The 72,089-nt window shown below is 38.2% G+C and overlaps 1 protein-coding gene across 1 annotated transcript; it reads left to right on the top strand.

Moving 5' to 3' along the window:
* The first annotated feature begins 5,883 nt into the window (after window positions 1-5,883).
* SLC38A4 (solute carrier family 38 member 4) lies at window positions 5,884-34,217 on the top strand. The gene is made up of 15 exons (XM_060112457.1): window positions 5,884-6,002; window positions 10,121-10,211; window positions 10,719-10,834; window positions 13,862-13,935; window positions 14,401-14,493; window positions 19,095-19,176; window positions 19,263-19,345; window positions 19,446-19,504; window positions 20,606-20,881; window positions 21,013-21,092; window positions 22,423-22,523; window positions 24,277-24,401; window positions 31,495-31,639; window positions 32,515-32,612; window positions 34,116-34,217. The coding sequence occupies exons 1-15, from the start codon at window positions 5,884-5,886 to the stop codon at window positions 34,215-34,217; spliced, it is 1,644 nt and encodes a 547-aa protein (XP_059968440.1).
* The last annotated feature ends 37,872 nt before the right edge of the window (window positions 34,218-72,089 follow it).

A 72,089-nucleotide genomic window follows, 5' to 3' on the forward strand; every position in this document is an offset into this window, starting at 1 on the left:
ATTAATGAGGCTCCTATGAATAAGTACAGTGTGAAATAGACTTTAGCTGAAGTCCCCAGGACTGCTGACATGTATACTCCTGTAATCCCCCAGAGGGATTGACTAAGCAAATCGTGGCATGCAGGAGGGGGAGATCATTCCAGGCACAGTGACCTGAATGTGCAAATGGCCTGAGGTGATAGAGAACTTGGGAAGTCCCTGAAATGGAAAGGAGGCCAGAGTAGCTAGTACAGTGAGGTGGGGAGAGTGTGGAAGGAATGAAGCCAGAAGTGGAGGCACCATGTGGAACCTTGTGGGCATGCTGAGAATCTTAGACTTTATCCTAAGAGTAAAGTGAAGACAATAGAAGGTTTTATGCAAATAAATGACATGATCTAAGTTTTGTTTTTAAAAGATCACTCTGGATGTTGTGTGGAAAATGAATGAGGAGGGAGAAAGTAGGCAAGAAAGGACTCAAGGCATCAATTACAATTGTTGCAATTGACACTGTAAGAAATGATGGTCGCTTGGACAAGACTGATGGTGTAAGAAAGGGAAAGAAGTAGCCTAATTTGAAAAATAATTTGTTTGTAAAATCAACTAGACTTTGGAAAAGGCTGGATGTAAGGGATAAAAAAATTATAATAGAAGACTGATATTTCTTATTTGAGGAGGTGGATAAATGGTGACAACATTCTTTGGAGAGGAAATATTGGAAGAAGGGGAACTGTCACAAGTTAGATTTTTAGACACATTGAATTTAAACTACCTTTGAGTTATGCAAGTGTATATCTGGACACTTGGAACTGGAGATCACAGTACAGGCCTGGGTCAAAGCTGTGACTTGAGGATTCCTTGGTTTATGAAGCTTTGAGGGTAGATTAAAATAGGGGGGCTTATGACCTACCTTTGAGGGATTCAAAGAATGAAACTTCAAACAAAATGGTACTTCTTAAAAGAACAAAACCACAAAAGTTCTGTAAAATAATAGCAGTGTCAATAACAAATGGAAGTTTTAAGAATTCCTAGAAGCCAGGAAGCAGATAGGGCTAGAAAACCTGTGAAAGAGAAAAGGAACCGGGGTAAACCAGGTAAATGAGCTTTTTTCCAGAAGGACCCAGTAGCGGTTCCAAGTTAAGTCAATATATACAAAGAGGAGGCATGAATCACCAACAACCAATGACCAGGTCTTCACCAAGGAGCCTTGGTTTGGACTCTTGGTCTGTTTGGGCTTCCTCTTTAGCCCAAAGGATAAGGCTGTAATCTAGTCTGAAAGAGAGCCTGAGAATGGACTCTATAATAAATATCAGGGCCTCCACAGCAGGCAAAAAGGGATAACAAGCAGGAATGGAAGCTCCATCAAAAGGGGAAAATACATCACTGTGTTTTTCTTCCAGAGGCACCTTGCCTACAGTGCCAGCTGTGTCTGTGAGTGGGGTCCTGCAGGTGTTCTGCACACAGACCGGGTGCATAGATGCCACTTACCCAGGACCCACGAAGGAGCAACCCATCAGTGTAATGAGCCTGCAAGATTTCAGAGAAACCCCAAGGACTAGCTTTCTAAACTAACCAATATATTCTTCATTCACAAATATGAACAGACAACCTAGGATTGCTAAGAGTTTAAGGAAAACCAGGCTTATGGAAGAGAAGGGCCAAGATTAACAAACTGAATAACTCCAGAAAAAAAAGACATAATTTAGGGGACAAAGAGAGCTTTTGGAAACTTCTAATCAATAGCCTTAGAAAGGGTTGAGTAAATACTGCATCTGTAAAACAAACAAAAAAAGATGTCATGAAAAGAGAGGAAGAGACTGAACAGATTCTCAGAAATTAAAAACATGAGTGTGAAAAATAATTAGTGGGCAGGTTGAAAAATAAAATGGGTACAGCTTAAAAGTAAACAATGTTTTTCTACTCTACTCTTAATACTTTCTTCTGATACCAGAAGTATGGGTTTTTCTCACACTGACAAATTCTCCCACACCAGCTGGGAGTCCTACAATTCAGTCAGTTCTGACACTGTTTCCTGGAATCAACATCAGTTCCCACAGGTTAAGGGCTCAGTCCCACAAGACTGCCTCCACTTCAGATGCAATGGCAAGTCCAGACCTCCTGTACTTCTGGCCAGCCGGCTATAAATCAGATTTAATAATTTTCTAGAATTGCTCACAGAACTCAGGAAAACAGTTACTTACTAGATTACTGGTTTATTATAGAAGGATATAATTCAGGAACTGCCAGATGGCAGAGATGCATAGGACAAAGTATGAGGGGGAGGATCTCAGAGCTTTCATGCCCTTGCCTGGTGTGCCACCCTCCTAGCACCTCCATATGGTAACCAATCCAGAAGCTCTCTAAACCCCTTTAGTTAGGATTTTTTATGGAGGCTTCATTAACTAGGCATGACTGATTAACTCACTGGCCATTAGTGAGTCCCCACCCACTCTCCTCTCCCAGGAGGTTGGAAGTGGGGCTGAAAGCTCCAACTCTCTAATCACTTGGTTGGTTCCCCTGGCAACCATCCCCCCCATCCTTAGGGGCTTTACAAAAGTCACTTCATTAACGTAAACTCAGGTGTGTTTGAAAGGGTCTTGCTATGAATAACAACAATGACAAAAACCCCTTTATCACTCCAGAGCTATTTCAGGAACTGGGGACAAAACCCAAATATTAATTTATTGTATTACATTTGGAGCTCTGTGCCAGGAATGAGGATGAAGATCAAATATATATTTATTATTATATCACAATGTCACACAACTGAAGATCAAATTTGTTATTTTGGTCATTGAGGAACTATCCCTGAACACTGAGTAATAAAGAGATGGGAAATAAAGAGAAAATCTTGGCAATAGAGATCAAGTGGTCCAATATATGACTAATACAAGTTTTAGAGGGAAGAAACAGATTTAAAATAGTAGAACATTTTCATGGTCAGAAGAAAGACACAAGTCTTTTCAATGAATGGGCTCTCCACGTGTGGTGTAAGATGAATTTTTAAAACTACTCACATCTAGTTACATCCTGGAGAAATTTCAGATTGTGATAAGGATCCTAAAACCCTCCAAAAGAAAAAAAAATCAAAGAAATGAGAATCTGACTCATCAGTGGAAGCTAGAAATCAAGAGGCAAATATGTTCAACATTATGAAGGAAAATGATTTTGAATCTAGAATTCAAACAATCAAAAAAGTTTGAGGGCAAAGTAAAGACATTTTCCAATATGACACAACTCAGAAATTCTGTTTACAAACATGGACCTATTGTGTGAAAAAAAGTTATTCAAGGCAGTATTTCAGCACAATGCAAAATGAATTGAAGAAAGGAGATGGCATGGCATTCAAGGAACATTGGCAGCTGAACAAGACCCAGAGGATGGAGGAGGAAGCCATTCAGAAAGTAAAAGGGCATGGATAATTTGCATTCAAAGTTTTAGTAATATAGGATTATATTTCCTTTATTATGTAGTCAAATATACCATAGGTTCTTTGGGCATACTATTTACACAATCATAATGTTGTAAATACTGATTATTCATTTTTAGTGTTCAGAAACATCCTTTAGATAAATTGTGATTTGTTTTACAGAATAGGATGAAATTATTATGCATCTCAACATTGTAGAAGTATTTCATGAACTGAAACAATTAGAAGGGTGGGGGAAGGAATTAGGAGTATAGGAAGAAGTATGCTAATTTCCTTATCCTTCCTAAGTGTCAGTCTAGAGTTGATAAACCAAGTCAGAGAGGTTTTAGTGAATAGTTTAAATTTAGAATGACTAACTTTAAATGAAGAACTAAAAACAGTAACTGTCGTTAGTGATTGCTACTGGGAAGTGAAACTGATTTTGTGATACGCGGGCCTCTCACTGTTGTGGCCTCTCCCGTTGCGGAGCACAGGCTCCGGACACACAGGCTCAGCGGCCATGGCTCACGGGCCCAGCTGCTCCGTGGCATGTGCGATCTTCCCGGAGCAGGGCACGAACCCATGTCCCCTGTATCAGCAAGCAGACTCAACCACTGAGCCACCAGGGAAGCCCTATCTTTTTTAACTGTATGTGTGTTTTACTTCTATTCTCTCTAGTACTTTTAACATTTCTCTCTTCATCTTTGATGTTATATACTTACACTACCTCATATTAATGTATTCATTTTTCTTCCTCTTGCTTGAAGTACTGTGTGTTTTTTTAAATCAGGAGAGCTACTATCTTTCTTTAGTTCCCAACAATTCTTTGCCATTATGTCCTTTTTGTCTCTCCCTAGTCTCATAATTTTCTCATATTAGAATAACTATTAGGGTATGTTTAACCTTCTTTTTCTCATTTTTCTTCCCCATGTCTCTTAACTTCTTTATATTTTTCTTTCTTTCTTTGTGATGTAATTTGAGTGATTTCCACTGATCTATTTTCCAGTTTCATTACTCTCCCTTCAGCTGAGTTTTTTATATGACTATATATTTTATTTTTAGAATTCTTTTATTGGCTGTTTCTCAAACTAGCCTGATTTTTTTTTTTTTACCGTGCTCTTAATCTGTGGATGTTATTTCTTATTTTGAATCTTTTATTACTTTTTATTATATTAATTTTAAAGTCCATTTTAAGTTACTTTGCAGTTTGTAGTCACTCGGGTATGAATCTTATTATTTCTTGTGCCTGCTGACACTCCTAATGAGTTTCCATGTGTGATTTGTAACTTTTGTGATTTGGGGTATGAACTCATTTTGAGTGTGAGTTGTCTTTCACAGATGTGCTGCTGCAGCACTGGATGGTGGAGACCTTCTCATGTGGCTGTTTCATATTTGTCAGGGGATTTGTGGATTCCATGAATTCTGGAGCAATTTTTATGTTAGTTTCTCTACTCAGGATTTCCTTACCAAACGGGTAGTGCATGTTCCAGAACCACACATTCCAAGAGTAATAGTGTTTCTCCCAATATAATGATTCAACAAGAATTTCAATAGTAAAAATTTCAGAACATTAACATTAATGGATTCATAACATCTTTTAACACAGTGCCAGTCCACCCCTTTTCACTTTACAGTTGAGGAAAATGAGGTCAAAAAGTTAAATAACTTGTGCTGAAATCCAATGAATTAAAGGCAGAGCAGAACCTAAAAGCTGGACCCTTTTCTTGTTAAAGTGCATTTCAACTTTATATAGATGATGACTGAGGCTGATTCAAAGAAAAACCTGTACTTGCTTTTGTTACTATTCTTAACTTTGGCTTCATGATCCAAGTGCCTGGAAAGTGGCTCCCTGAGGCTGATCCTACCCTGTGTTGCATGTTATCAAGCATTTTGGTGGTGTTAATTCTTTCATGCCCAATTAACAAATTAAAGCAGTAATTTTCTGTGTTACTGCTGGTAGAGACACTGGTAGATTCTGCCTTGGCAGATCTTCCTTTATCAACAGTTTACTATTGTCACCCTTTTAAGTCATGCAATCTGCTTACAGATAGCTAAAGCTTCTTAAAGACTGCTGCCATGTCTTAAGATTTTTTTTTCTTCCTACAGTGACTAGCAAAGCACCTGCCACACATAGGCATTCTATAAATACCTGATGATTTGGCAATTTATTAAGAATTTTCCTTTTTCTCTTCCATTTTCTTTATCTTTCTTTCTTTCTTTTTTTTTTGTATTGGGTAATGGAACCTTTGGGGACATGTTTATGTGAAGTTTTCAGGAGTTTACTTCCTTTCCATGTTTTTACAGAGAACATACACAAATAAGTGACTAGTGTTTATTTATCTAATTTAAAGTAAATTATAATGATTTATTTTGTGTTCTGTGTGCAGAACAGAGTGTTCTGAACATAACTCCAAGTAGAAGAGCCTCAAGCTGAAGGTACAGTATCTTGTTTACACTGAAGGAGCTTGTGTGTGGACAAGAAAGCGCTGACAGCTCAAATGGATCCCATGGAACTGAGCAATGTCAACATCGAACCTGATGATGAGAGCATCAGTGGAGAAAGTATTCAAGATAGCTACACCGAGATGGGAAATTTAGAAAAGGCAGCAATGAGCAGGTATGGGGTTAAAATAACCAGGTTCCATGGAAAAGTAAGAGACATTTATGGACATGGAAAACAAGGTTTTTGTTGGGAAAAATTGGATTTATTACCTATTTGAGACATAACAATGACTTTGATGTTAACACATCAACTCTCTGATCCTGAAGTACACTTTATTATATTATTATTGTATATCAATCCTTTGTGTGATTTAGAATTGCAGTTATAGTGTTCTTGTCCCTATTAATAATATAGAATAATTTAAATGATATTAGCCTATCACTTCTGTTACCTTTTGGACTATTCTCTCAGACTCCTCTTCCTCTGACTGCCCTGTAAGTGTTGCTACATCTCCAGAGTTCTGCAGGGATTCTTCTCTGGCTAAAAGTGTCCTATGAGCAAGCTTATTCACAGCCATCAGGCTTCACCCACTGAACATATGCCATATCTTCTGCCTGTTCCACTTCTATTTCAACTCACAGATGTGTTTACTACACATCTCTACTGGATGACTCATGTGTCTGAATTGCCTCATTGATAAAGTCAAACTTGTAATGTCTAATATTGAACTACTGCCATTCCCTTCAAACTCTGCCCCTCCTCGAGCAAACCCATCTTGGTGAAAGTCATCACTATCATTCAGGAACTCAATCAAAGGATGTTTGGTGTCAACTTTGGCTCATCCTTTCCCCAAAACCGCACATCCAAAGTTCAACTATATCTGGTTGGTTCTACCTCATTAATATTTCAAATCTCCCCACTTGTCTGTACCTATTCTATTGCCATCTTACTATAGGCCCTCATCATCTGTCACCTGTCTACTAGAACAGCCCTGATTTGTCTTCCTGTCTTATATTTTGCTCTCTTCCAACTAGCCCTTCACATCCCTTGCAAAAGTAATCTTTTACAATTGCAAATTGACTTATGTTCCATCCCTGGGTAAACACTTTCAGTGGTTCCCCATTAGCTATAGGAGAAAGATTAGACTATACATACATTGCTTGGCATATAAGGCCTTTCATGATCTGGCCCTCATCTAGCTTTCCTGTCCATCTCTTGCCCTGCTCCCTGTTTGTACCCTCTTTCCTAGCCTTGTCGAGCCACTCAGAGCTCCTGTTCCTTCATTAACTCTGTGTGCCTGGAATGCACTTTTTTTAGTATTACTCACTCACCTTACCCTTTTTCTCTATTGACTGCACTCACCCTTCAAGACTCAGCTCAATGTTAGTTCTCCTGTGAAGCCTTCCCCCAGTTAGAAGTGACCACCCCCTGCTTTGTGTAACCTCTCCCTGTCCAGATGGTCACGATGCCACTACAACATGTTAATGGTACTGCCTGGTACATAGTAGCTGCACAACTGTTATTTGAAAAGTTTATTAATTTCTCACAAAATATTATATAACACAAATTATGCATGACTTAAGACATTCAGAAGTGAATATTTGACCAAATCTCAGTCTGAAGTAGAGAATATTATCCTCAAACCAAGACGTCTTATTGCATTCACAACATCCAGGAAGGGTGTCGGGAGGAAGCACTGCTCTTTCTCCAAGAAGCCAGCACAGTAAACGTTAGTGCTGTCAGACGAGAGAGACTGTGGAGATGTAAATGTGATGCTTTCTAGTTAGGTGACTCTTGAGGAAGCACAATGTGGTAGAACCAGGGCTTTGGAATCTGCAGAGGAGTTACCTGATCTTGGAGAAGATATTCATCTTCTTTGAGCTTCAGTGGAAAATGCAGAATGGCAAACCAACACCTACTTTGCTGAGGATTAAGTGAGTGCCTTTGAGATAGATGATACTCAGTAAACTTTTGTTTTTCCTCCTCCACTTCATCACCCTCAGGAAATTGATCAAATCTGAGGGCTCTTTTGTCTCTGAGAAGGATGCACACAGATATGAGCTCTATGGAGGTGGCAGAGCTGAAGGGGACATGGTCCTAAGAACAGTCCTACAGAGTCATTCCATTTGGTCCTCTGAAAGCCATCATGGAAAGAGCAAGAATGCTTTTGTTAGCTTCAGTTAATGTGTTCTGGAACACTTACAGTGACCTAGCTTGTAACTCCTGACTCAAGTGGGTCATCATTTTGCAATTGTATGATCACTTTAAAAAGATGGGTTTTGTTTATGTTTGGATAGATCTCTTAAATGTAAATTTAGAGGGAAGTTCAACATAATACATTTATTTGGAATCATTATACTTATGTTTTCAATATATGCTGGGTTTGGTATTAAATCATTGAAGACACTGGGGATATTTCTCATATATTTTATTCAATCTTGGCATGTTTTTTGACTACAACTCATCTCATGCCAAAATATGAACATGCAAATGCCTCAAAGGAGAAAGTCTATTTACTTTCACATTTAAAAATTTTAAAATTACTCATGGACTAAAGGATTCTAACTTATTGATTAAGGTTAAAATAGAACGTTAGATGTTCCAGAGTTTAAATCTAGATGACACTTTTGTTTTTATAATCGTTAGGTTCATTTTGGGCTCCAGTTCATCTTATGGTCTCTGTTTCCAGCTATGAACATTATGTACCAGTCTCCACATAGCAAGTATATTAACTACGGACATTAAAATAAAGCACAAAAGGGAGGGGGAGTGCAGAAGTGCAGAGATGGAAGAAGGCAGCATCTGAGGGCATTATACTTCCTTCCAGAAATAGGAGAAAAATGACAGGATATGTTCCTAACTTGTACACCATGAGGTTCAAGAAAATCCACTTCTTGAGTTTTAGAAAAGCACACAAAACTTTATGATTTTGTCTGCTCGTTCTATCTACACTTTATATTGTTCTCTATTCTCAGAAAGTAACCTTGTTATCCCTCTTTCTCATAAAGATATATTCAGAATTAGCTTCTATTGTAAGAGATCATTTGTACAGATCTATAATAATTATTTTCCCCTTTTATATTTCTAAGGGTTATTTTAATAAAATACTCTCCAATCATTTTATTTTACTTTCTCATGCAAGAAATGCCCTAAAATTGTGATCTATCTAATTATAAAGCACTTTAAAGAAGCATACATATTTGAGCATTTCCTGTAACAAAAAGAAAGCCTGTGTGATATTTTGCAGTATCAAAATGCAATGGTGGCAGCTGAACTCATTAGTCAAGCCTTTCGGAAATGTGACTGGTACTAGATCCATATCCTCAAAACCTCTGGCATAGAGCTCCAGGAGCCGACCAGTACTGTCAGGGGATGTGCAGCTTCCAGCCTGTACCAAGTAGACCGCAGTCATAATGTTCCATGGATAATGACATCTTAAAGTCCTCCCAACTCTTCTACTAATTCATTGGATTTCTTTAATATTTTTCTTAATTTCGTTCATTGTCTAACAATTCAAGTACATTTTCAGAGTAATTAAACTACACACCCTCACACACAACCAAACACAACACAGAGCTACCATCCAACTCCTTTCCAGCAAGGGATATGTCTATAAAAAGATGGAGCCAAAAATGAGGAAAATACCAGCTACAGTGCCCTGCCCAGGGCTGCATGGCACTGTGGGAGACCATAGACCTGGGATCTGGTGCGGCTGGACACACTAACTCACTCTTCTGAGCCATAGTCGCCGCATATTTAGAGCAGAGACATGGAAGTTTCTCTCACAGAGATATTTGAGCATCAAGTGAGATGGGATCACAGTGCCAAGGCACTTAATAAATATTTACTGAATTAATAAGATCCTCTGATCATGGTGTATTAGCAGTTGAGAAAACTCAGTCACTACTCTGTTCCCTTTCTTTGGGAGGGCTCGAAATGGCAACAAAATTAGCTCTAATTATACTCTCTCTCTCTCTCTCTCTCTCTCTCTTTTTTTTTTTTTACATAGTCAATGTGTGAAGAAGAAATGTGGCTTAAAAAAGATCCCAACTAAAAAAATATTTTCTTTCTTCATAACTTTCTCCCTCCCTCCCAAAGTATATTCATAAATGGGGCTCAGTCATTAGTCTGGAAGGAAAAGTAGTTTGTGGAGGAGAAGAGGAAAAAAAAGTCTTAAGTGTCTTGTTTTTCCTCTCCTAATTCAGTGACAGATCACCTGAAACATAAGTATAACTCAGAGCATTTACTAGATGTTTTTACTGTCTTCTTTTCCTTTGTGTGTGTGTGTTCAGTCAATTTACTAATGAAGATGCTGAAAGTCAGAAATTTCTGACAAATGGATTTTTGGGGAAAAAGAAGCTGGCAGATTATGACGATGAACATGTAAGTGACTTTCTGCTTTCTGGCAGTAAACAGGACTTGAGGATGTCTGATCTACCTGGGTCTCTGTGCAAAAACAAAGTGACTGAAATTTTCCAAGCCTTGATCAGCACATTCTCTGTTTATTCAGGCCCTTACTGGAATAAGGGCTTGTTTTTCCTGTTCGCCATATGGCTGCATAAATCATTTATGAAATTTATTTGTTTTTTGGAGAAATCATTCTAACCCAAATGTAATCTGCAATCCTACATGCTTTCCCTTCTTTATATTACTCAACCTGTATTTTTTATTTTTACTGAGACCCCTGCTTAAATCAAGTAATACATTCCACTGAAAATTACACACTTTTATTGAAGTTGAGTCATGACTTTTATTCACTGTGATTTTCTCTTAATCTTCACTATTGGATGGTAGTCTCCTCCAGTAAAGATAATATAGGATAAGAATAATCCAAAAAAAGGTTCGTCCTTTGGCAAATGTTTGCTTATCACGCATCCCTTTTTCTTCAAGCATCCTGGAACCACCTCCTTTGGAATGTCTTCATTCAATCTGAGTAATGCCATCATGGGCAGTGGAATCCTGGGCTTGTCCTATGCCATGGCCAACACAGGGATCATCCTTTTTATGTAAGTGAATGGACATATCTACACTTGGTTCAAAGCCCATGCATACCTGGTGCTCTTTCAATTAATCTGAAGTTTGATCTTAGTGAATAGGAATAATCTGAGAAAATATTAACATATTCTCTTCCTTTTAAATAAAACAACAATGAAAAGTAATCAGAGCAGTCTAATCATCATACCAAATGGCAGAAAGTTTATGTGCCCAATCCCCCAAACTGCTGGAACAGCCCTACCAGCCCATAGAAACCATTTTACAAAGTAATTCGTTATAAAATAATTTGGTGTTTAACAGTTAAAAAGATCTTTCCTGGCAGGATATCTGACTTTATACACACTCTTAGGAAAAACATCCCTTCCCAAACCAGACCTACAGATCCCTGCATGCCCTGGTCCCATCCCCTGTGCCCCTATATACAAGATATACTGGGCACAGTGAACTTCTCTCCACCCCATGAAGGTGCCATTCCCTCTCACCACAGGTCCTTTGCACGTGATCTTGGAACCTTCTTTCCTTTCCTCTTCAGCTAGTTAACTCCTCACAACTCAGCTCAGCCTCACCTCAGTTATGCCTTCCCCCAATCTCCGTGACGGGGACAAACCACCTTATTAGACACTCATCACAGTGTTAATATTTTAGTGCAGTCATCTGATTCATTTGGTTAATGTCTCTCTCCCTTGCTAGACTATCATCTCCAAAGGGTTGAGCCTATGTCTGTTTTTACTCACTGCATGTCTGTATCCCCAAGACCTAGAAACAGTGCTTGGCACGGGGATTTTGCAGAGTGGCCAAAGTTTATACCTAAACCAATGCACTTTATCCAAACTTGGTCAAATGCTGCCTAGTGGTAGCAGCATCACATAGCCAACCTGGAGGATGGACACCACATTTTCTGTGACAGACAGCCACAGACATCTGTGCATTACGTACAGCCTGGTATTTTCAAAGACACAGTTGGTGGCAGTGAAATGCTTCACAAGAATAAAGTCTAATGTTAGTCAGGCATCAGTATGAATGCAGATCACAACCCCTAATGCAGTGCTGGAGTCTTAAATAACTGTCTAAGAATGCAACATTTATATTATAAATATATGCTATTTGTGTTCTGAATATCACTTATGATTAGGTAATCACACAGCTATTTGAGGGCTACGGATTGGGCTGAACTATAAATATTTATATTGTGTCAGTGCTTTGATTGAACTGTTAGATGTCGTATTTTTTAGCTGAATGGGTTTTGATATCAGCTTTACTTTTCTAAGCCACATTTGAAATAAAGTAGTGTTTAAAAATTTTCTGTCTCCTAATGGCTAGAGGTATATTCATATGCATAGTTGTACACTTTTATAATGTACACTATCTCTAAGACAAAAGACTGCCTTCTTCTTACTAATTACACATACCATTAAAATTAATTAGGGGGCTTCCCTGGTGGCGCAGTGGTTGAGAGTCCGCCTGCTGATAGAGGGGACATGGGTTCGTGCCCCGGTCCGGGAAGATCCCACATGCCGCAGAGCGGCTGGGCCCGTGAACCATGGCCACGGAGCCTGCGCGTCCAGAGCCTGTGCTCCACAAGGGGAGAGGCCACAACAGTGAGAGGCCCGTGTACCACAAATAAATAAATAAATAAATAAAATAAAATAATTAATTAGGAAATTTTCATAGATCACTGATGAATAGAAGTAAGAAACACTCCCCCCAGTCCTAGAGTTCATTTTCATGGCAGGAGAGTATTCCACTTTTAAAACTGAAAGCCTCATTTCAGGCCTGTAAACATTTAGCAGATTAATTTGGCCAGAACAATTACATAGCTAGATATCATGAGGTGTGTTTTGTGTATCCAAGTAGCCCAAACTGTATTCAGCAATCTCCCTTAATTCCCAACAAGTGACATAGGATTTCATCGGTGTTACTTTTAGTATTTTCTGCCAAAGCAGAAAATGTATTTAGAATACAGGGTATGCTCATTATTTTTCCAGGGAACAAAATTATATAATCTGACTTACATAATTCTTTTAAAACAGGTCAATTCATAACGTATATGGAAAAATGTATGAATAAGACATTGATTAGGCAGTTCTGGTGAACATGTTTTGTGAAAGAAAAAAAAAAGTACAATAGAGCTAGAATAGTTATAACATTTGTAACTCGTGGTCTAAATCTACGTTTGTAACATTGACTTCCCAAGAAATTACCAAAGAATTAGATCAGTTGAGGGGAGACTGTTTGGTACGCTCTCATCATATTAAACAAAGGATAAGATTTTTTTTTTTTAATTTCAGGTAAAGTTTAGTATTGTGCCTTAATTTATTATATAGTTGCTTCTACCTACACTCTTTATTTTTGCTGTCCAATTCTTGTTTTTTGGAGAAGCATTGATCACTGTATACATAAAGAAATCATATATGCCTGTAGACATGTGGAGGGTCCTGAGCCAGAAATGATTTTTCTGAATACAGCAAAGGTTTTCCTGCACCCTAGACTTACCTTTCTCTGTTGTCTCTATTATACAGGCAATTGCCAGACCCTCTGGTTCATCACTGTCATCTAATATGTAGACTCAGTAGTAACGGAGCTCAGAATTTGCTTTGACTTCTGTATTTCTAGATTTTAGATTAATGTTTAGTCAGGTCATTGAATATCCCTTCAATTATAAATGTTCATGGGAATATCACACAAATATGGTGTACATATACCCATATGCTGAGTAAGTATTTGCTAATTTTGCTATACATTTAACATCTAAGTTATAAACCAGATTCTACTACTGGGTAGAATCTAAGACTAAAAAAGGTGTGTTAGGAACTTCCAATAGTACGTTTTGGCCCATAAAATAAAGCCAATTCCAGTTCTGGGACATTTAAGGGCATTGGTGGAGTTCTGAAAAGAATTTTTCAGCTTCTGCCAAATCCACATACTCTCGGAAAGTTAATGATTGAAAAGACCAGTGTAATAATGTATTGTAACATCTAATACTATTACATCTTAATTTTTGTAGAAACATTATTGTCTCCTCTCTATTCCCTTCACAGAATCATGCTGCTTGCCGTGGCAATCCTATCTCTCTATTCAGTTCATCTTTTATTAAAGACTGCCAAGGAAGGAGGTATGCTACTCCCTAGACCTAAGACATGCTATTTTGATTCTCATCAAAGGGTATTTAAGTCTTTAGCTCTATACCTATAGGATAGTGTTAGTCAATTTTACATTTCATTTTCTTCTAACCCCAATCACATGGTCTCTCCATGTTTTTAGTTATCTGGGCAAGTGGGACAAGTGAAAGTCAACCTGCTCAGGTTCAAGCCAAATAGAGAAAAAGACTTTTGGTGGATGATAGAAATAACAGTTCTGACTTGCTGCATGGAGCCAAGATGTATGAAGGCATCGCTTCTTGTTTGGGGAACATTTACCATATTTTGTAATGGCTTTTGAGATTGCGTATTTGGGGTTTGTAATTTGTATATGGTGTTTATTTACATGTTTGAGGCTCCAGTGTAGAATTACATAGAAATATTTTAGTCACTAAAACAGTTTTTTTAAAAAACAAGTTTCTTTTCATTTTTGATTACAGGATCTTTAATTTATGAAAAACTAGGTGAAAAGGCATTTGGATGGCCTGGGAAAATCGGAGCCTTTATTTCCATTACAATGCAGAACATTGGAGGTAAGAGGATCTAGCTTTCAACAAACCATTTAAACTTTCTAAAAGATGTTCAAGAAATAAGAAAACTCGGGCTTCCCTGGTGGCGCAGTGGTTGAGAGTCCGCCTGCCGATGCAGGGGATACGGGTTCGTGCCCCGGTCCGGGAAGGTCCCACATGCCGCGGAGCGGCTGGGCCCGTGAGCCATGGCCGCTAAGCCTGCGCCTCCGGAGCCTGTGCTCCGCAACGGGAGAGGCCACAACAGTGAGAGGCCCGCGTACCAAAAAAAAAAAAAAAAAGAAGAAAGAAAGAAATAATAAAACTCAATGGCAATGAATAGGCCCTTTAAATACAGAAAAATAGCCATTTTATCATTTTTAAATTTCAAAAGTAGAGTTTCCTAAATAGATTTGCTCTTTAATTGCTCTTTAATCCCTCTTTAATTGAAAATGGCAATATCTAAGAAATGAAATATTATATAAAACCCTACCAAATAAATTCTAGAATTAAAATATAAAATAAAACCTTTCTTGATTTCAAATGGCTTTAAATATTACTTTTAAAAGTTAAAGCATTGGTGCTTATATCTGTCATTGCCCAAACAGTTGATGTGTCACATGTATGATTGAGTTTATTTCATAAAAGGGAAAATTTAGTATCTGAGACACATAGCCAAATTTTGGGGTCCTTGAGACACAGCCTGCACAGAGCCAGCCCATTGTAGAGTATCCCTAGAAATTGTGCTAATGCAAAAATCTGGCTAAGCTTCGGAAGCATTAGAAAGCACAGATTTCTTGGTTCTACAGATTCTTTTAATTCCTACTGAATGTTCACTTCCAGAGGAGAGCTGAGAAGTACATATTTTTAATAGTGTTCCAGGTGATATGTATGCCCACCAGCTTCACTGGTCCTATCGTGTCTTTGACCCTCAAAAGGCATCTTGACCCATATTTCAGATGTCCTACTGGCTAAGTCTCCTTGCACGACCTGGACTATATCACCACATAGTGGAACTTATTTCCTCACCTCCTACCCCGTCCCCAAACCTGTTATTCTATACTTCTGTTCTTTCATCTCAGTGAACAATACCAGCAGCATCCAGTTTCTTAAGCCACCAAGCTGGGTGTCAGCCTAAACTTTTCCCTCTCTCCCTAACCCTGACAATCCAATCAAATACCAGCTTTTATCCATTCTTTCTCCTATTTAGCCTTTGAATCTCTCCTCTCCTTCTGGTCTCACTACCACACTTCAGGTGATTACTATTTCTGCTCAGACTTTTGCAGTAGACATCTACCTGTTATTCCTGTATTCAGTTTCCCCTCTTCCATCTGTAATTCATCTTCCAAATTAACTTTCTCAAATTCAGATCTACTCTTGCTTCTCACATGCATAAACTTCTTCAGCATGCCCTCGTGATTTTCAAGATAAAATTTTAACTCTTTAGTCTGACATATAAGGGTTTTCATCATCTTTCCTTTGCCTACCTTTCTGATACCTTTCGTACAAACCCTAATATCTCTCTCTCTGTGTCTCTTTACCTATCTGTCTATCTATCCTCTGTTCCCTATGTGTCCTGTGTCATACTATAACAAACTATATTTAGTTCCCCTACTTTTACAATCTTCCAGCCCTAACACATACACATTCTCTGGCTCTCCCTCTGTTTGCTCCATGATCCATCGGTCTCTAGGCTATTAGGTACTAGCTCTTCTGGGCTCCCTTAACCTTGTGTGTATATATCTGGTATGTCACTGTTTTTTAAAAGACATTTTAAAACCCATGAGTAGAGAATAGACTTTTGACACCTGATAACACCTGAATTTGAGTTTGTTTCTGTCACTATCTATGACCTTGGGAAAATCACTTACACCTCTGAGTCCAATTTTTCCACCTATGCAATTGAGAGTAATAGTTCATCCTCACAGTGTCATAATAATACAAGTTCAGTACATGCACCCTTCCTCTCCAGTTCTTGGATTCAATATCCATGTCACTGGAGCCCTCCTGGTTGTTTTTAAATGGCATTTTTATAATTATAAGACAAATATATGCTAATTGTGAAAAAAGGAAAACATTACATAAATATATAAATTACAAAGAAGTGTTTATGTAAATCATCCTTAGAAAAACCCATGCCAGGTTTTCCTCTAACACATAATTTAACAAATATATTGTTACTGTTAAAACAGGATCATCTTCTAATACTGATTTACAGCTTACTTTTTTTATTTAACAATATGCCTTGAATGTTTTTGCATATTACTCTTTTTAATGGCTTTTGAGCTTTCCATTGTATAAATACACCGTAATTGGTTTACTGAATCCCTTGATGAACAGTTTTGGATCGTTTCCAGTTTTTTACTATTGCAAACAATGCTGCAATAAATAAACTTGCACAGAGATCTTGCAAGGAGGTCATTCTTCTTGATTAATAAAATCACTGGAATTATCTAGTATTTCTAGAATGCAGCAATTTCTTTAGTAACCTTTATCCAACTATACCTGCTCCTGATAACAGATAGCTGGTAGGCAGATAAATAAAATCAGTCATATCTTAATGATTTGTATTTATGTCTTTCATATTTTTTGTATCGTAAGACTACAGTCCTGGGTAGAATTTGGTAGTAACACTGGGATTGTTTCATTCATTTTACTGGCATTGGGTCCCAAGCATATAAGTCCCCCATTCCCCACCAAATAAACTGCTTTACATTTGGTTCAAATTCTCAGCCTTATCAAGATTTAAAATATCAAGCTTTTCATAGGATCTCTTCATAGGTGATCTAATATACTTGTTTGGACCACTGAACTAACTGGACATACACATGCTTAGCCCTGAGCCCAACAGGCTGAGTGGCAACAACATTGTCTATTGTTCCAAGTATAGCTACTGTTATGCTTCTAAACAATGGAATAAAGTATAACATGGTCTCTCAGTCAAGCCCCTCACCCCACAGTGTGGCTTTAAGGGAGTGAGATGAAATTTCATACACCTTTCCTGAAAATCTCTCACTTTGGTTACTCTATGTGATTAGTGGTTATTGTGGCCTAAAAGAAATCACTGTATTTCTGTATTTAGCAACTCCACATTTAGAACGTTTAATTTTCTCAATCCCCTGAAAAATTAACACTGACCATTAGCAGAATAATGTTGACATTACCCAGACAAGTCTGGATCATTCTGAATTTTCAAAGACCAAACACATTAACAGTGGTGACATCACTGAGAGTCAGCAACTAATAGCTCTAAAATTGAATGGTACCTCACTGAACCAGTTAATCAGAAATATCTCCTCTGTTTACCCTCTGTAAGATTTAGCTTTAGCCAAGGTCTTTGTAAAGATTAACCAAATCATGTTTACAGAAGACACATCAGATATTGTAAAAATCATTTCATTTTCACAATAGAGAAGAAACACTGGCCTGAAATCAGGGATCTTATATTTTGGATGTGGTCTGTCATTTTCAAGCTGTGCGATCTTGGACATGTCAGTTAAGCTCTCAAAATTTTTATATCCTCAGCTGTGGAATGAAGATGATAAGTTGCACCTTGCTCTTTCACGTGGATTTTCAGCTGATCACATGCAGAACTAAACAATGTAGGGAATTGTTATCACCGTTATTACTTTTGTTTGAGATTAAGGAAATATTTTAAGCTATTAATAGTTCAATCTGCAACTTAGATATCTGCTTTAAATGTCTGTTAGCAAAAATTCACCAGAAGGATGTAGCACACACTTAAACCTTGCAATGCGAAACTTGTCAGTTTTATTTTCAATTGAGTCTTTTGATCACGTGTGAAATAGCAAATTAGTCTTATTCTTCATTGAGTGGATGGACTTGGGAAAGGGATGTTGCATAAATCCCTACAATTGTAGGCAAAATTTTATGTTATGCATATGTATGCATAAATATTTTTCCAGGGAGAGGGTTTATAGATTTTATAGATCAGGTATTCAGAAGAGTACATGGTCACACATACATCACTTATCTAGACGTTCAAGAAATTTTGCCACTTTGTATGATTTCTTATTTGGACAAAGGATATAGAAAAAACTTCATTGACAAAGGTTAGAGAAGCTATCCTCTCTTGTACTTTTTTTTTTAAATCAATCCAGTATGACTCCAGTTTGGAGAATCAGTGGTCTGAGATTTTGTATGCCCCCTAGGGAGATTACAGAGGACTAAACTGGTGCCCACCTAGGGAGGGCAGAGTGACATGTATTCTACCCAACTCCACCCTGCAATTCCCCCCGTTCTTTTTTGGCCGCCAGACCCCCGCCCGAGTTCTAGATACTAAAACAGGCACACTCAGTAAGGTCATGATGACTTATAACAATTGAGGAAAAACCTTTGAAACTGCAGCTTCACTAAAAACCTCAGAGCTGGATTTAACACAGAATCAGCATTGATACTGTTAGCAAAGGTCCATAGGCAAGAGCCAAAGGGCCAAATGTCTATTTATGAGAAGAACTTGGAAACAGTACAGAATACATAGTGGGTGGCTTTTCTTTCGGTTTGGGAGTTACTGAGAAGGAAGGGTATACCAATGCCTGGACTTCTCACAACTTGCCTGTGACTTTGGTGTTGTGCACACCACTAAGCTCTCGTGTTTTCCCTTTTAGCCATGTCAAGCTACCTCTTCATTATTAAATATGAACTACCTGAAGTAATCAGAGCGTTCATGGGACTTGAAGAAAATACTGGGTATGTCTTCTGCTCTCTCTGTAACATCAAGAGACTCATTCTACTTGGTCTTTTCTGATCCTAATATTCTGGTCTCTCTTTTCTAGAGAATGGTATGTCAATGGCAACTACCTCGTCATATTTGTGTCAGTTGGAATCATTCTTCCACTTTCTCTTCTTAAAAATTTAGGTAAAGTCATTTTCCATTTTTATTTTCATTTTGTATTCCAAGAAGTAAGCTGATTGTGGACGCCATGTTCACCTTCCGGAATTTCTCTGCTAACCCCTAGGTTACCTGGGTTATACCAGTGGATTTTCTCTTACCTGCATGGTGTTTTTTGTCAGTGTGGTAAGTGAGTTTTGACATGATCCTTGTAACTTGGTAGGCGTGTGATGCTTTCAGTGCCTGAATTGGTGTCCTCATTTTGGTTCAAGGACATCATTAGCATGAAATAGTTCTTGTATCACAAGCAATTTTCTTGTACTCTAATTTGGAATGAGAAAAGAACAGTCATGAGTTTAAAAATAGTTGAGTTAGAATGTCAAGACCATTGCTAATAGTATGTTCTAGGCATACTGAATGTATATTTGGACGAAAGGAACACTTCAAGCAGAAATGTGACAACAACCCAGTATTTAGACAGGCGGAGGAAAAAGAAGGGAAGAGTCCCAGAAGCTAAGTGAGTAGGCTGTAGAATTAGCCATATTTACATGAATCAGCCATTTTCTCTTACTCATTCTACCCATGAAGAGAAGGTGACCACAGTGGAATTAAAAAAAGAAATCCTCTCCCCACCCCACTCCCTCTCCCCTCCAAAAGGGGGAATTTCTGCTAATAACATGAATGCCAACATTTATATAGCATTTCCCCAGAGGCAAAGGAGGAGGGGGGAATTTCCTGATGACCCATATTTTCATTAGTTTGAAGAAATGAAAGAGATGCAACATAGCAAGAAAATGATCATCTTTCTCATGGAAGAGTATGCATGAAGTTTGGGATAGATTCACGCAAAATACTGTCTTGTTGACTCTTGCCAACCATGGTTCCAACTCTTTACATCAAACTGAGGCTAGAGGGAGTCTCCATTGTCCATTAGTCTAAAAGGAATCCTCGGCAGACTTCCCTCACTTCTACCCCATAAACCACCCACAGGGATTTTTTTTTTTTTTTTTTTTTTTTTTTTTGCGGTACGCGGGCCTCTCACTGTTGTGGGCTCTCCCGTTGCGGAGCACAGGCTCCGGACGTGCAGGCTCAGCAGCCATGGCTCACGGGCCCAGCCGCTCCGCGGCATATGGGATCCTCCCAGACCGGGGCACGAACCCGTATCCCCTGCATCGGCAGGCGGACTCTCAACCACTGCGCCACCAGGGAGGCCCCACAGGGATTTTTGTTTCACTGTTTTCCTCAAAAGGCTGACTTGTTGTTGTTGTGTTAATGACCCGGGTCTAGGTGATTTACAAGAAATTCCAAATACCCTGCCCTCTGCCTGTTCTGGATCACAATGTTGGGAATCTGACATTCAACAATACAGTTCCAATGTACGTGATGATGTTACCCAACAACTCTGAGAGTAGTGGTGTAAACTTCATGATGGATTACACCCACCAGAATCCTGCAGAGCTAGATGAGAACCAGGCCAAGGGCTCTATTCATGGCAGTGGAGTAGAATACGAAGCACACAGTGATGACAAGTGTCAGCCCAAATACTTTGTATTCAACTCCCGGGTAAGTGAGAGGCCTAGGCCTCTAAGAGCCTAGCAACGTGGCCTCTGAGTTTTTATCTCACAAGATGAGATGGTCTGGGGTAGCTCTCTGTGTTGGAATGCTAAACATGTGTTGTTGTCTTTGTTTTTCAGACGGCCTATGCAATTCCCATCCTAGCATTTGCTTTTGTATGCCACCCTGAGGTCCTTCCCATCTACAGTGAACTTAAAGAGTAAGGCAGCCATTATTTTAGCATTCTAATTTGCTTTGAAAATGTGCTCATATTTTCAAAGGTGCTTTATACAGAAGCATAGTTTACAGCTTTGTCTTCACAGGAGGTTTATGCTATAACCACTCATCAGTAATGTGCTTTGACCACAAAGGTGTGAATCAGCCCCCTCACTGCTTCCTTTTCTCTTGTTCCTTCATCCTAATGATCCAGGGGAGGGGTTCAGGACAGGGGGAGGATGAGCCAATGTCTGTAAGGATTTTGGCAAGCATGGGGAATTTGTATTTGAATATTGGTGGGAAGTAGTGAGGTCACCTGAACTGGAAATGACCCACACCCATGAAGACCAAAAATTATGATTAGGGTGGCCTGGGTAAGCCACTGATGTCACCTGTGGTCAGTTTTTAACCCTTGCCTAGAAGACATTCCACCACTGGGATGTGCCCGTATCTGGCCTTCATTGTCTAATCTGTATAATGGAGACACTGGCTAGACAATCTTCTTTCTTCCAGCTGATATTCTATGATTCCTTAATACTCTTTTCCCTTTGAGGTTGTTAACATGCCCCTGGGGATGAATGGGTCTGAGTCCACTACAGCAGCTTCTTCCTTTACCCTGAGGGGAGGTGGTCCTATAATTCTCATCTTCTTTACCCAGACATCAATAACCTCAGTCCTTGTTCTCACTAAATAGCAATAACTTGCCCCATATATTCAGATTTACCTCTTAAAAAATTTATAGAGCACTTTCAATTATTTTGATGTCTTTGATCTACTTGGAAAATCCCATGTAGTAGTTACTCTACACTTGATCTGAGCCGAAGGACAGAGAAGTGATAGCAGTTACCCCAGTGTCAGCAGCCAGGTGCCTCTAGAATGGTTTCCAGAAGCTGTCCAGGTAATGATATCAGGCTTCAGGTTGTCTGGACTCCTGGAAGTAGTGCTTTGCTGTTTCTAATGGATTCTGGTCCTCAAATCTATCTCACTATGAAATATGAAGTCTTTCTACATTAGGAGCCTGTTTGACCTTTGTGCTAATTACATTCTTAAATACTCAATAGACAAGCATATTTATCAACATAAAATAAACTGATCCTCATCTAGGAAAATAGTCCTTTCTAAGACTAAAGAAGTAGCCTTTCAGAAAAATGGAAACAAATCCTCCATAATTCCCTAAGGCAAATTTAAATAAGCTGTGTTTCTGCACTAGAAATGCCGTTTTATAATGAGTAACACAGGCACACATTCTTTTATTATTTTTAAAATTTTAATTGTAAGTAGTGATATTTTCATCTGTTCAGAAAACCAAAGCTCAGTGTTCTTTTTCTTTTCAGTCGGTCCCAGAGGAAGATGCAAACAGTGTCAAATGTTTCCATCACGGGGATGCTCGTCATGTACCTGCTTGCTGCCCTCTTTGGTTACCTAACCTTTTATGGTAGGTCACTCTATCAAAGTCATTTTCTTTGTGCAAATCCTAGTTGGACTGATCATTAATCTGGGTAGGTATAATTCTTTTAATTACTCTCAATAAACAGCATGATCTGTAGATGCACATGCTCAATTAATATGCTATTTTAGTCTCATCATTTGACCTAAGAAAATGGAAACTGAACCAGGCTGCCTAACAGGTTATAATAATTTGTGAATTCACACATATTTTGTAAAAACCTTCCCTCTACTTCAGTTATTTTCCTTAGGGGATAGAGGATATTTCTTTGGCTTGACTCTCTAAGCCATCTAAAGCTACATACATACTGTGAGAGTGAATCAGACTGCATGTTGTAAAGCTCTTTTAGTGGAATAACTAACTACCAAGCAAATGGCAGAAAAAGTACCAAGTCCTTGAGTTGGAACCTGCTTCTTGTTTACCAGTCAAGTCAAATCTGGGGGCTTGGAGCATTAGACAAATTTTCTGGGTTATCTCATTCTATTCTGTTATAGTGAATGGTTTCCTAAGAAAAAAGGACATGACAGAATTCCTTTCAATCTGGGGACGTACTATCAAAAAACAAAGTGACTACGGCCACGTTTGATTATGCCAAAAACATATCCACGTTTGATTATGCCAAAAACATAACAGGACACAAAAGGATCAAGATTGGTCTTCTCCTCGATGAAGCATGGCCCTACAGACTAATTTCAGGGAATCAAACATTAACACAAAACAATGTTATCAACACAAATATGTTTTTAAAATAAGCCTCTCTAACATTTTGCATTATTTTTTCCCTGCTGACTTGGTATATTAAATTGATTACAAGACAAATTGGGTAGGAAGAGACTGGAGGGGGCACCATTTGCTTGTTTTTTTTTGTTTTTTTGTTTTTTTGTTTTTGACTAATATTTGGCTTTTAACCAAGCACTGATTTAGATTGGGCATTAACTCTTCACTGGTTGGGAATTAATGAAAATTGGGTCAATGTCTTTGAAGGTATTTTTAACCCCCTTTTCTGATTTAGAGGGGAGTAGTGGGAAAATCAGAGTACATCTGATTCTGTAAGCATTTCCTTGTCATTTATGCCTGGAATTCTGAAAGAAGTGTGTTTTCCAGGAGGGCAGCATCTTAATCTTATAGCAGAATTCATTGGGAGACCCTATAACAATCATACTAATTCATCTTTGTTACTTAATCTAATGAGTCTCAACTCAGTGAGACAAACAGAAAACTTGAAAAAGCCCAGAAGTATGTCTGTCAGTGTCATGATGGAGTCATAATTGTTGAGCTTGAAAAAGTGTTAAAGATCATTTGTCCTAGGGTTTCCATACTGGGTTTGGAGAAGCTGCTTCGGGGCTCACTGGGCAGGTGAGGGTGGAGGGAGGTGGCAAGATGTGAGGGACAGGCTGATGAGGCTTGGCTCTTTCATCCCTTTCAACCAGAGGACCTCAGCCTGTCCTCTGTTTTGTGATGCTTCTGTATAGCAGAGAAAGATTTATCACGATGCAAATGACTTAGAGAAGAGCCTTAGCAATTTTATATTACCTCCTGCAACTTTACAAGCTTCAGGGCCCTTTTGTTCATTGGAACAAAGGTCACATAGCTAATAAGCTAAGAGGATAAAAGCAGAGGTGTCAGTATTCCCAGACCTGGGTTCTTTCTACTATACTGTGTTCCTTCTGCAAAACGTTGTCTTAGGTAAGCAGTGCCGATTTGACTACACCTAGTGGACTCATTCTCTTCCTCTTTGCAGGAGAAGTTGAAGATGAATTGCTTCATGCTTACAGCAAAGTGTACACATTTGACACCCCTCTCCTCATGGTACGCCTGGCCGTCCTTGTGGCAGTAACACTAACTGTGCCCATAGTGCTGTTCCCTGTAAGTACATGGCTTTGGTGAAAGAATCCTGCTTGACACCACAGATTAGTACATACATTCTGACTTGATGTTGATTTAACTATAATGCAATGCCCAGGAACATTATTTTTTATATAGCATTTTGAACCCACTTAAAAATTGACTATGTAATATGTAGACAGAGCAAGTATTTTTTAAAATTTTTTATTTAAAAAAATTTTTTAAATTATTTTTGGTTGCACTGCGTGGCTTGCGGGCTTAGAGTTCCCCAACCAGGGATCCAATCCATGCCCTTGGCAGTGAAAGCACAGAGTCCTAACCACTGGACTTCCAGGGAATACTTGCTAGAGCAAGTATTTTTAAATGTTAAGTACTTTTTAAATGTAGGGGGAAAATCACAAAATTTATTTCTATGTATTTGTTTTACAGCTTTATTGAGGTTGAAATTAAATTTTTTAACATCTTTATTAGAGTATAATTGCTTTACAATGGTGTGTCAGTTTCTGCTTTATGACAAAGTGAATCAGTTATACATATACATATGTCCCCATATCTCTTCCCTCTTGCATCTCCCTCCCTCCCACCCTCCCTCTCCCACCCCTCTAGGTGGTCACAAAGCACTGAGCTGATCTCCCTGTGCTGTGTAGCTGCTTCCCACTAGTTATCTATTTTACATTTGGTAGTGTATATATGTCCATGCCACTCTCTCACTTTGTCCCAGCTTACCCTTCCCCCTCCCTGTATCCTCAAGTCCATTCTCTAGTAGGTCTGCATCTCTATTCCCATCTTGCCCCTAGGTTCTTCATGACCATTTTTCTTTTTTTTTTTAGATTCCATATATATGTGTTAGCATACAGTATTTGTTTTTCCCTTTCTGACTTACTTCACTCTGTATAACAGTCTCTAAGTCCATCCACCTCACTACAAATAACTCTGTTTCATTCCTTTTTATGTCTGAGTAATATTCCATTGTATATATGTGCCACATCTTGTTTATCCATTCATCTGTTGATGGACACTTAGGTTGCTTCCATGTCCTGCCTATTGTAAATAGAGCTGCAATGAACATTGTGATACATGACTCTTTTTGAATTATGGTTTTCTCAGGGTATATGCCCAGTAGTGGGATTGCTGGATTATATGGTAATTCTATTTTTAGTTTTTTAAGGAACCTCCATACTGTTATCCATAGTGGCTGTATCCATTTACATTCCCACCAACAGTGCAAGAGGGTTCCCTTTTCTCCACACCCTCTCCAGCATTTATTGTTTGTAGATTTTTTGATGATGGCCATTCTGACTGGTGTGAGATGATATCTCATTGTAGTTTTGATTTGCATTTCTCTAATGATTAATGATGTTGAGCATTCTTTCATGTGTTTGTTGGCAATGTGTATGTCTTCTTTGGAGAAATGTCTATTTAGGTTTTCTGCCCATTTTTGGATTGGGTTGTATGTTTTTTTGATATTGAGCTGCATGAGTTGCTTGTATGTTTTGGAGATTAATCCTTTGTCAGTTGCTTCATTTGCAAAGATTTTCTCCCATTCTGAGGGTTGTCTTTTCATCTTGTTTATGGTTTCCTTTGCTGTGCAAAATCACAGCAAGATCCTTTTTGACCCACCTCCTAGAGAAATGGAAATAAAAACAAAAATAAACAATGAAACTGACCTAATGAAACTGAAATTAATTTCTAAACTCAAATTCAAAAAAGCAGATCTTGAGCTTCTCTCTTGTGGATTAGTAGAAATGAGTAGGAATTCATATAACTTCTGAAATTTGAAAGCCGAAACCACTTTCAAATCATATTACATTTTCACCACAGTTCTGAAGGTATTTCATTCTCTCCCCCGATTTTATTGTGCTACCTAAACATCCAAAAGTCACCTTATTTAATCTGATTTCTTGAAGGCTAATGAGAAGGAGATTCATGTTAAGTAAATTACACACTAGAACCAAATTTCTTGAAAAATAGTTGTGTTATCCATCACATGTCTCTTCTTCTGCTTCTCCCAAGACTGACACACACCCTCTTGCCAGACTCGTACTAGGACGGTCCCTACATGGCATTTGCCATTGGCGCCAGTAGTCCTGGGATCACAGAGCAGGGCTGGTCATGGAGACTTGGGCTGCATGAGTTAAAATCACCACCTATGGATAAACACAAGTCTGCACTTTCCTGCCAACTCTTCTACTTTCATAAGCACTGAATTTAGCATTCATTTTAGGGGGAAAAATCAGTAGCCAGCACTGTCCTGCACAGAATGTTCCATACAGGGCCAAGCAGATGAGGACTGCTCATATAATGACACTGTGGTCACTTTAAATGCAGCTTGTGTGCTGAATTATTTTTTGGCACATTCCTTTTTCATGAGTGCATGAAATCAGATCCTTATTACTGTGGCGGCCAAGAGTTTACTTTTAAATAATGTCTTGCCTCTCATATATCTGAAAGTATTTCAAATGTTATGCACTCATCTTTAGCCTAAAATCAGCTCCATTGTGGGAACAAGGCAGAAGACAGCTGTAGACAGAAAGGGTACCATAGGGTAAAATTTCCAAGCAAACAGCATCGCCAAGAAAAGAATATCTGGAACCCTTCTTTTTGTGTGTAAAGATATTACTGATTAAATTCTGGCATACAGTGGGCACTCATATCATTGTTGAATCAAAGCATTTTGTAAAAGAAACCTGTTATGTGCTTCTGTATTGCTTTATTCATAAACCCTAAATACAGTGCTTTCAAGCCGTGGTCTCAAGAGATTAATGGACTTGGCTGTCGTTACTCAGCTAGTTGGTAATAGTTGAACTAATGCATTGCTCACAGCATGACACTGATGGCTGCGGTCATGATAACAGGAAGTGAAAGTCAGCCTTTGATTTAGTGATGACCATTTCACTTTGACATTAACAACCCAGATCGTCCACAGAAATTCTTCCCCTGTATAACAGATCAGGCAGTGGCATAAATCTGACCATCAGGAATGGCAACACATTTCCCATTAGTTGCATCTCCCGTAGTAGTCTGGAAACATTTCCCATCCGATGCCCATTAAAACCAAAATTGACCATTAGAACCAAATTTCAGAAAACTAACTAACTGCTATCCTTCATTATGTGTTTAAACTCAACATTAGCATTTATGAAACATTTTGCATGAAATTCTGCCTCACCCTTACAACGTTACATTGAGATGGTCTGTTTGATTGTCCACATTTTCCCCTGGAGGTAAGCGGTGTGCACAGTGACTGGCACAAGATGAGCTCAGCAAGGTTTGCTAAGGAAAATCGTCTCCAAATGAATCTTGCCCTTTCTTGAGGTGTATAAGCTGCCTTTTCTAGCAAAAGTATAGATTTGTCTCCTTGCCGACATTTGCCATGAACTTCAGTTTGGGTGAGGATCTTAGCTATTTGAACCAAGCCTCCATGGTTTTGATGGATGACATAAAAGTGGGTCCAGCCTCCCTGTCCCAGTCAAGTGCCACAAGGCTACATTCAGACACTTCTCTCCCAAAGTGATAGAAGTTGGTTGTGATGTATTTGTTTGTTTCTTACAGTTTAGAACCAAGATTTTCCACGTGTCAAATGCTGAGTCAAACAGCATGGTTCTCCTGACAAGTTTCTTTGAATTAAGAAAACTCTTGACTAATAAGTTTATTTACTTTGCTTTGATATGCCCCCATACAAATAATAAAACAAACAAATAAAACCTAATATGTATTAGGTTTAATCTGGATTAAAATCTATCAGTTTTAGGTATTATTTTGTATTCTCCTATTTTCAACAAATACGTTGGTTCTTTTTCTTAAGAGCCCAAGAAGAGATGACAAGAGTTTTGTTGTTGTTGATGGTGGTGGATGCTTTTTCCTTTTATCTCTCCATTTATTATCTTTCTTTTCTCCAGACAGGTTAGCTTTTTCCTTCTTAGAAAGTGTACAAAGTAAGTGCTTGAAGTGTTTATTGAACAATAAATAAATAAAGAGAATTAAGACACTAGCTTTTTCACAAGCCACTCAACACTGTTTTTTCTTTCTTAGTAGTGGGAGGGGGTGATATGGAGTGGGATGTCTATTATGGGACTGCACCTCCTTCCCAAGGACGAATAATGCCATTTTCAGCTTGTGCTTCCCTTTATGCAGAAAATGCACATTACCATGAAAAACAGAAACCCCAATAACCCTAATGGGTTTATCAAGAACACACAGACTAAAATTCTACCTACCACACCTTAAAAAAAAAAAAAAGGAGATCGTGTCTCAGAATCTTTGGCTACTTCCTCTTCATTTTATTTTAGTAAAACCAATCTTTTCACTTATGTTGCCTTCAGACTTCCTGTTTTGAAGTGAATATAGATATAGGCCTAGAAATATGGCAGATGTTGCTATGAACTGGAATAGAACAGTGATGCATAGGTATTTCCTACACTCTTGTCCTACGCAATCCTTCTGAAGTATGGTTCACTTCTCAGCAACAGAATGGATTTTTTTTTAGAGTTCATAACTAAGGCTCCCAATTTCTACTCAACCTCCATGTTTCTGACCTCACATTGAGTCCCCACTTTAGAACACAGCACCTCCTAACAGGCTCCTGTTCAGAATGCTGTCTCTGGAAATAACAGATGTTTTCTCTAGAACTGCATGGAACTTTTCTAGAATTATTCACGGGGCTGTGGCTGGGGACTTCCCCATGCACAGCATCTGACCCACATTTCCAGGTTCTTATCAGTTTGTGTCAGAGAGAAAAGGCCACTGAGATAAGTGGGGCGGAAGGCAAGGCTTTCTGGGTAATAAGTCAGAGTCACCTCTATCTTGACACGGGTAAATAGAGCTGCAGGGGACCTCGCGATCCCAGGCTCACTCCTCAAGGCAGCATTTACACATGGAATGACTAGCAAGTTTCATTCTATTCTTTTCCACCAACTACCACCATCAGCAGCCTTCCATCTCCCTATTTGCACTGTTGCCCATTTTAGGAACGCATTGGCAACTCTATATGCCTTCAGTTCTGTTTGGGATTTTGTTACTCCTTATTCATTCTGAAGAGCAAGATTTCACCATTTACTTCAACCATTATTCCTGTCAACTTTCTATACTATTACATCATTAGGCCAAATCTTAGTCTTTCTGGGAGCCATGAGACCTTAGGAAACTGTATTTATTTACATTCAGAGGCCCTGTACAGATAGGTTTGCCTCTAACTCAGCTTATAGAATTAAAGGCATTATTTCAACAAAGGGCTAAAAAAGCACATACATGTGACCCCTGCCTGAAAATAACCTGTATTCTACTTGTTTATGCTATAAGTTTATCACTTTCAGACAAATAAATCCTTAAGCACTATGTATGAACCATAGAAAGCTTATTTTAAGCTTATGAAGTTTGGACAATATTGAGTAAGCACTAATTGTAGGACATAATGTAGAATTTCCAAGCTGCTGGGGAAAACAAAATCAAACCATTTGTTTTCCTCAGTCTACTTTTCAGAGTGAGTTTCATAATTTTCACTCATCCAAATTTTAAAATCCGTTACAAACAAACCGTTTCCAGAGACTATCTGGCCTTGCCATTCTGGAAGTGAAATTGCCTTTTAAACCTAAGCAGATGGCTTTAATTTTTGGTGTACTGGTATGAAGAGAATGTCACATTAGACACTGCAAGCAATTCAGCTCAAAGTTTTTGTCATTCATATGTGTGTTTCAAAATATATTTTACATTTTCTCTCTTTTAAGTGAATTCCCATCCCCACACCATTAAGAGACTTCAGAAGCAAAATTTTAAAGTGAAAATCAATCCTAGCATTTCTAAAAATGGGAAGTTCTAGCTTAAGTGCTCACTTATTGAAAAGCCAATAAATGAATTCCACTAAGTCCAAAAGTGTCCTCTAAAAGATTCCAAAGATAAGAATATTTCCAACTTTGTTAAGCTGTTCAAACATAAATGGCACTCCCTCCCTCTACCCACAAGGATCTTTTTATCCTTTTACATCAGGGTAACTTGAGCAGGTGCTACAACTGGAGCCTCTCTTGACCCTTCCCCTACTTATTTCAGCTGCTGAAATAGGGCTGAAATCTGTCAAGGATCTCAAAGGGAGGAAAAAGTTTTGCTCTGTTCAATTTAAGTCAACATTTATTGAGTGCCTCCTGCATGCCAGACACTAAAGTAGAAATGAGAAATGTTAAGATTATTAGGTCTTGTTCTTTGCCTTTTGTGCATTTATAATCTATACTTGTGGGGAGGTAAAAGGAGAAAAAGAGAAAGGAGTGAACACAAAAGAGAAAGGAGTGAACACAAAATATATCATATTTTTTAAAATATCAGGCGGCAAAAATGGTAAATCAAATGTAAAATTAAGAAACACCAGGTTTGTAAAAATTCTGTTCACAATCACATGCAAATAAATTCAGTGCTTGCCCTTCATACTTAATCCAGGCTGATGAGACACGATTAGAAATCAACAAGGGTTTTATTGTGTCTCTGAATTATATATCTTATCTGTTCTTTTATCTCTTTCTGACTGAGATTATTTTCAAGAAAAAAATTCTGAAAACCGAGAAGGTGAGCACAAGATAGATCACCAAGGAAAATGACACTTTCCGAAACATCAAAAATCAACATCAAACTTGCACAACAATATGAATGTACTTAATACCACTGGACTGTACATTTAAAAATGACTAAGATGGTACATTTTATGTTATTTTTACTTTACTGAAATTTTTTAAATTTGAAAAAAAATCAGCATCAAGATCTTTTCTGGGAGAAAAAGGAAAAACAAAGAAAATGCTTTAGAGGGGTGAGAATATTTGAAATAGTAGATAAAGTTAAAAACAAAGCAGTGACAGAAAGGGGATAGAAATAAATTAGGAGTTTGGGATTAAAATATACACATTACTGTATATAAAATAAGTAACCAACAAGGACCTATTATATAGCACATGGAGCCATACTCAGTATCTTGTAATAACCTATAATGGAAAAGAACCTGAAAGAGAGAAAAAATATATATATATGTATAACTGAATCACTTTGCTATGCTCTTGAAACTAACGCATTATAAATTAACTGTACTTCAATTAAAAAAAAAAAGCAGTGACCTTGACTTTGCACTTTCTTGCTGTAGATTCGTACCTCAGTGACCACAATGTTATTTCCCAAAAGACCCTTCAGCTGGATAAGACATTTCCTGATTGCAGCCATACTTATTGCACTTAATAATGTTTTGGTCATCCTGGTGCCAACTATAAAATACATCTTTGGATTCATAGGTAAGTTTCAGAAAGGTTTTTATCTAATCAACTCAAGCTGTCCATAAATGGAGGACAGGGAGCCAGTGATGGAAGGTCAAGCATCCTAGTCCATCTCAGGCTCACAGAATTCCTAGTAGTCCAGCTGGTCACCATCCCTCCCTCCCAGGCGACACTGGACGTTATTCATGGGATCAGAAAATGTTAGTGCTAAAACCTACTTTATAGGTCATCTAGTCTAGCTGCCTTTTCTGACAGACAAGGCAACTGAGCCCCATAGAAGTCAAGTCATATACCTTGGAGTGAACCCAGGATTTGGACCTAGGTCTTAACTCTGCATCGAAAAGAGGAAGGAAGATAGATTTTACCTACAGGATGCCCTCTTAGGTCTGTGAGTATCAGCTGAGCCTTAAAGGATGTCTTTGGAGGAAGAGGAGGTTGACTTTGTAAAGCATATTATTTCCCTTAACTGGGTGGCCTTGTAATATATCTGGTTTTCCATTCTGCTGATTTGAGGGTTTACTCACATTTTAAATACAATATAAAACTTTAAAAACTCAGGTGTAGGCCACTTGAAAAGTTAGAAGTGGATCAGAAGGGTGTGTGATGAGTTCAGCCTTCTTAGTATGTGTTTATATTACTAATTTCCTATAAATTTGTAACATTCAGCCTTTTTGTTGTTTATTATATGTGATGTATACTTACTAGCCAGCTATGATGTTAGGTGCATTTAAATTTTATTTATAAACATACCTTCTTTGAATAAGCATCCATGAGCTTATAGAACTCTTCGTGCTTTGATTAGGGTCGCTTTAGATTTGGTTTCTTTCAAGTATATGCCCTTGGGTCTCTGCCCTGCTGAGTAAGACTTTGACCTGTCTGGTGTCTCTCCTCAGGGGCTTCTTCTGCCACTATGCTGATTTTCATTCTTCCAGCAGTTTTTTATCTTAAACTTGTCAAGAAAGAACCTCTTAGGTCACCCCAAAAGGTCGGGGTAAGTAAGGTTTGCAATCTCTCCCATTATAACTTGCTCTTTGACTACATAGGGTAAACCAGGAAATGCATGCACACGGTTCCAAAAAATGAATTGATGCACAAGAACCAAAAATCAAAGATGGGCTGGAACTCTCTGGTGGAGAGAAAGGGGACATGGATTTCTGTCACTCAGATGATTCCAGGATTTCTTCTCTTCAAATATTAAATGTCTTGGGCTGAGTCCGTCCTACCTGTCAAATGCTAATGGAGTTTGCCCACAGGTTTCCATATGTTCCAGTTTCCACCACCAAGCTATTGCTGCACTATCCACAGGAAATTACACAGAAAGGAATTAGGCTCCCTAGCAGTGTGATGAAAAAATTTAAACATTTTGGTCATATTCGTTAGGTTTGTAAGGCCCCCCCCCAAAAAAATGTTGCTTCTGTTTTCCACTCCTCAGTATCTTGTTGTTCCCTGGTGTGGACTAAGAAACAGAACCATTCATTTTCCAGTTAATCTCTTACAGTATAATTTACAGTCTTATTAAGCTGGGGAGTATATATTTCTTTCCTATGATAGTACTGCAAAAATATATACTAGAAATAATTGTTTTTCCAATATTAAATATTATCAATGACTGCTTGATAAAGTCTTATAGTAAGACTTGAGTCTGACTGACTGACCCTGAATTTTGCCTGGGAATCATTCTCCTCTCTGGATGGTTCAGGGAATTTGGTATCAAAAGCTCCCCCCATCATCTTGCCCCATAATTTCCACTCTATGTAGTCCATTCTGCTTGGACTTTTACAGCAGTGCGACCTTGGCAAATTACTTGTCTTTTTATTTTCAGTTTGACCAGATATAAAAGCGAGTGAAATTATCTACTAGATCCTTTCTAGTGAAATAAAAACTTTAGCTGATCTTTCCTCATATGTAGAATTAGGAGATTGATCTGTGTGGTAATATATAAAGCTCCTTCTAGTGTTAAAATTATGAAATATTTGTATGTAATTATATGCACATGTATATATATGTGTATATATGTAATTACATACACACACATACACTTTGAAGTTTTTTTCAAGGAATAGGAAACATACATTATATTAGGCTTTTGTTTTTGTTTGCTTTAAAAAATTTAATCATATCATACATACTACTCTTTTATAACCTGACTCTTTTCACCTAAAAGATTGTGAGCGCTCCCTAGGTCATTAAATCTTTTTCTATTGCTTGATTTGTAATGATTACAGGGTATTCCATCATTTTGATGTACCAAATCAATTAACCATTTTTCTATTTTAAACATTTGGGTTAAATCTCACTACTACTGTATTCACCCTCTTTCCCCAACTAGGGTTCTAAATTGATTGAACTGCTAGGCATGGACATCTAAGCTATAAGGATAATACAATTCAATATGCAAATCAGATGGCTGCCTTAAGTAAGCAACTTATAAAAGCAAACTGTACTAAGGAAGTGTAGTTTCTGTGTTCCCTGACAAGCTCTCTCTGACTTACAGGCTTCGATTTTCCTTGTGGTTGGAATCATCTTTATGATTGGAAGCATGGCACTCATTATAATTGACTGGATTTACAATCCACCAAATTCCAAGCATCACTAACCCAAGGAAAAATACTATATTTTCCTGTTGGAGATAGTTGCAAATTATGCTCCCAAAGACTTTTGAGTTATCTCGATTGGAATGTTATTCACAGGAAATAACAGGAAGATTCCAAAGATGTTTACCAGCCATATCACCAGGCACCTGCAGAAGAGGAAATCATCATTTTCGTCACAAATGGCTGTTTATGTGTTTAAAATCTGTGGTGCACATTTCTACCCAGGTTTTACTAGAGCAGTGTGAGATGATGTATTTTTGCTTCTGCACAAGCAGAATAAGGGTAGCTGCATGATAATACCCTCTTCCCTCTCCTCCCACCTTCTCCCCCAACAAAAGTACCAAATTCCTGTATTCTCAGAACATCAAACAAAAATGCCCTGGTGGCAAAGCTATTACCATTTAATACCTTCCCTCAATCCTGCACCAAATACTCTGGTTATATTTAATAACAGAGGCAAAAGGCATGTTTTATGAACTGTCTCTGTATGGTACATGAGACACCAGGCTAGAACATCTTATGGTCAACACTAAAGGAATATTTTGCCCATCCTGTTTGTGACATTGAATTAGTGACTTCTTCATTCAGTAGATCTTTTGTAAATGTTAAAACATCTTACAAAACTTAGAGAGGGGCTTTATTTAAATTATAGAACAACAGCAAAACAATGCTTATAGCTAAACTGCGTGTTCTGGAAGCATTTACCAATGTTATTCCCAATCCTCTTGTCATAGTTTTGTCACTGAACAATGCCCTCCCTCTCGTCTTCCATTCTCATTCAGAATTTTTAGAAGACCACGATTCACGTGGAGCTACACTACCCAGTATTGTTTGATACATTTTTATTTGATAAACAGTCAGTGCAGGAAACTGTGATTGCTATATGTTTATGTATATAATCTTATTCTGTAGTCATCAGAATTTTAATGTATGGTACACTTGATTTTTATTTTTTATATGTGTAGTTTTCTCTCTTCACAGTCAAACATTTATATTATTGGGGGTGGGAGTAGGGAATTAATTTGATGGGCTCAAAAATCCATGTGTATGTATCTGTTTATTGGGGGTATTTTAAATTTGAAATCTGAGTTATATAGTTCAGTAATGCTCTTCTTCAATGTTTACAATATTATCGTAATCATCTAGAAGAAAATAAGTTCCCTATTTGCAAATAATTATCAATACTAAGGTTGTTCTTTTAATTTAGCAGGTCTAAAATAGGATTTCATTTATTTTAGCTTGCACAGGTATTTGCTGACATTCATTTGCTATTTAATACAATGTTGAGCCATTTTCTATAAAAATAAAAATGCTAACATTACAAAGAGATGCAAATTCTCACTCACTTCTACAACATAGTTTCATGAAATGGATTTAAAATTAAGTATTCATTGCCTAGAATTTCTGGAGTTTGCTCCTTTTTTGTTTCTCAATCAGTATCAAGCACATTTATTGTATATTTTAGTACAGCCAAGTATGAAATATAGGTATATATAAGTATGATAAAATTAAATCATATTTCAATAGTTTTTGCTGGAATGTGCCTTAAGTAAATATATATTTGTCTTCTGTATTATTTTCTAGAGTCATAATACTGTAAAATGGTGCACTTTGTTAAGGAAATTGAGCATTACTAGAAACTATCATAACTTCTGACTTACTATTATTGGAAAAAATTTGCCAAATAGCATTTTTAAGATATATTTCTATTTTCATTCATCTAAAGAGTGTATCAAAATAGAAAGTGAAAAAAGGTACCTTCTGAGTGTTAAAAAAATGTTTGGTCTGAATGTATTTAAATGTAAATAACAAAGATTGATCCAAAAAATTGAAAAACTGTAAAATCTGTATATATTTTGAATGCTTTACATTTGAAATGACTGACTTGAAAATATCAACATGTTTAATTATATAAATATTCAAGAGCAATACTACAGTGCCAAATAATAAAGCACCATTTTTTTCTCATGGCCTTTTTCAGGATCATAGATCTCATAGACTGCAGGACAGACATACATATGGCATCTTGTACTGGTTAATTTAGCCCCATTTATAAACAGATGAAAACTTTATTTTCTTATTTCATTTATAAGATGGTTCAATGTATTGGGAGGCTTTTTTATTACAGAAAGTGTATATTGGTATATAATAAATGAACTTTTCAAATGACTATGATGTAATTTTCTTTCTATTGTTGAAGGCTGTGAATTATTTATACATGAAAAAAATTTTTAATCTAAATATTGTCTCTTTTATTTTGGTATATGTTCCATTCTTATTGTTACTCTTGACATATAACTAACATTTATAGATTTCAAAAATATAGTTGCCATCTTATTTTGGCAAAATACACAGCTAATTCTAAATCATTCTTATTTTATATCATCCTAGAATGAGTGTGGAAGAAATGACTCTTTATGGTGAATTAGGGAGAATTCATTTGGGATGGAAAAAAAGGCACTAGAAGGAAGATGAAAATAGTAAAATAAAGACATGGAAGATTTGGGAGAAGGGAGAGCAACATGGGAGTGATGAGGATTGGGTAGAAATGGACTAGTAGTGGGATTGACAGGTCATGTGCTAAGTTTATGCTTAACTTTCTAAGAAACTTCCAAGTAGGTCTCCAAGGTGATTCCACCATTTTCATTTTCACCAGTAATACATACAAGTTTCAGTTGCTCCACATCCCTACCGACATTTGACATTGTCTTTTGTACTTCAGAGCCTTTCAAGTAGGTGTGAAATGTTATCTCATCGAGATTTTCATTTCCATTTCCCTGATGACAAGTGTTGGACAATTTTCATGTATTTAATAGCCATTCATCTATCCTTTTGTAAAGGGTCTATTCAAATCTCTTGCTTATTTTTAAAATTAAGTTGTTTGTCTTTTTATTGTGTATTTGTCAGAGTTCTTTATGTATCCTGAATACATGTCCTCTGTCAGATTGCAAATATATTTTCCCGGTCTATGGCATGTTTACTCATTTTCCTAAAGGTGTTCTGCAATTCCTCTCTTACTGGGATAAGATAAATTGGAATGTTATTGTCATAATTAATCTTTAGATTTTCAAATTTGGAGGGTAAGAGTCTTCTTTCCTTTCTCTCTATTTTTTTTTTTTTTTTTTTTTTGGCGGTACGCGGGCCTCTCACTGTTGTGGCCTCTCCCGTTGCGGAGCACAGGTTCTGGACGTGCAGGCTCAGCGGCCATGGCTCATGGGCCCAGCCACTCTGCGGCATGTGGGATCTTCCCGGACCGGGGCACAAACCCGTGTCCCCTGCATCGGCAGGCGGACGCTCAACCACTGCCCCACCAGGGAAGCCCTCTCTCTTTTTTTTATGTTGGTGTATTTTTGCCTTGTAGTTAGCTTTATTTAATGTATGCTAATTTAGTTCTTGTTTTATACAGCTCTTTGATTAAAAATAACTTTTTCTAAGTCACTTTAAATCTTCATTAGGGGGCCCAGAACTACCTAGATAAGCCCAGAACATTAAAAATCCTTTCTGGCTACTTGTAATCAACTTTATTAGTTCTCTCATCCCTTGTTACAGGCACATATAGAGGAAATGAGAAATTATTTCATTTGGTTCTTATTTACCAGCTTGGAAGTTCTTTCATTTTCTCTGCATTTTCCTTCATATGCAGAAGCAGTTTGCATAACCTTTGCTTCTGTAGCATGCATCTTCATGACTGTCTTTTCCCAATAAAAAATTTTGTACTAATTATTACTGTTGAAGAAACTGATTTTTTTAAAAAAGTTTTAAAAAAACTTTACACCACACACCAAAATGAAAAAATTCAATGTGAAATCCAAAACATAACTAGGAGACATTTTAGGAAAAACTATTTGATAGCTGCATGTGAAAGTAAAACACAGTGGAAGAAATCACAAAGGCAATGATGAATACACATAACTACACAACAGTAAAAAATAATTCTGTACATTAAAGAATAAACAATTTAAAATAATAGCTACTACAAAGTACAGACCAATATATCCTTAATATATGAAGATAATACAAATTAATAAGGGAAATACCAAGAATCTAATAGAAGAACGGGCAATGGTCATGAAATCACTGACAAGAAATGGATGGTGAATGAATATTTACAAATAGTATGACCTCGCTATGAATCAAAGACAGGTGAGTAAAAACATAATTAAATAAAATTGTTTTGCCCGTCAGAGTACTAAGATAAAGAAAAAAGTAATATTCTGTCCTGGTGAGTGTGGGGAGTGGATCACTTTCATTCTGGTGACAGAAATCTTTGTTTTGCTAATCTTATCTGGAAAGCATTCTGACCATACTTATAAAGATCCTCACAAATGTTTGTAGTAGTCAGAATGGTCCCCCAAAGGTATTCACACTCTAATCCCTGGCACCTGAAAATATGTAGGGAAATGGGACTTGGCAGATATAACTGAAATACAGATCTTAAAACAGGGAGATTATCCTGAATAATCTAGTAACATAAGCCCTTAAAACCAAAGAACTTTCTTCAGCTAAAGTCAAAAATATTCAAAGTGTAAGAGGGACTCAACTTGCCATTGATGGCTTGAAGATGGAGGAGACAACATGGAAACTATGAAAAAGAAATGAATTCTTCCAACAACTTAAATGAGCCAATAAAATGATCCTACTCTGAGCCTCCAAATAGGAGCCTAGGGCACCAACACCTTGATTTGAGGCTTGAGAGACCCTAAGCAGAGTACTCTGTTGAACCAGCCAGACTTGTGACCCTACAAATCTGTGAGATAATAAATGTGTCATTTTAATCTGCTAAATTTGTGATAATTTGTTATGGCAACAATATGAAACTATGAAAGTCAATGTTCTTGTCTTTTGATCCACCAATTTCTTTTATAAGAATCTATTCTCAGGAAATAATCAGAGAAGTGAATTGACTAATATGTACTCATGCATTCTTTCAACATATAATGGGTTACAATTTTGAAATACTCCAAATATCCAAAATTGTGGAATGATTTAATAAATTCTAGGACCTTCATAGGCTAGAATATGACACAGTCATTAAAAATGTTCTTGAATAATCACCAATGAAATGAAAAACTATGGTATAATATTAAGTGAAAAAAAAACCACAAGAATAAATGCTTTCTTATCCCAAGTTTACATATTAAAAATACATGGAATAGAAAAAGTAGGCATAGAAAAAAATGAAAGAGAACTAAAATGTTAAAAGTAGATATTTGTAAGTAGTAAAATAATTAGCAATGTTAGTTTTCATCTTCATATGTTTCTGTTATTTTCTAAATTTTCTACAAAGACTATATATTCCTTTTATTGTTAGGAAAATCTTTTCAGAAGAAAAAATTTTCTGCCTATTTATATTTTCTGGAAAAAGAATGAAAGCATACTGCCAATTTCTATATTTTCAACTGAGTCTAAAGGCAGAATTAAATGAAATTGCAATTCACAATTAGGGAATAGTCATTGATGACTGAAGCAGAACCTAAAAGGATGGGGCAGACCATGGCCAGAGGTGAGGCTGGGACGAGATAGGGATGACATGAAGAAAACTGTATAACATAGTCAGTAGACCAGGATTTGAGTCCCATATACATGTTTTGGTCAAGTCATTTAATTTTATTGAGCTTTAGTTTCTTCACTTTTGCTGGAATAATTTCTGTGTAATGCAATTCCCAAAATCATTTAGCTTGGAATTGTTGGAAATGTCAGAAGATTCTTTCTTGAACATAGTCACAACTCTAGTTTAAATGTTTGGCAATAGTCACGAATAAGGGATGGAAGAACTCTCTCCAATGGGAGAATTCCAAAGCATACTATGCAGCAATGATTTCTGCAGCTTGGTTCTGGAAATGAGTAGATAAGTCAAATGCTTCTGAAGAACACTCTGCCTTGCCATTCAGGCTAAATAGTTTAACAGGTAAACATCTACTCAGTGAGGAACATGTGCCAGATTCCACACTAGGTACAAGAATACAGAGTAGTCGTCATCTTTAAGGAGCTTTTAGTCTAGAGGAGGGAGCACATGTATACAGATAGTTACAATATAAAATGGAAAATTCTTTAGTATATACCCAGGATTCCCTGGAACTACTAAGGGGAATGCCCACATCAGCCTTGGGAAAGAGTAGTCAGGGGTTGCTGGCAACAGGTACTCCATAAGCTAAATCCTAAAGTACACATTGGAGTTATCAGGTAAAGAGTTGGAGTACAAGAGCAAGCATTATGCACAAGAACATGATTCCTCTCTTTGACCACTCATCCCCCAACACACACATATATGCACACGCTTTCCACGTACCCTGTAGTAGATTTCTTTTGCTGCTATATAAAATTACCACAGGTTTCCCTGATGACGCAGTGGTTGAGAGTCCACCTGCCAATGCAGGGGACACGGGTTCATGCCCTGGTCTAGGAAGATCCCACATGCCGCAGAGTGGCTGGGCCCGTGGGACATGGCCACTGAGCCTGCGTGTCCAGAGCCTGTGCTCCTCAATGGGAGAGGCCACAACAGTGAGAGGCCCGCGTACTGCAAAAAAAAAAAAAAAAAAAAAAATTACCACACATTTAGTGACTTAAAAGAATATATTTTATTTTCTTACCACAGAAATAGCAGGGATCAGTAGAAGCCCCAGCAAAATCACATAAACCAAGCAGAGCAAATAAAACAACAAAGATTCTTAACATTAAACTGTACTTAGTACTAAAGCTATAAAGTAGGCCAGGACCTTTGTGTCAAATCTAAACAGAGTGACTGCCTGCTACAGTAAAAGATTTAAATAGACAGAATGTCTGATACACAATTGAAAATCATCTCTCATACCAAGAATGAAGAAAATTAAAATTTGACTGAAAAAGAAAATCAACTGATGCTAACACTGCGATGAATCAGATATTGGAATTATCTGACAAAGCTTTTAAAGCAGCAATCATAAAAATGCTTCAATGCTCAATTATAAATTTTCATGAAATGAGTGAAAAAAATAGAACATCTCAACAAAGAAACTGAAGTTCAAAAAAGAACCAAATGGAAATTATAAACTGGAAAATGCAATAACAGAAATTTAAAGAAAAATACATTGGTTGTTCTCAGTAATAGAATGGAGATGATGGAGGATAGAATCAGTGAACTTGAGTAAATATCAATAGAATTCACCTAATCTGAACAACAGAAAAGAAGGAAAGAGACTGGGGAAAGAAGGAAAGAAAGAAAGAAAGGGAGGAAGGAAGGAAGAAAGGAAGGAAGGAAGAAAGGAAGAAAGAAAGAAAGAAAGAAAGAAAGAAAGAAAGGGAGAGAGAGAGAGAGGGAGGGAGGGAGGGAGGGAGGGAGGGAGAGGGAGGGAGGAAGGAAGGAAGGAATGAGGAGAGAGAGAAGGAGGGAGGGAGGAGCGGGAGGAAGGAAGGAAAGAAGGGAGGGAGGGAGAGAGAAAGAGAGAAGGAAATAAGAGAACTGAGTTGTGAACATATTGGCAAAAATAAACAAAAAAGTTAACATTTGTATTATCAGAATCCTAGAAGGAAATGAGAAAGAAATTGGTGCTAAAAGACTATTTGAAGAAATAATGACTAAATACTTCCCAAATTTGGTGAAAGATACAGAGCTACATATTTTAAAAATCTCAGTGATACCCAAAGGATAAATCAAAAAAAGTCCACACCAAATAATAGTCAAACTTCTAAAAACTAAAGATAAGGAAAAAGTCTTGAAAGCATCTCAAGAGAAATAAAATGTTATCTATAGAGGAACACTAATTCAAACGTTTGAGGATTTCTTATCAAAACATGTGGAGATCAGGGCTTCCCTGGTGGCGCAGTGGTTGAGAGTCTGCCTGCCGATGCAGGAGACACAGGTTCGTGCCCCGGTCCGGGAAGACCCCACATGCTGCAGAGTGGCTAGGCCCGTGAGCCATGGCCGCTGACCCTGTGTGTCCGGAGCCTGTGCTCCGCAATGGGAGAGGCCACAGAAGTGAAAGGCCCACGTACCGCAAAAAAAAAAAAAAAAAAAAAAAAAAAAAAAAAAAATCATGGAGATCAGAAAGAAGCAGTACAGCATTTTTCAAGTGCTGAGAGGAAAAGAACTGTCAACTGCAAATTCTATATCCAGCAAATCTATCCTTCAGGGATGAAGGGAAATAACTGCACTCCCAGAAAAAGGAAAATGGAAAGAATTGTTGCAGACCTACTCTTAATGATTGACTAAAGAACATCCTTCAAAAAGAACGTAAATGATAAAAGAACAGATGTTAGAGCAACAACAAAGAAGAAACAAAGGAAAGACCAGAAATATGGATATATACAATAGACTATTCTTGTCTTCATGAGTTTTATAAATACATTTTGTGATTGAAACAAAAATCATAATACCATCTCACACTCAAGGAAATAATTTTTTAAATGGTGAAGGTAACAGAGACCTAAATAGAAGTGAGGTTTCCACAATTGCTCAAGGTGATTAAATGTTGATACCAGTTGACTGTGATAAGTAACATATGTATACTGCAATACCCAGAGAAACCACTACAAGACTATCCAGAGAAATACACTCAAAAACACTATAAATAAACCAAGATGAATTCCTCAAAATGGTTAACCCATTGGAAGCCAAGAAAAGAGAAACAGAATAATAGAACAAGAAGAAACAAAAAGAAAAGAAACAGTAAAGTGGCAGACTTAAACAATTACATACCAGTAATTACTTTAAATGTAAATGGTTAAGTATACCAATCACAAAAAAAGATTAGAAGAATGAATAAGAATTATGACCCAACTCTATGCTGATAACAAGAAACTTGCTTCACATTCAATGACATAGATAGGTTGAAAGTAAAAGGGTGAGAAAATATATACAGGCAAAAAATTAATAATAATAGAAAAGCAAGAGTGGTTATATTAATATCTGATAAAGTAGACTTCAGAGGAAAGAAAAGTATTAGGGACAAAAAGGTGAGCCTTTGTCCCTATCATGTAAATAAAGATATAAGGATCAATCCAGTAGAAGTGTGCACACACCAAACAGCAGAGCCTCAAAGTATGTGAAGCAAAAACTGACAGAGCTGAACTAGGAAGATGAATCCACAATTATAGTTTCAGATCTCCACATTAATCTCTCAGAAACTGATAGAACTACTAGACAGAAAATTTGCAAAGATAGAGATCTGAACAACACAATCAACCAAAATGTTCTAAATGATACACATGGAACACTACAACTCCAGCAGTAGAATATACAGAATTTTTTCAAGCACCCATGGAACATTGACCAAGATAGACCATATTATGGACCATAAAACAAACCTCAATGAATTTAAGAGAATTAAAATCATACAAAGTGTGTTTTCTGACCAGTATGGAATCAATAACACAAAGTCATGGAAATTAAACAACACACTTCTATATAATCCATGGGTCAAATAAAAAGTATCAAAGGAAATTTTAAATACATAGAACTGACTAAAAATTAAAAAAAATCAAAATATGTGGGATGCATCTAATGCAGTGTTGAGAGGAAAATTTATAGCACTAAAATGCTTACATTAGAAATGAGGAAAGATCTCAAATCAATAATTTAAGTTCCTATGTTAAGAAACTAGGAAAAAAAGAACAAAATAAACCAAAAGAAAGCAGAAGGAAGAAAAGTAACAGAGGTAAGAGCATATATCAATGAAACTGAAAATAAGAATAGAGAAAATCAACAAAACAAAAGCTGATTCTTTGGAAAATTCAAAATTGATAAACTTCTAACAAGACTGACAAAATAAAAAGAGAAAAGAAAGCACTGTGTTTTAGTTTAATTGACAGCAGTTTTCCTTTTCTAGTGGTTCATAAGATAATGGTGCATCTTAAAATTTTAAAACATCTTAAGTTTAATAAAATATACTTTTGTAAAAAAAAAAAACACCTCACCTTATTAACATTCTTTGGTCAAAAGTATATGGGGTCTATTTTTTCTAGAGTTCCTGTGCATGGTAGTACACAACGGTATGGTTACTATCACCATGGGCTACTTTAATTCTACAATGGTATTGTATGTGTGTGTGTGTTTGTGTGTGTGTGTGTGTGTGTGCCTGTGCTTTGGAGGTGGGATGGAGGGGGCCAGGCCAACCAAAGGAGGGTTACAGAAGGTGACCAAATATAACATGAACTCACTGCAATCTGAATTTTTTCCCAATCAGCCTAATTTTGGTCTAACTGGTTAACTTAGTAGACTCCTAGGAAGAAAATATTATATTCATTTTATTAAAGGGAAATTGAAGTTCCAGGAATGAAGGAATAATAGTGAAATGGTCTCCACACTGCACTTGGCCTTCCTGGTCTCCGTAAGTCCCAAGCCTGGCTCATGAAGTGTGTAGCTTCAGCAATAAGCCTCTTCGACAAGAATCTTTACTCTTAGTTTGACATTAAGTGTAACTGTCACTAAGCTGGAGTATTTCCAGCAGCCCGGTGGGTGCAGGGAGAAAACAAGAGCCCCAGTTCTCCCCTGTTCATAGCTCAGCCTCCCTGGCACAGGGTCATGGAGCATTTTATCAGGGTCATTTGTGAATAAGCTACATGATATTGATTATTTTACGGTCAGGTTCCTGGTATTGTTATCTCAAAGGAAAACTTGACTGTTCTCCATAAAGTGATGGGCTTATTTTTTCTGTCATTGACAGGTTTTTAACTTAAAATTTTGGAATCAACAAGTTTTACTTGGTGATTAAAACATTGTCTAAACCTGGTCTGAAGCCCAAATTTCTGTTCCTAGATGGGTAATCAGCATTTCTTTTAGCCTATGCTAACTCAGCAACTTAAAGAGAACCAAAAACAGTTGCCATTTTGCATTTATCTCTTCCTAAAGGTACAAATCTTAGCCAGCTGCTGATGGGTTGCTGGATGAGTATTGCTGCTGCTGAAATGACAGTAGTCTTCATCTTGCTGTGCATGAAAAGGAAAAGAAGAAGATGGACTATTTCATAAAATAATTATTTACCTATGAAGGATGCTCATCACGTAGATAATTTTCTATTTGATAATGTTATGAAATGAAGTACTATTTAGTAGAATTTTATGTAATTATTTTCACTACTTGTTTAGAATAAGAGTTAACTAAATTAAATTATTTTACTTCCAGCTCCAATTCTGCTGATGGGAAAGTAGAAAAATTGAGAAGTGAGGCTTTGGAGGCTTGAGTGGTAGTTACCACTCCCTGCCAGGGGATCCTGAGAAAGCCCCCCTGGATCAAAGCCCTACCGTCAGAAACACAAATGACCTGAAGCAGATCCTCCCTGGGGACCCACTAAGTCTACAAAGGCGCCTTCAGCTAGAGGAAAATTTAGAGGAAAACTTACCAAGTGAAAGTTGCAAAATTGCTGTATTCCCGTGATACTTTCAAAATCTCCCTGAAAGACAGATTGCCCAACAGTTTGGGCAGAATCTCGCATTAAAGTAGAGGGCCAGGACATAGCTTCCTGGTTTATGCAACTCTTCACATCCCAGCACCATGTATCACTCATCAGTAACACACACACACTGCAGTGGACTGAATGTTTGTACACCTGCCAGTGTCATATGTTGAAGCTCTAACTCCCAATTTGATGGTATTTGTAGGTAAAACTGTTGGGAGGTAATTAGGTTTAGATGAGGTCCTGAAGGTTGGGCCCCCATGATGGGACTGGTGTTTTTATAAGAAGAAAAAGAGACCAGAATGTTCTCCCTCTCTCTCTCTCTCTCTCTCTCTGCCATGAAGAGGCAGCGCCATCTGCAAACCAGGAAGAGGGCTCTCACCAGATACCAAATCTGCAGATACCTTGATCTTGATTGCATGGGAGAATATATTTTTAAAGTAAATATTCACAATAATGAGAAGATAAGAGGATAGAAAACCACTTAAGCAAGACCCTTCTGAAATAAAAAGTTGCTTTTGGATTAGTTTGTCCTGAGGTGTTTAAAACCATTAACTTTATGCAACGAAAATTCTCCTGCTCCAAATAAGGTTACAGCTTAGAAATTTGAGTGTTCCGTTTTTGTTTTCATGATCTTTCATCAAAAGATAACATTAGTATTTCTTAATTTTCATATATTAGTTCGTTTGGAATTTTGATATTTGGTAACTTCTCCTTACTGCTCAGTGTGGTGTCACTGCCATGAAATTGGAAGCATGCACTTAGAAGAGCAGGGTGAAGAGTTATCTTGTAACACAGAGGTTTTTAAATTTAGCTTTTAGCAAGTTAGGTGACTAAGGACTTAAAATGGAAAAGCAGGTCAAAACAATTTCTTGTTGCTGATTTTGTCACCATGAATACCCACCTTGTATATTTTTAGCTTTCAGAGCACACTCACATACACAAGATAATCTTCAAAAGAAGCTCATAACCTCATGAACTACATAGAGGATTCCATAGGATTTGTTTTCCAAACATCCTTTGACTCCTTGAAGGAATTTTGTAGGAAACTGAACTACCAATCAAATCTGCATTGCTCAATTCCTAAAAGTCAGCATCAGAATACCATTGACTTTCCTGTGTAACCGTCAACATTTGTTTAACCCTTTGGCATCATGCTGTGCCCACCCTGCCCCTTCAGAAGCCTCACAGAGTCAAACTCTCAGCCACTCTTCCTGTTCTGCAAACCTGCTGTTAGAATAGGGTCTGATACTGGTCACTTACAGCTATGGCTAAATTTAAGCCAGTTGTTTCCCTCTTCCTGGAGTATTTACATATAAAGCTTCTCTCAAACTGAGATATAAAGCTCTGATATTTTTTTGTTGTGGTTAAAAACACACCTTAACTATTTTTCATCTTGCAAAATTAAAACTCAGTACCCACTGAACAATCCCCCCACCCTGAACACACCCAGTCCCTGGCAACCACCATTCTAGTCTCTGTTTTTAAGAGTTTGTCTACTTTAGATACCTCATATAAGTGGAATCATGCAGTATTTGTCCTTTTGTGACTGGCTTATTTAACTTAGCATAATGTCATCATAATATTATTGTAGCATATGATAGGATTTCCTTCAACATTAATGAGTTGGAAATTTTAAAAACCATAAAATTAGAGACATAATTAGAAAGCAGTAAATAGAAGTACATAGTAAGAGGTGTTTTATGGGCAACTTTATCAACCATAAAATCCATACTGTTCAGATTGGGTTAACCTTCCTTGAGATAAGAATAGTTGGAGAATTAGTGTGACTTAAAGTTCAAAATGGATGAACTACTTATTGTTTGCTCCTAAATATCATAGAAGGGATAAAAACCAAATCTTTAGAAGCACTATTAAACCAAAAAGCTGACCTTAGCAGACCAGAATATTAAGGATTTTCTGTATGATGTAAAGCAGATGGACTGGACTTTGATGTTGGCAAAACCTAACAGAGTTTGGGGATCTGCTTTCCAGGCCATTGCCTATAACATTCGCCCCAGTTAAAGTCCTAAGAACACCTCTCTGGACAATAGGTTTACTCGTAGAGAATGCCCAACATAAGCCCAAGGGCTGGAGAGGGAGGTAGTGTAATGTCCCAGGTCACTCTGGCTTCTCTGTGGACATACAGCCTCACACTCAAAAGATAAGCTTCTCTGGACTTCAAAAGAAGCCCACCTATCACATCGGATAACTCACTATAGAGCCAGACCCCAGCATTTGATCAAACAGAAACAAAGCCAATAAATGGAAGAGGCAGAAAAATTATCATCAAAGCAGCTAAAGCAAAATTAATGCAAGATAGTAAATGAATCCTAAAAAAATATTTACAGAAAAGTTTTCTGAGAATTCAAGAAAATTATATCCACTAAATGAGACGTGTTTAGTATGAAACTCAAGCATGAGAACACTAAATAATTCTTGGAAGTTAAAAATCTGGTTGCTAAAATGAAAACTCAGTAGAAGGACTGAATATAGGAACAGGGAGGACTAGAGACACACTTAGCATCCTGGAAGCTTAGGCTAAGGACTTTTCCAAGAACACAGCTCAAAAAGAAAGAAAAATGAAAACCGTGAAAAGTTAATAAACTTGGAGCTATATCCAGATAAATATACATCCAGATATTTTACCCAAGAAAATGAGAACAGAAAGCATGGAGGGAAAAATAAAATCAAAGAAATAGTAGAAGAAATTTCCCTATGCTAAAGAAAGACAAGTGTGTTCAAATCAAAAGGGCTCACTGTGGGCTTTATGCAAATATTAACAAACAACACATTTTGGTGATTTTCATGAACTCCAAGGATAAAAAGAAAATTCTACAAACTTTTAAAAAGAGAGAGAGAGGATGGAAGGAAAGGAACATTGCAAAGGAGTTAGAATGAATCTGGCACCAGACTTCTGATTGGCAAGTGAAGAAGTTAGAAAACCATGGAGAAATAGCCAAAATATTCTGAGGGAAAAGGATTTGGAAACTTTTCCCAGCTGAATTACCATTCAAGTATGAAGACAAAATGAAGATAATTTTGAACACGCAAGCAATTTAGAAATTTTGCCACCCACAGACCCCTCTGAAAAATATTACTCAAAATAAAAATGTAATCCAAGAAGGGGAATGACAAGGGATACAAGAAATACAAGAATAGGAGAAATAGAACAAGTAACCTGGAAAGCATATAATTAAGACAAATAATTTCTTATAGTGCAGCTGTAATATGTTTTCCAACTGTTGAGCAAAGATTCCTAAAATAGAAAATGTAATTTTAAAATAATTTGTAATGATAGTAGTAGTAGTAGTAGTAGTAGTAGTAGTAGTAGTAGTAGTAGAAGAAGAAGAAGAAGAAGGAGGAGGAAGAGGAGGAGGGGGAAGGGGATGAGGGAGGAGGGAGAAGGAGAAAGCGGGGGGGGAAGCAGCAGCAGCAAAGGATGAAGGAGAGGAGTGGGGAGGTGGGAAATGAGAAAAATGATGTCAATGGTCCTGTCTTGTATAGTTTTAAGGGCAGGCTGGAGGGAGGGTACAGGTTAGTGGAAAGCACCCCTCCCTCAATCTGTCACTGAAGATTCCATTAAGCTCTCAATTCAATTAGCAGAAATCACAATTTATGAAGGAACCCTGTAGGGCAAGAGCAGATGTTGCATATCCTGGTGCAACTTGTTCCTGACCACTTGTTTGTTTATTAAAGAAGTTGTCCATAAGGTTATCATCCAAATCTGTATATGCATGAGAGTGAATGGGGCTACTAACTGAATGGATGCAAGGACTACACGCATAAACCAGGACTTTCCTGGAAAATGAGGGTAAATGGTCATCTTGTCTATAAGGTAGCCACCTGTCAGTCACATTGACTACACTGGATAGAACCCTGTCATGTTGGAGAAAACAGCTGGATCTTTGCTTGGCCACAAATCATTGATGGGTTTTCCTCAGCATTACTGAAGAACTTACGTTCTGATGAATGTATGTAATTCCATGTAAGGAACGGTTTGCAAACATCAGGTTCTGTTAGTTGTTTTTTTGTTGGTTTTTTTTGTTTGTTTGTTTGTTTTATTGGAGTATAGTTGATTTACAATGTTGTTTTAGTTTCAGGTGTAGGATCTGTTAGTTCTTGAATCAGACTCTGCTAATGACTATTCTTGTCAAGAACCTCCTCCTCTGCCATCTTGTTTACTCCTGAAGTGGTTAAATCTAACAAAGAAGGTGCCAAATGTGAGGTCTATTTCAGCCCTTGTTTAAAATGATCATTTCCTCACCTTAAAAAGCTGAGACGGGGGTTGTAAAATGCTCCTTTGAAGGGACTTAAAAGATAAAATTGCTATCTCAGAGGCTGAAAGCTCGGCACCCAGTATCCACTTGGCTTGGTCACAGCTGAGGAAAACATAAGGAAGGATGTATAGACGAAAAGACCATCCAACAGCCTTATTCAACTCAACTGTGCTTGAAGTGCAGGAAAACAAAGCAGCTAATAGCTGTAAGGGCCCCAGGCGAGCCAGACTCAGGGTTTCCCACTCACAACCCGTCTCTGCCTCCTGCAAATCTAAAGGCCATCTTTACAGGCAAGGCTTCCCCTGACATGAGCTTCCCAGGACATGGACCCTGAATGCAGGTTCTGCTACATCCTCTCAGACTTGAAAGTGTTTATTCTCTATCAATGTACTTCTACTTTCTTGCTTTCATCAGGGTCCTTTTCTGAAATCACCCTCATGTTTTTCACTCAAGGGCAGGACTTAGCATAAAATAATTAGAGCAACATGGATGTAGCTTGAGGGCATTATGCTAAGTGAAGTAAGTTAGAGAAAGACAAATACTGTATAGTCTCACTTATATGTGGAATCTAAAAAAGCTGAAGTCAAAGTTATGGAGAATAGACCAGTGAATGCCAGGGCAGGGGGCAAAATGGGTAAAGGTGGTCAAAGGGTACAAACTTCCATTTATAAGATAAATAAGTCCTGGGGATGTAGTGTACAGCATGGTGATTACAGTTAACAATACAGTGTTGTATATTTGAAAGTTGCTAAGAGAGTGAATCTTAAAAGTTTCTCATCACAAGAAAAAAATTGTAACTAAGTGAGGTGATGGATAACTAACTTTATTATGGTAATCATTTTGTAAAATATACATGTATCAAATCATTATGTTGTATACCTTAAACTAATATAATGTCATGTTTCAATTATATCTACAGTTATTATTTATAACTGTAAAAAAATAGGATCCTATCCAAAGTGGTTTAATTCTTAAAGATTTAAAAGAAAAATCCCTATGATGCAAGGGAGGCCCCAGAGTATTCCTAAATTATGTCTTTTTTTTAAACCAGTAAATAAATAAAAGTGAACCAATGGCACAAACAATGCTTACTATGTGCCTGAAACTATTTTAAATGCTTTACAAATATTAATTCATTATAGTGAAGTGAAAAGGGCTTTACTCTAGAAAAGGGCCTTACTTTAGAAAAACAATAATATAAAATGTTTCTAATAATGTAAAAACCCTACTTTTAAGTCAGGAAAAGGAGAGAAAGAGGGAGCAGAAGGGCAGGAAAGAGGGGAGGGAGAGCAGGGAACCAAGAAACAGAAACAGAAAGACCAGGTAAGGAGAGATAGAAAGTGGAATTTTTTTCAAGAGGGGAGTTAATTGATGAAGAAAGTTAATGATGAGAGAGAAACAGTATGAAAAGTTACTCATCAAAAACTAGCCCCCTTCCAGCATTAGTATTTTGGGAAAGCCTTTTGTAAGAGCATGACACTCATAGTAAAATAGAAAACAACATAAAGGTTTGTTTCTACTCTGGCCTGAAGAAGCTTCAGACTCCCCTATCCTGGAGTCTGCCTTTTCCCATTGATGAGCAATGCCAGACCAATAACAATAAAAACAGATAATATAAATTGAGCATCACCCATATCACTGATACTGGTATTAACTATTCTAGCCCTTGGGTCAGGTTCTGCAATGGGCTTGCTCACCTCTATTCCCTTACTAATGTTGCTGATGCCATTGGGCTACCGGTATACTTTGTGCAGTCAGAAAATAGGAGATGAAAAGTGAAAGACCACATTTCTATGATTCCTTAAGAGTTCAGTTAGTCATACAGCTTAGGCCAACAGATATACCTGTATGAGATTTGGAAGAGTCAAATTCTAGGGTATGGGCTTCCCTGGTGGCGCAGTGGTTGAGAATCTGCCTGCCAATGCAGGGGACACAGGTTTGAGCCCTCGTCTGGGAAGATCCCACGTGCCGCGGAGCAACTAGGCCCGTGAGCCACAACTACTGAGCCTGCGCGTCTGGAGCCTGTGCTCCGCAACAAGAGATGCCGCGACAGTGAGGGGCCCGCGTACCGCAATGAAGAGTGGCCCCCCACTTACCACAACTAGAGAAAGCCCTCGCACAGAAACGAAGACCCAACAGAGCCAAAAGTAAAATAAAATAAATAAATAAATAAAAGAAATGCATTTCCATTAAAAAAAAATTCTAGGGTATCTAGAAAAGGAGAAGTTGTGCTTTATTAGTTCTTCTGGAAAATGGTGCCATGGGAGTATTTCTGTGTCAGATATAGAAGAGGCTGGTCTTTTAGGCCCACTCCTAGCTTTATGAGTATTGGGAGCAAGGGGATACATTTACTTGCCCACATCATGGCAGAGGTCAGGGGTAGGAGACATTCTAGAACCAGTAGCTGTGGTGGCGGTTTCCTATCTTCCCAGATTCCTGGTTGTGGTTGAGGCACAAGCTCACTTAGTGGGCCAGTTCTTCAGGGCCATTTTAGGAGTCATTCTTAGAAGCTGAGCCTACAGCCTGTTACTCCAGCCTCCAGTTTTCAAAGCATCTAATTCTCTACACTAAATCGCTTTCTGTTTAAACTGGCTTGAATGGATTCAGTTAACTATGCTGACCTCTCACTGGGATTGACTGGGACTGGATATCTGACTTGGTAGATTGGAAGGTAATGATGACCCAGTTGCCATTAAAGAATAGAATAGAACATGCAATGACAAAATAGCTGCCTAAACCATCTTTAAAGCCATATGGAACAAGTGCCTGTTGGCACTTTTGGAAGATGGGGACTATTTCCATCGCACAGTATAAGAGGCACAAGAAATACAAGACAGCACTGAGGGCTAGATGCTTCTAATGCACTTTGGAGCTTAAAGAAAGGAAATTCAAGGCTCAGTGTTGTAAGTTTTTAGATCAAGGCATGATCAGAGAACCAGGGAATTTCTCAGATTACCCTAATATAATCTCTTATCTCAAGAAAAATATATGAAAAATCTAATGCAGAGTGTCATCATGTGGTTTGGGAAATTGAGTCTTACAATTTTATGTGAAAGCAGAGCATTGACTGAGAAAGAGTGGAACCATGAAAATTAGAATGGTGACATTTGGGAGAATAAGATGGTTCTGAATCCCCCCAACTCTATTGATCATTCTTTGACAGGAAAATCACCCTCTCATTCTCTATCTGAAATAGTTCTTGCTTAAAGTCTCCTCACATTCCATCTATACCACCTCTCATTTCTTTCAGATGTTTAACTGCATCCCAACATGACCCAGGAGACCAATTAGAAAATCAAATACAGGAAGGAAATGCTTACATGGTCTCCAAATTACAAAACTTTGCTAATTAATTTACCTATTGCTACATAACATATCAACCAAAACCTTAAAGGCTTAAAGCAACAAAAGCTTTACCTAGCTCATGAGTCTGTCTTTATCAGTTTGGGCTAAGAACAGCTGGGTGATCATTCTAGTCTGGATCAGGATCAACTATTTATGCCTGGGTTCACTCACATGCCTGAGATCTTAGCCGGAATGGCTGGGGTGGCGGTGGAATATTCATATGATCTCTCATCCTCCAGTAGCATAGCCTGGGTTTGTTCATGTGGTAGTGGAAAAAAACTTACAGAATTGAAAGGAGAAATAGATAAATCCACAAACATAGTGGAAGATTTTAGCTGCTATTTCTTAGTAACTGATATAATCAGATTAACAATCAGAAAGGACATAGACAATTTGAACAACACAATTAACAAACTTTTCCTAAAATACATACACAGAGCTCTGAACCAACAATTACAGAATATACTTTCTTTAAAATTGTTTATGGAATAGTTACCCCAATTACTCATAGGCCTCAAAGACTTTTCAAATATCAAAATCATACAAAGTATGTTCTTAACACAGTGAAATTAAGCTCAAAATTAATCATAAAACATAAGTTAAAATCTCCCAATGCTTAGAAATTAAATAAGGATCAAGAAGGTATCACAGTAGAAATTGGAAAATATTTTTAACTAAAGGTTAGGAAAGATATTACAGATCAAAACATGTGGGATGGGGCTTCCCTGGTGGCGCAGTGGTTGAGAGTCCGCCTGCCGATGCAGGGGACACGGGTTCGTGCCCCGGTCCGGGAAGATCCCACATGCCGCGGAGTGGCTGTGCCCATGAGCCATGGCCACTGAGTCTGCGCGTCCGGAGCCTGTGCTCCGCAATGGGAGAGGCCACAGCAGTGAGAGGCCCGCATACCACAAAAAAAAAAAAAAAAAAAAAAAAACATGTGGGATGATGATAATGCTGTGCTTATAAGAAAATTTATTGTGTTAAATGCACGTATTTAAAAAGGCATAAGTACCCGTAAAGAGAAGTTTAAAAATACAGCAAATTATACCTAAAGGAAGTAGATAAAAAGAAATAATAAATAACCAAAATTATTGAAATAGAAAACTGGTATACTAGAGAAATAGTCAATAAATCCAAAGGTGGCTCTTTGAAGACTAATGAAAAGAATAAACTCCTCAGAAGACTGATCAAGAAAAAGGAGAAAATATTACAAATTACAGCAGGAATGAAAAAGAGACTACTATTATGGATCCTACTGACATTAAAATCACAATGAGAAGTTATATATAACTTTATGTCAATACATTTGAAAATCAAGATGAACTAGACTGATTCCTTGAAAAATACAGTTTCCCCAGAATAACATTGAAAAAAAGTTTTATATTTATTGAAGATGTTGAATCTGTAATTTAAAAACATCCCAGAAAGAGAATTCCAGATCCAGCTGGATTCACCCATGAGTTCTTCCAGACTTTTTAGGAAGCAACAATAATCAACCTTACATAATTTTTTTCTGGAGAAGAGAAAAAGAGAATTTTTACTGTTTTTTTTTTTTTTTTTTTAATTTTCGGCTGTTTTGGGTCTTCATTTCTGTGCGAGGGATTTCTCCAGTTGCAGCAAGCGGGGGCCACTCTTCATTGTGGTGCACGGGCCTCTCACTATTACGGCCTCTCTTGTTGCGGAGCACAGGCTCCAGACGCGCAGGCTCAGCAGCCATGGCTCACGGGCCCAGTTGCTCTGCGGCATGTGGGATCTTCCCAGACCAGGGCTCGAACCCGTGTCCCCTGCATTAGCAGGCAGATTGTCAACCACTGCGCCACCAGGAAAGCCCTTTTTACTGGTTTTGTTGTATGAGGACATTAATCGTGGGCATGGACATAAAAAGAAAAGAAAATTATGGACCAGTCTTTCTCAGTAGATGCAAAAACCTTAAACAAAATATTAGAAAATAAGATTCTGAAGTGTAAAGAAAAGGAAAATGTATGTAGACTAAGTTGAGTTTGTTTCAAGAGCTTGAAATTGGTTTATCATTTTAAATGCAATCAATGTATCTCACCTACATTAATAGAATAAAGGAGAAAAAAGCATATGGTCAACTTGAAAGATGCACGAAGGCACTTAATAAAATGCAACACTCTTTTATGATAAACTGTTAGCAAATTAGAACTGAAAAGCAAATTAGAACTAAAAAAGGAAATTTGTGTTCTCATAGAGTATTTATTAAAACTTACAATATATGTCAGACTTTTAATTGTTTAATAATTTTCAGGTGGGAGAATATATTTGAAATACATGTATCTGACAAAGAACTCACATCCAGACTCTATAAAGGACTTCACAACTATAAGAAAAAGGTTGGTAACCCAATTTTTCTAAATGGTATTTCACAAAAGGGAATCTCCAAATGGCCAATACAGTGAAAAGATGCTCAAGCTCATTAGACATCAAGAAAATCCAAATTAAATCCACACTATGTTACCAGTAGAGATCCACCAGAAATAAGGTCTAAAGAAGAAGGAAGAAGAGGATGGGGAGTGATAGGAGGAGGGAGAGGAGGAGAGGGAGAGGAGAAAGAGGAGGAGGAGGAAGAGAAAGAGAAGAGAAGGGGAAAGGGGGAAGGAAGAGAAACAAGAAGGAAGAGGGAATAGAAGGAGGAGGAGGGGGAGAAGACAGAGAAGACTGAGAAAAGGAAGAAATGGGAGAAGAAAGGCCAATGTTAATAAGGATACACTCAGCACCTGAGGCTTTACCGATACAGCACATGGGCATGTAAATTCATACTACTGCTTTGGCAAGGTGTTCAGCAGCATCTTCTAAAGCTGAATATACATATACTATATGATCCAGTAATTCCACTCAGAGGAATAGACCCAACAGAAAAGTGTATATCAAAAGATATACAAGAATACACTCATTTACAGCACGCCTCATAAAAACCTCCCACTGAAAACATCACAGTGTCCATCAACAGTAGAATAAAAAGAAATCGTAGTGTATTTATACAATAGAGGAGCAAAGCAATGGGAATACACAAAATACAACTACACACAAAATCACGGATGAATCTCATAAATGTAATGCTGAGCATAAGAAGACAGACACAAAAGAAAGCATAAATAGAATTCAAGAACAGGCAAAACTAATCTATGGTGATAGAAGCCAGGAGAGTGGTTACTTTGAGAGGGGTAGGCAGGAACTGCAGGAGGGCTTCTGGGGTTCCGTGGAGGGGAACGGTCCTGGGTGTGTCCTGTTTTTACCAGCTGGCTGCTGGTTTCAGTTTATGAAAATTCAATAAACTCTACACTTATGATTTTGCTCATGTCTATATTTATGTTATTCACAAGGAAAATTTTAAATTAAATCTCTTCCTTGCCAAAATATGTAAAAAGTATTCATTTTCTATTTATTCACGAACTTTAATCCCTTTCTTAGCATTAGTATCTTTAGTATCATGTCTTGCTATCATTTGAAGAATTTATCTTTTTGAATAAGGTGCTTACAAAATTTTATGCCTAAAATTTTCCTCAAATTTGCATTTTATGGTTTATAGGTTTGAAATGATTAATACATTTAAATGATTTGGTTCTGTAAACTTTGTCTACCTGAGAAAATCTCTCTCTACAGGCATTGAGGTACCTGGTAAGCTCCAAGCAAATGCTGCTGAATTGAAGCTATTTTTGATTCAATATTTTTATATCGAAGTGTGAAAATTTTTGAAGCCCAGATATTTTCTCAGATAGTGTCTTTTTGCCTGCATTCAGGATATATTTCTTTTTTTTTTTTTTTTTTTTTTTTTTGTGGTACGCGGGCCTCTCACTGTGGTGGCCTCTCCCGCTGCGGAGCACAGGCTCCGGACGCGCAGGCTCAGCGGCCATGGCTCACGGGCCCAGCCGCTCCGCGGCATGTGGGATCTTCCTGGACCGGGGCATGAACCCGTGTCCCCTGCATCGGCAGGCGGACTCTCAACCGCTGCGCCACCAGGGAAGCCCACAGGATATATTTCTTTGATAAATATTTTTACAGAAGAAAACTTACCAATTCTATTTATGATTCTTTTGAATTTTTGCCATATTTAGAGACTGAAAAATAGTAAAAAAAAAAAAATGTGATTAGTCAACTCCAGATAAATTTAGTCCTAGTGTCAGTCATTGGGGATTGTCCCCACCTTCCTTCTCACTGAGGTGGCATCTATGTTGAGGCTCAGGTACCATCATGGCATCAGGGGAGGCATCTAGATGTTAGTCACCTGTCCACATTGACATTCATTGCCATGGCCATTGTCCCACCCGGTTATGGCATCACCCCTTTATGCCAGCATCTTCTAAGGGGTCACATTCTCCCTGATTTTGAGACATACTGTCCTTCAAGTTCCTTTGAAGACATCCGCTTACAACTGATATAACAACTTCAGGTCTGTCAGTTTGCTCGTATCTAGTTTTTGTGCTTTTCTTGGGGTATGGAAAAATCCTGCTTTCCTTGCAACTCCTTCTGACTCCTTTCTATTTTTAAATGGGTTGTGGCAAAGCTTCTGGGGCTACCTCAGACCCTCCAGCCCTACTCCCCATACAGCTATCTCTTTTTATTTTTAATTTATTTTATTGAAGTAGAGTTGATTTACAATGTTGTGTTACTTTCTGCTGTAGAGCAAACTGATTCAGTTATGCATATATACATTCTTTTTCATATCCTTTTCCATTATGGTTTATCACAGGACATTGAATATAGTTCCCTGGGCTACCCAGTAGGACCTTGTTGTGTATCCATGCTATATATAATAGTTTGCAGATGCAAACTATTCCCAAACTCCCACTCCATCCCTGCCCACCTCCTTCCCTCTTGGCAACCTCAAGTCTGTCATCCATCTCAGATTTTCATAGGATGCTGCTGCTGAGTGAGCACTTCCCAGGTTTCTGGAGAGAAAAAAGAGCACCTGACCCCTTTGCTCAGGGTTTCCCACTGTTGGCAGAATTATTCTATTAGCCAGCCACCCACCATGTTAACCACAAGGTAGGGAAGCAGGGCACAGCACACCTGTTCAGGGAGTATCATCATCAGCTTGCTCTCTGCTTGTCCTCTAAATTTACTCTCTTTCTAAGACCCTTCCCCTGCCGGGAGCAGAAGGGCTGGTGAACCACTCAGTAATTTCAATAGGACAGGCTTTTTAACACTTAAAAAACAAGGATTTAATGCATTTATTCTCTGTTCTCTTGTGCTGATTTCATTGGGGGACAATAAAATCTTCTATCCCCAAGAGGAGAAGGTTACAGGGTAAACAAATAACATAAACAACAAAAACCACATGGAGGAATGTGATCTTGCCCTATAGCTGGTAGCTATTCCTTTACAGCACTTGTTACAGGACAGCCAAGGTGTCTTTTTTTTTTTAACATCTTTATTGGAGTATAATTGCCTTACAATGGTGTTAGTTTCTGCTTTATAACAAAGTGAATCAGTTATACATATACATATGTTCCCATATCTCTTCCCTCTTGCATCTCCCTCCCTCCCACACTCCCTATCCCACCCCTCTAGGTGGTCACAAAGCACTGAGCTGATTTCCCTGTGCTATGTGGCTGCTTCCCACTAGCTATCTATTTTACGTTTGGTAATGTCTATATGTCCATGCCACTCTCTCACTTTGTCTTAGCTCAACACTTGGAGTAGACTTTGCATGTGCAGATGCAAAGCCTAAAATCTCTATGCCCAATAGCAAGGGCCCTGTTAAAAGTAAACATTGGCTCTGGGACAAGATAGCAGAACACACTGAGGAAAGGACGACAGAACTGGATGATGAGTGAACAGGTCACCAGACAGTACCAGAATTTGTAAAACTTGATTCCTTTATATGGAATAGTGTTTCTCAGCTGGGGGTCTTAGACTCATGGCATTCTTTAAGTGCACTTTCTTCTTTTTTTCATTTAATCATTTATTGTGAAAAATATAGTCACTGTATAGTATATATGCTTTCTCCCACAATTTCTGGTTACAGAAACAAACTCCTGATATTGGCTATTATAGACTAGAACTGGGTTATACATATTAGCATTTGTTACTGTGATCTACTGTTTATACTTTAAATGCATTTTCAGTGATCCACATGTTCCCTACAGAAATTCTTTAAGTCTATATTTTCTGTTTGATGATAACCTTAAAAATTACTACAAACATATTAGGAATCATCTAGACAACCACTTTATCGTCAAATACCATCGTGCAGTTTTAGTTCCCACTCCATTTGTGTTTACAGCAGCCACAAGGAGTCATTTTAAGTGACCTCACTTAAGTTTCAACGCATTGAAAGCATGTTTGCCTGATAATAGATCAGCAGCCAGACCTTAGGTGTCCTAATATCAAAACAGATATGCCTGTCCCTTATTCTCAGTTACACTCAAATTGAATTATTTTGCCAGTTATGAACACGCAGGTTCTCTTTTGAATGATAGTTTTCAATTAAAAAATGTTCCATAGTGTGCTATTTCAATTTTTTAATATTAGTTAATAAATGAGATTGAGTTGACAATATGAAACAACCTCCTGCCACCACGTAATATAATGAACTAGTCTCACGATTCCAGGCTACTGTAAAAAAAAGAGCAGCTGAGGGTTTTAATCCGGGTTTTAATTTCTGCTAAATGAAGACCAGATGATGTCATTGTGTACCTTATGAGAGAAATTTCTTATATTTGAATGAAGAAAGGGGTGGGATACTTGAGTCATCTCTTGGCTCAAGAAAGCTCAGGGAGGGCAAACTTGGAAGCTCCAAACAACACGCATTTAGGTTTCAAATTGCAACGTAGCCAAGGAAAACAATTACCCATCACACTGAAATACTATTGTTAATTTTGAATACTGCAGGTTTTACAGCTTTGTTTTACAGCTTTGTTGATTTTTAGCATATAATTTGGTTTTGTTCTTACATCTGTATAGGAATGATCAGCCATCTTGAGTTTATAACTAATTTTTCTTTTTTTACATAGATAAGAAAAATTAAAAACAGTTTGAGTTCTCATCAATAAACCTTCACATATACACACACACACACACACACACACACACTCACGCACACACAATCCAGGTCCAGTGTTTCTAACTGTGAACTCTTCCAAACATTAAAGAAGAAATAACAATACTTTTATACAAATTCTTCCAGAGAAGAAAAATGTATAAGTGTTCCCAGCTCATTTTCTGAGGCCATTGTAACCTTGACCCCAACAACTGTGAAGAGTATTGCAATAAAAGAAAATTGCAAATCAATCTCATGAACAAAGATGCAAAGATGCTCCACAAATTGAATAAAAGTAGACTTTTCACTAGAGTTTGTGACTCACTGATATACAGAGGAGTTAGACATTTATATTAGAACAACACTATGTAGCACTTACTTGTTGTTTATATAAGTACATTTAATGGAAACATTTATTTGAAAAGTCAATAGCAGCATTTTCCTAGTGAGACAATCTTTTTTTTTTTTTTGGTTTATTAGTCCTTTAATTGTTTTTCCACCTTGTTTAAGAAAAAAAAATGGTTCTTTAGTTAGTATAGGATATGCAATATTAACATATTTTATTAGTATTAATATATGGGTTTTTAAAAATATTGTTCTTAAGTGGATATGCATTTCTTCTTTTTCTTATATAATGTCAAAATAAAGACCTTTTACTAAAATTATTTGGACACCACAATATCCCAAAGAGAAAGCAGTAGGAATAATATGGTATTTATTCCCATTATATATATGGAGAAAGTGTCATAGTTAGATTAAATTGCAAAGTAAGGCAGTATTTGTGTAAAGCCTTGAAATCAAGGCTAATAATTCTTATATTGTTTATATTCTATCAATGTGGTTATATTTGCCCTTACAGCTACAAATTTTAACTCAGTTTTGAAGTGGCATTAACAAAGGCTAATGGTGGTGTCCTCACTGGTGAAAAACATTTAAATAATTCTAATTTTTAACCATTTCAGTTAATATTAATTGCATTTGGCTGTCAATCATCATTTAGAAATGATTAACCAGGATCATTTTGATGAATGGAGTCATAGTCTGCTAATATATTATTTTTAAAACGTGACTTCATTTTTTATCTGACAAAACACTCAGATAGGCCTTGTTTCTGGAAGATGGGGGTGTGAAACAAAGAGAACGTTAACTGCTGTGAATAATAAAGGAAAAAAGATGGAGTTCCTCTGGTTGCCCAGGAAAGAGGATCTGAGGAGACTGGGCTAAAAAAGGAAGAGAGATGAGAAATTGAAACTGAATGAGAGAGGAAGAGGCTTAGGAACTTGTCCTGTGAGACAAAGCAGTGGCCAGGCACACCTTCCTGGAAATGGGAATGTCCCATGGACTTTCCAAAACAGGGGTGTCTGAGAGTCCATGGTAAATTGCAGCCACTGTGGTATACTGCTGCTGTTACCCTCTAAGCCTTGGATGAAATTATTCTAACTGGCTTTGTGATGGAGATACTTCAGGGAAATCTAGGACAAGAAACTGTGTCTCTTGGTAGAACAAAGAACAGCCACAGGACGTGAGAAGTAAGTGGCGGTTTCATGAGCAAGAGCTGCTGTAATATGCAGGAGAGCACACAGAGCCGGGGGAGGGCACCATAGATAGGCCCTTTAGCCATTTTAATTTTAATATCAAGAACAAAATGACTCTGAGATGATGACTCTTGAATTAAATATATACAAGAATAATACCAATATTTATTGAGTTCTTCATGTGTACAGTTTTTCCAAGCTCCTTCAACGTATTAACATCTTTAAGTTTTACAACAACCATATAATTAAGTAAACTCATTATTTCTACTTTACAGATGAAGTTGAGATAACTTGTCAAAGATCACACGACTCTTACATGGTAGAGCTGGGATTTGAACCCAGGGAGCTGGTGTACCAGAGCATCTGTTCTCACCTGCCAAATCATACCGTCTCTTAAAATTAAAAATTAAAAATACATCTGCATTTGTTTCTCTTTTAAGGATTCAGTCATGCATTAACACAGACAATCAGATAAAAAAAAACTGAAACAAACAAACAAACAAAAATCCACCTTTCTATTGACTTCAAAGGCCCAAAGTTATAGCTTAGCTAATATTGCCTCAGACCAGAACCATTTCTCTTTCACACAGACCGCCTTCCAGGCTAGTCTTCCTTCCTCCAGGCCTAGCTCCCTCAACTCTTTCTCTAAGTGCAATAGTTTATATAGCGATTAATTTAAGACACAAATCATGTGGGTTACGTGTCTGGCCTGGGTAGAAACTACCTGACTATCTCAGTCAAGACTTCGATAATCAGGGGCTTCCCTGGTGGCGCAGTGGTTGAGAGTCCGCCTGCCGATGCAGGGGACACGGGTTCGTGCCCCGGTCCTGGGAGATCCCACATGCCATGGAGCGGCTGGACCCGTGAGCCATGGCCGCTGAGCCTGTGCTCCACAATGGGAGAGGCCACAACAGTGAGAGGCCCGTGTACTGCAAAAAAAAAAAAAAAGACTTCGGTAATCAGAGTATGCTCAACCAATTCATCATCATGCCTTCCAGAATGGCTCCGTTTTGAAGCTAATTTCTGGTCAATTGGTGCCACTCTCTGCTCTCCTTCCTCCAACAGCTGGACAGTTGACACAGGTGGAGAAAACCATACTACTCTGCCAATCTGTGTTCTCCATGCTCTGCTGAGTCCTCAGTTCTGCCCTTCAATCTTTGTGCTCCCTTTGTTTACCATCTTCTCTATATTCAGTTACCACTGTAAACCTTGACCATCCTCAAGTCCCTAACACACGCCAATCTTCTCATTATTATCTGATGGCGTTGCTTCTCACTGGAGCAAGCAGCTTTAAGCTGCTACAGCTTCCACATGGTCTTCTCCTCACCCCTTCCACTGCTCCTATATTCTGTTGATATGTTTCATGTGGTAACAGCACTTCCTACCCTGTCACTCAAGCCTGCAGAAAGGGAGTCATCCTTCACCCCTCACCAATCCTCAATTAATTACCAGCCCTTTCCCAATACCTACCAAATCCTTTCCAGATTTGTTATTGTCTCATCATTCCTTATAACACTGACCTAGGATGTCTTTATCATCTTTTAGAAAGTCATTGCCATTGTTTTCTTTTGGTTTCCCTGCATCTGTTTATTTCCCCCTTGAAATGTCTCGCTCACATGTACAGCCTTTTTGATCAAGTTCAAATCCAATTTCCACCACACCATGCTCCCTTGAGTTCCCTGTGTTCTGATGTGTAGGATAAAATGTAAGCTAAGTTCCCTTTTTGGTTGTCCTTCAGTATTTTATGAGTGATGGTTTCATCAGGTTCATGTATTTTAAAGCCACTTGTGTTTTTCAGCTCTATAGCATCAGGACAAGATAAAGAGTCTTGGCATCTTGAAATTTTTTTGCCAGCCCTGAATGGCTAGATTATCTTTATGCCTCTCAGCCCTCTGCTTCAGAATGAGAGAGGAAAAGGCAGCAGGAATTGAAGAGGAACATATATTTTTATTGTTGTTTTCTATTTTCTGGAACTTAGGATCCAGCAATGGTGGAATAGGCAAGTGACTTGGGCTCTTTATATAATTACTTACACAGCTGGCACACAACAAACACAGGCTCATTAGACACATTTAAGGAAAAGCATGGCATATGATAAAAGAAAGTTACCAAACAAATTTTTTCCTTTGCAGGAGCCATGTAATATTCAAGTGAAATTGCTTTTGTGGTGCTTTCATGCATTCTGGCACCTTTGGGTGAGGATGTCTCTTTGTTCCCGAGCTCGTTCCCACATGTTCGTGCAGTCACAAGTTGTGCTAAATGCACGCTATTAGAATTAACACCACATATTTTGGGAACTTGTCATGTCTGAGAACAGAAGCTTCCTCTTTTGGTGGACTGAGGCATATACTTGCTTGTTTCAGTTCACTGCTTCCTTCCCCAAAGGCTTATCATCTCAAGGAAACTGACAGCTCATTATTTCAGAACTTGGAAGAAGCATTGGAATTGGCGAGTGTGAGCCTGTCTTCCCCACCAAGGCTGTCTCCCTGATCGTCAATTCAGTTTTACTCAATTACACAAATATTTATTAATTGACTTAGGTTCAAAGAACTAGGCGGGGTGCCTCAAGGAGCAAAGGGAGCATAGACACAACTTCTGCTATCAGAAGTCTTATGATAGGGGCATTACACAACCCCCTGTACTATAAGGTATAGTAACGCATCCTGAGATGGACAGAGTTCTCTGTGGGAGGAACAAGGAAAAGAAAGGACACCCCTTGTGCCCTTGGCCACACTCTACACAAGGGTCCATGCAGCTCTGCCCTTTCCTAGCTGAGCAGAAAACTCATCTCAGAGCCTTTTCTTGTCTCTCCTACCACAAAGAGTTGGACTGAGAATTAAACAAAATGTTTTATGTGAATTTCCTTAGTAGAGTATCCCAAAGATAGTGGGAACTTAGCAAATGTTAGTTTCTTTTGCTTTGATGGTATCTTTGAGATGGATTCTCCCCAAAATGGGTGTGAAGTTTTCAGGCAGAGAAGGGGCCTGGAGACAGGCATTTGGGGCAGAAAGAAGATCATGAGAGGACACAGAGGTGGGGAATGGATTTTGTCAAGGAAAGAACGAATGTTCCAGTTTTGCTACTTGGAAGTAAAGAGATGGACTTGGAAAGGTAAGTAGGGGCCAAACTGAAGGGGCAGCAATATCTGGGTAGGCAGGGTAGCGCAGTGGTCAGGCCTGGGCTTTGGAGCCAGATTGCTTAGGTCCCACTCCTGGCTCTGCCCTGCCTATTCACTGTGTGACCCAGAGCAGACTTCTAACTCTATGTCTCAGTTCCTTCACCTATAAAATGGAGTTACTATGAATGTCTTTGCCGTATTCCTTTTCTGTGGATTAAAAGGGTTAAAATTTGTAAAGCAATTGGAACTGTGCCTGGCACATAGTAAATGCCCAATAAAAGCTGGCCAGCTCTTATTAGCAGGCTGAAATATTCATCCTGAAGTGACATAGCCAGAAGGCATACTACAAATGCATGCTACTCAGAGGACACTTGATCTGCCTTTACCAAGTAAATGGGCCTTTCCGATATGAGAAACGGCTCTGCCATTTACCTGGTTGAGATAACATGGAGGTTTCTTAAAAGAACAGGTGTGAACTGTTCCTCAGACTTTCTATTCTTTGGATGATACCTGTAGGCCCCCCCCACCTCCATGAGGCTCCCTAGTTCCACCCCCAAAGGAGGACTGTCAGCTGCCGACTGGAACCTCCTGCCAATAGCAGACGTCACCTCTTCCTTCTTGCTAGTGGTTAGAGGACCAAGGGTATTGATCTCGGAGAGGTAGCAGTGAGCATTGGCGTGAAGCGAGATCTTAATTCCCCGGCCAGGAAATGAACATGGGTAGCCTGGATGAAAACCAGGAATCCTAGCCACCACACCCCCTGGCTCTTGCCCCCAGCGAAAAAAATGCATTTCTCACGGAAGCAAAAACTATAAAAACAGGCACAAAGTTTATTATTAGAGACATAGCACAACAACAAGTGGGAGAGCACACAGAGAAACAGTTTGTTCAGTTAAGACAGAAACAAGGCAGAGATGCACACCCGGAGTGAAAGGGTGTGGGCGTCCTCCCCAATGAGGAGGAGTGCAGTAAAGAGGCCGTTAAGTCACTTATATAGGGCAGTTCTTCTGGGTCTTTGTTTACCTCTGGCCAATTATCTGCTTTCTTTTTCCACACCTGACCTGCCCTAGGACCCTCCCCAACATGCGTGCGCAACTTTTTTCCAAGATGGATTCCAGCCCAGAGGCCTATGGGACAGCCTTAGCATCATATATTTTGGGGTGGTGCCCCTCCTTTTTGACCCCCAAGGAGACTTTCTGCACATGTGCAATGTCTCCCTTTCCCGAGGGTTGGGAAATATATGACCTCTTGATCCTTTACTCAAACAAGGGTTAGCTCCCCTCTGCTCCTGCCATGACTGTTATCTTAAGGTGTCCACAGGAGACAAAGCCTGGCTATTTACCACGCTTCTGTTGTTACTTCCATTTCAGAGAGCAAACATGAGGCTGACTGTAAGTGCCTAACCTGGAGCCCACCTATCTCCTGTCTCAGGAAATGCAAACAGGAGGCTAGTTGTAAGTGTCCAGCCTGAAGCCCACTTTTTTCCCGCCTCGGTATCGTGCTAGACAGAATGATGACTAAGTGGCCAGAGACCAGCTTGAATAATAATATAATAGTTCAGATCTTCAGGAACTAAAATCCTCACTTTCACAAAGAAACTACCGGAGCCCTCTGAAACTACTATTCAGAGATTAGAGACCTGCCCAGGCAAGCTCCAGTTCCTGTTCCCTGCGTGGCTGCTCTCCAGAGGCTGGACGTATGGAGGAGCCGTCCATAGAGGAATGTTCTGGGGGCCCCGAGCCTACTTCCCCCAGACCTTATCTCTAGCTGGTTCATATATTTGTGGGATAACTCTGTGTCCTTTGGGTTAAGGGCATGGATCGCCTCTGAGTAAGAGACAGGTGGTTGGGATTAAATCATTTGCTTTCAGAAAACCCATGAAGTGAAAAATTCAATCCACACATGGTGTGGAGAAGAGAAATTATATCCAGTGCTAAAACCGGGACCTAATCTCTCAGCAAAAAGAAATTAGGAGGGGAATCGTGTGTGTGTACTATAACTCTATGGTGAAGTGGATGAGGGTGAATTCCATACCTTCAGACTAGGCATAAAGGTACAAGATTTACTGGGGAAACGTGAAACCCAAGGACGTTTGGAGAGCCCTGTCCTTCTTATTGTACAGTCTTGAAAGTGGACTTATAAGTCGGTAGGGGGACAAACTGTTTTGGACTCAGGTGCTGAGCCGACTGAACTTAAGTGCTTGCTCATTACAGGAGAACTGAGAAATGGTACCCGCCCAGGGCCCATGGGAATTCACAGCTGCTCCTGCTGTGGGAAAGAAGCTACCAGTCCAGAGGCCACCATGTCCTTGGCAAGTTGGGTTCAGGTGCAGCCCCTCCCACTGGAAAAGAGGGGCCTTCAGTCCCAGCCCACTTGTTAACAATCCACAGAGAGGTCCTGGATCATTGCACAAGCCTCATCCCTGCAGCCTGCACACAGGAGAACCACAAGTTTTGATTGAGGAGGGAGAGTCTGAGGTCTACTCTCGCTCCAACAGCAATGGGGGATTGAGGAGGAGCCAGGGGCTGTCACTGCAGCATTCTGATGATCACGGAAACTACACCCACGTCACCCTGGATATTCAAGATGGCAAAGGGTCCCCACACCCTCAGAAAACAGTTAAAAATACTTCAGAATGTTTAGCTGAGATGGACTAGGCTCAAGTTTAATGGTCACACAGAAGAAAAAAAAAAGACTTATTCAGTATAATTCCAGACCTAATAATAATGAGCAAATTTCACCTCAACATAAAAGCAAATGAAAACACAGTTAGGGCTGCCCAGCAATGGGTGAAATGGTACCCTTCAGAGTTCTCTGTCACTGGAGGTACTGAAGCAGAGCCCGGGGGCCATCTGCCAACCAGTACGTAGGCGATATTTTTGCATTGGGAGAGGGTTAAAGTAATAAAGGAAGTTTATCCTTGACCAACACTTATCAAGGCAGTTTTTGCTCTTTCAATGACCCAAATTCTTACATTGCTTTAATTTTGCTTCCTAGAACCCCACAGAATTAAAGAGTTTTGTGTTGCTTTTCTAGGTTCTATAAAGGGTCTTAGGGATCATATAGATCAATCTCACCCAATTTCACTGATGGAGAGACTGAGGTGCAACTGTTAGGTGACTTCTAAGGTTACATATTTGTTAAGTGGTAGAACAGCAATATGAACTCATGACCTGGAGTACCATGATGGTTTCCCAACTGGTTTACTTCCCTCCATTACCTCCCCAATGCTATTCAGCCTACACATTCTACACATATACCAGATTGATATTCTTAAAACTCAGATCTAATTATGTCATTGCTGTATTTAAACCATTTCAAAAGCTCCCTGTGCTCTTTAAAAATATACTTAGGGTTCTTTATTATGGCATTTAAGGTTCAACCTTCCTGGTTTTATCTCCAATTCCAACCCCTAAACCCAGTCCTTTTCATACACTAAGATGTTAAATGAGTATTGAATACAATTGGTTTTGGGAATATCCATTTTATTTCTTAGACTATTTCTTGCCATATTCCTCCTTTGTAGGGTTTGCTGATCATCTGGTTGTTGACCAGCATGTGACAAACCTCAGAATTTTTAAAATGTGCTGTTCTTCAGGAAAATCAGCACAAGATACCATGGACCATGTTTTGACCAGTGTTGCATTAAGGGAGCTTCAAATGAAAGGCTATAAATGTTGGAGAAAAAAATCCTACTCATAACCTACTTCCAAGAATTTCTTAATAATTCCTCTTTCTTTCACCATAAAAATAAATCAGAGCTTTTAAAACATGCCTTCCAGATACCGACTTCTCAGAAATCACTCTGCAGTTGTGTGAGAGTATGTGCCTTCACAAGATCAACACTAGCATTTTTAGTATTTTAAGAGAAAAGATCAAATCCCTGAATGCCTTTAAAAGCCAAATTGAAAGGACTCCTCCAGAAACACTGAAGACATCTGTAATTCTGGACTGTAATAGGAGTGAGAAAATAAAATGTATTAAATCACAAGTTAATCTGAATTCATGACAGTGAGTACTTTGACACTGCTTTTACAGCCATCATTTCCATTACTGATTTGCAATCTATACTCTCCAACTTCCATGTCAAATGAGCCAGGATCCTACTCTCTTTAGGATGAAAAATGGAACGAATTGTGATGGACCTGTTATTTGCCAGAGTGTATGAGTTAGCTTTTGCTTCCTAACAACTTACTACCCAAACTTAGTAGTAAGCTTAAAACATTACGTAGTGGATTGCCAGAGGGTGATAGACCTGCACTCAATACCTCAAACAAACAAAAACATAAACCTGAATTTATTGCTGACATAGTAGGGAAGAGCTATGTTGATCAGGAACAGTCTCTCCAAGCAGAGTAGACTACTGATCTTACAGAGGGTTTGGGGAAATCAGTGAAGTTCAAAGATTGGTGGATCTTCATGGTCATCATCTGTTTAATCACGGTTACTTGAATGAGACTTTTGCTCAGAGGTGTGCTAACTGGAGTGAATTTATTCCAGATTGATTGATTTACAAAAGTGAGATGTTAATAATACACATTGGCTGGGCTTGCAAAAGCATGTTTAATGAGGCAAGTTGTAGTTCATCTATTAAATGGGTTTAAAATTAGTATGGTGGTTATTTGTTTCCATGGCTACAGAAAGATTGGTCTTTTTATAAGAGTGTGTAAATTAGGCAACCCCAAAGATGATTTCCAATGATCTTTGCTTCATGCTATCGTGACTTGTGCAATTCCCTCCCCTTGAATGTGGGCTGGATTTAGTGACTTGCTTCTAACAAACAGAATGCGGTAGAAGTAATAAGATGTCACTTCCAAGATTAGGTTAAAAAAAGACCATGGGGGCTTCCCTGGTGGCGCAGTGGTTGAGAGTCTGCCTGCCGATGCAGGGGACTCGGGTTCGTGCCCCGGTCCAGGAGGATCCCACTTGCTGCGGAGCGGCTGGGCCCGTGAGCCATGGCCGCTGAGCCTGCGTGTCCTGAGCCTGTGCTCCTCAACGGGAGAGGCCACAACAGTGAGAGGCCCGCGTACAGCGAAAAAAAAGACCACAGCTTCGGCCTTGAGGGAGTCATCTTTCACTTGCTTTCACTTGGATTTCTCACTTGGGGGAAGGAAGTTGCCATGTTGTGAGCAGCTCTGCTCAGAGGTCCATGTGACAAGAAACTGATATCTTTATGTTTTCCCTCAGGTGATCATATAATTTTAGTGATGATGTAATTGCACAAGGAACACTGCCTAGAGATCCAGATGCATAGGCAGCATTGTAAATTATAATCTGAGCTGTATCTAATTTCTCAAGTGGCCATTGAAGCTCTTGCTTCCTTTAGGGACTTGTTTATCTGTTTCATTTTCTGGGTTCTTGTCCACACATACGCTCATACTAGCCTTTAACAAACCATATCCATCTGACCATGCCAACTTCCACTCTAACACAATGGTTTTTCCATATGTATCATACTCATCATTGCAAAGGAAATTGATTCCAACTCCTTCAGTAACAGAAAAACTGATCTTGAAATTCACTGTAACAAAAAGAGCAAAATAGACAATATTCGATCCACTTCTCCAACCTTATAAAGGCAATTCTTTGTCTTCACATTTGTTGCACTAAACAGTTGTTCAAAATTAAGAATCTTATATGATTTACTATGAAGCTGACTCATTAAAAGTAATTTATATAACTGGTTATTGTAATGCTTCCTTCATCAAACTTTCTAAAGAAATATCCATTGATTATTATGTAGCATAAAGAAATATTATTTATAGGGAGAAAAGGAGTTTGTAGTTAAAAAGCCAGTAACCAGTTCCTTTTCAGAAAAATAACCTGAGTACAATCCTATTTCTATGGAGACAAACATCATATTAAACTGCTGCTGAGAATATTTTTTTCCAGAAATATAGCATATTGTTAGTGTGAATGAGAGTATTTTATACTTTGTAAGTTAGTATTTATTTTGTCTATGGATATAGGGAGAGTCTTATAAGCAAAGAAGGAAGAGATGCACTGACTATTACTTAGAAATTTTAGTTTTTTTAAAATGCTCTTTTTATATCTGTATTATAGTGAAATCATTCTTAGAGGATGTCCCATACTTTAAGATCAAGAATATAAAAACATTGATTTAGATAAGGTCCACAATAGACCAAATAGTATTGAATTCCACGTGATAACAGTTATCTGCTTGTATACAGTATATTATATATTTTGTGTGCTTTTGTGTAGTATATTATATTTTCATGTGCTTTTTAATGCAAAAAGGGGTCAAAGAAGCTGGTAGATACTTAAGTAATCAGAATTTTCTGATGGTTTCTTGTTCATAAATGCAGCACATACTTCAAATATCTATCAAAGCCTCAAACCTAGTATTTTTATAGCAAATTAGAAGTACAAGGGATTTGCTCATTTGTTTCTTCACAACAGCCATATAATATTTTACCCCTAAAAAATCATTATATGAAGAAATTTTATAGAGGAAAGTTCTGATTATCAGAGGGTTATGGCTTGCCCAGAATCACTCAGCCAGCGAAAGGAATAATCAGAACCACACTCAGGTCTTCTGGCTCCAAACACATTCTTTCCATTTCATCACATATCTTTATCATATCTTTTTTACCCGCCAGCCTCCCATAACCATTCTATTTCTCATGTCCGAAGGCACTGAATCCATTCTTTGAGAACAGCACATGGGAAACACAATATGTATGAGTGCTCTCTGTCCCTCAGCAATTACAGAGCCCAGTGGGCCTTCACAGTTTAATTACTTGTTAATTATATTAGCAGGCATTCTGAGGGTATGGCAAATCACAAATACTTACATGATGCTTCATATTGATTAAACTCAAGACCAAAGAATAAGCAGAAAAGTTCCTTGGTGTGGTGCATAGTTCTCTTGTCTTGAATTCAGTATAAACATGTACATACATTTGTTGTTTATATTCTCTTGAATATTCTTAGTAGAACTTCATGTTTTTAAAACTCATAATAATATGAATAAGAGAAAGATCCTTGTATTTGTAAAGCGGTTTATAGTTTATAAAGCACATTCAAATGCATTATTTATTTAGTCCTCCCACCAAGTTGTGAAGTAAATAGATAGCAATTGTCCTCATTTTATAGACATAAAACCAAAACTCAAAGAGGTTTATATTTCCTTGAGTTTAGACAACTCTTAGGTGCAGGAGGCAGCTCACCTAACATAAGAGCTGGAAGGAGCTTCCTTAGATA

Source organism: Mesoplodon densirostris, chromosome 11 (assembly GCF_025265405.1).
Source record: "Mesoplodon densirostris isolate mMesDen1 chromosome 11, mMesDen1 primary haplotype, whole genome shotgun sequence".
Classification (NCBI taxonomy): Eukaryota; Metazoa; Chordata; class Mammalia; order Artiodactyla; family Ziphiidae; genus Mesoplodon; species Mesoplodon densirostris.

Coding starts and splice junctions, on each gene's coding strand:
- SLC38A4 (XM_060112457.1), top strand. CDS start 5,884: ATGGATCCCATGGAACTGAGCAATGTCAACATCGAACCTGATGATGAG. Junction 14,494..19,094: donor TACAATGCAGAACATTGGAG/GTAAGAGGATCT, acceptor TTTCCCTTTTAG/CCATGTCAAGCTACCTCTTC. Junction 31,640..32,514: donor ATACATCTTTGGATTCATAG/GTAAGTTTCAGA, acceptor GTCTCTCCTCAG/GGGCTTCTTCTGCCACTATG.